The 72,089-nt window shown below is 39.1% G+C and overlaps 1 protein-coding gene across 1 annotated transcript; it reads left to right on the top strand.

Annotated features, from left to right (window-relative positions):
• The first annotated feature begins 63,081 nt into the window (after positions 1 to 63,081).
• On the top strand, positions 63,082 to 71,838 carry LOC135294385 (uncharacterized). The gene is made up of 2 exons (XM_064409551.1): positions 63,082 to 63,881; positions 70,089 to 71,838. The coding sequence occupies exon 2, from the start codon at positions 70,110 to 70,112 to the stop codon at positions 71,409 to 71,411; it is 1,302 nt and encodes a 433-aa protein (XP_064265621.1). The 5' UTR covers positions 63,082 to 63,881; positions 70,089 to 70,109; the 3' UTR covers positions 71,412 to 71,838.
• Positions 71,839 to 72,089: the final 251 nt, after the last annotated feature.

Raw genomic sequence — 72,089 nt, 5'->3', positions numbered from 1 at the left:
ATGGTTTGTATCTGGTTATCTAAGATTACATAACCTGGCCAAAGGTACAGCCTATGAATCAAAATAAAAACATGCAGAAAAGAATTGCAGCTTCCATCAAACATCAAAAATGAATAGGAGTTTTATATTTAGGACTTTTGTAAAACTTTAGCACCTTCATGGAAAACATCATGCACAAGTGTAAATAAATTAAAAATTGAAGGTGAATGGAAAATATAGGTAAGAGATTATTTGCTGTGTTTCAGCCAAAGAAGTTCATTTAAGGAAGCTACAATACATTCTTTTGTATCAATGTGATTTATGTTGTTTTTCACTGAATTAAATGAGCTCAGGCAGAACTACATACTTCCATAGTCTCACAAGAAGCAAAAGAGGAGAAAGAAATGTTTCTTCAACATTATTTAGAGGGTAAATTCCACCTTGGCCTGAGATGTGCACTTATCAACATTAAACAGAGCCAGCTGTATGTCTCACAAAGTCAGAGTTTTTTGTCACCAAAATTACTTCAAAAGAGACATGATGGCTATGCAAACAAATCTTCATACAAATTTGCTCTCGAATAGAATCTTATTGTAAAGACCAGAGAGATGGGGAAAGTGTAGTTATGTCTAGGCAACCCCGAAGAGTTAAGGACGTAGATAGACTACAGAAACGAACCAAATGGAAGAGTGCCTGTTTAGGATGTTTATGAACTGATCACTCTTAGCTGTCTCTAAAGTATTAAAAAAAGAGAGAGAACTGCCAAGGTGAAGTATCACTCCATTGAAGGGAACTCATTTATCATTGTGTTAAAGAACTTGTGCTGTCAGCCTCAATAAATGAAATGGTCCATTGATATAACTCAAATCATTGATGTGTGGCTCCAATATATGATGCTTAATTAGGTGTACTAGATTAACTTATTTCTCTGTAAAGAGTTTGTGTTTTATGGAATGAGCCATTTAATTAAAAAGACCCAGATAGAACATTGGCTTTTGTCATAGCCAAACCCTTTGATTACCAGTAAAATTCTCAAACTAAAAAACCAAATGAAGGAAAATTCAGCTAGCAGTTGAGAAGACTTTTGTCTCTCAGCTTTTTGACATATATGTCTTTTGACATATATGAAGTTCTTTAATAATTTTATATGAGGTGTTTTGAAACTACTCTGAAAGGTGACTTCTTTCTTTGGTCAGTTCAGGTCTGGAATTTAGTGTGTGTAAATGGGCAGAAACTCACATTACTTACTTCAGCTGGTACTGGCTATAGTGAGGTGAGAAACAAACTTCTCTATTGCCCATCCGATTGTAGAATATGTATCTAAGAAAAATGTAAATAGTTACCCTTTTGGGATGCCTTCTCTTTTCATTTACTCTAGAGAAACTGTAGACATCAGGTAAATACTAGCTCAGACAAGATATCTCATCTACTGATAAAAAAATTTAAGTTAGATAAATACTAACGATACAAACAAGTGAAACAAAAATTTCCAAATAATTTATATGAGATTTCAAACTTACAGTGAATAATTTAATTTTTTTTTTTTTTTTTTTTGGTCAAAAGGGTTGAACATAATAGCAATAGACTATTCAACAGAGGGCACATAAATATGGCCACAGACACTCATGACAAGAAGGAATTTGGAAAGAAGGTTGAAAGGTAAGCTATTTGTTGTGCCTTTTCTGATAAGAGGAAAGAAACATTCCATACATATATATATTTCCCTCTGACTGTTTCCTTATAAAAGCCTTTTTGTAACAAAATCATGACATCATAATTTTCCTGCTACATCATCCTTATGGTTCATCAGTGTAAATTTAAATTAACAATCATAAAAAGCTACAGCTGAATTCAGAGTCCCTAATGGCTTTTTTTTTTTAATTGGTAACCCTCTATGTCTCTTTGTAGTAACTGTGACAAGTCTTATGATAAACAGAAGGAACTGGGATATAGAAACTATGATATTACACCAGGTTATTTGCCTTTTTAGTATTTCATCCATCTTCAGATTTAGAGGCCCCCAGAAAGGCACTTGTATCCACTAGCACCAGTGACAAAATTTTGGTGATTTTACTGGCTTAAGATGCAACTCCTAGAAAGTAGTAATATATATCTCTAGGTGACAGAAAAAAAGCATCTCAAGTCTCTTCTAGCGAAGCTTTTGTCCTTTCAAAACCTTCAATACTGGTAACTGTAAGGGGAAAATATATGATAAAACCCAGTAAAAATCAGATGTAAGAGCAATATTTTTGATTAAAAGGTGAGCCTATAGCAGGCAATTTGAATGGATTAAAGCATTTATTTTATGAAGATGTATGAAGTTAGATAAAAATTCAAAATCATTGATTTTCTAAATAATATTATAAAGTGTATCTTCTCAGTCACATGTTTCTATCCCTGTAGATATATATTTTATTTATCAGCTTCACTAGAAATCTTTAAATTCACAAGAACTCTCTGACGCTATTACATTTTGCCTGATAGTTTCCTTTGAATTTTGTCATATCATTCAGCCCTTGTGATTGGAACTGAACTACCACAGACCAGAAATTCATCTGCATGGAGCAAGTCAGAGGAGGAGTGTAGGCTTTTACTTCTGAAAAAACCTTAGATATGTTTATAAGTATATAATTAAATTAAGTCCTCCTCAGCAAGGCTTTTCAGTGTTTTGTTGTGGTTTTCTTCTTTTTTCGTTTTAAATTAAAAATTTTGCAGTCAAAATAACGGAATAACAGGAAAGCTGCTTGGAGTAATGTTTCATCAACTCGCAGTTAATTTTCTTTTTGTTTGTTAGTTTGTTGATTGTTCTAATGTTTTTTTAATGGCTCAGTGTAATATCTTTTTTACTGCTGTCCCCAAAGTTTAACTTCCACAGAGGAAATTCTGTACCCAGACCTCCTCCAGCTACTTTCCATCCAGGATCACAATGTTCTGTAGTTATAAAGCTGTGAGAACACATCTATGGAAACTGTGTCATTTAAAATTTAGTTTAGTTGATCAGGAGTATTTTGCAACTGAATTTAGGTCAAATATTAAGCAGTCACCTGTCCTTCAAAGAGGGAAGGAAGAGTGAAACATTGGTGTATGAAATAAGTACCAGTGCAAATGAAAACAGTTTGACATAAGAAAGCCTAATAACACTACAGTCATCATGAAAGTGTTAAAAATGTGTATCTCAAAAACTCAGTTAAAGCTTCCTGCTTAAGATTTAAAATGAACAGATGTATTTTTCAGCTTCTCTGGAACATAGATCATAAACTGAGAAAAATCAAAACTTTCTGTGCTTGCTGAAGTCTCCCTCTTTAAACAAAGAGATTATCAATAAGAAACCAGTGTTCATCTGAAAGCTTTCTTTCAGCTTTGTTTTTTTTCTTTCTTAGAAGTATTTTACTCTCATGTTCAGGGGAGCTGTGATCACTTTTCTTCAGGTGAGGAAGATAATGCCTCAATCATTGCTCCTCAAACCCTTGAATTTACTTCAACATTTTTTGCAAGACAGAATTTTGTTACAACTATTTTACAGGTGAAAAACAGAGGCATTGAAAATCTAAGGCAGAGATTAAAACACCTCGTTAATTACTTCTTATTTAAGCATTTCAGTATCTCAGGACTGGGATCAGATTCATCTTAATTTTAGCAAGCAAGATGAAGCTCCTAATTTAGAAACCTATTTATCTTCACTGGATTTTGTTGTCAGCCAACCGAAATAGGTTTCATCTGACTGAACATTTGAATGACCCCCAGAGGACAGTTAAGCTCCTGTGTGTGATGTCCTCACTACAATGCCCAGTGTGCAGTGGGGTGAATCTGTGCTTTGATGTGTGGATCCAGGACACTCAGAATGCCTATATAGGTGTCATATGCTTCCTCTCACAAGGAGTATCAGGAAGGCCCTTCTGCTGGGTGCCAGGCACTCTTGAATTCAAGCACTCTGGTCACTGCCAGTGGATGTGAAACCTCCAAATGCCATCTGAATGCCAAATCCCTCAACTGCCTGGGAATCAGAGCACACACTCTCCAGTGCTTGTTAAGCAGTCTGACAACTGAGCCTCTGAATTACATTCGTTCTTTTTTGTCATCCTTCTTGCGTCAGGGTTGTAGCATTTTGCCACTGATTACAAAGAAGCTACCAGTGTCCCTATGCAACCTGCTTTAAGCACTGTGAAGGGGCATGAGACCAAGGAGAATTGAGATCCAGCTGATGTCTCCTGCTTTGCGAGTGCTCTGAGTGGCTGCCTCTTTTTTGCAGTAGAGGATTTGTTTCTCAGTAACAAAACAAAAGCAAAACCAAAGCCAAAACCAAAAAAAAAAAACAACCAACCAACCAAACAAACCAAACAAGAAGGACAAGTGTCTGAAATGAAAACAATTGCTCGCCACCAATCAACTGATGCCCAGCCAGTCCCAGAGGATCAACCCCCGGAGAACTGACCCCACCCTCCTTCCCTCTAGTTTATTGCCGAGCAGGATGCCATATGGTATGGAACATTCCTTGAGTCAGTTGCTGTCAGCTGTCCTGTCTTTTCCCCCTCCCAAGTCCTTGTGCACCCCCAGCCTCCTCTGACAGGCTGGGATGGGGGGAGAAGCAGAAAAGGCCATGATACAGTGTAAGTGCTGTTCAGCAATAAGGGAGACATCCTGAATCATCAACACTGTTTCCAGCACAAATCCAAAACACAGCCCCACACTTGCTACTGTGAAGAAATTTTGCTCCACTCCAGCCAAAACCAGCACATTTTTATTCTAAGTGGGTTTTTATGAATGAATGTTTTATGCTCTGTAACATCTCAAATGCTTTTAGTAGAATTCTTTTAACATGTGTGCAAAGTGCATTTATTCAAACAAAACAGGTTTGCTGCATATGAAAATTTATTTTTGCAAATGTGACATATCCTTAAAATTTGTGGTAATGTTACTGTTATATGTTAAACAAGTATCAGTTTAGTAAGACAGTAAGAAAATTTTCACTATGTTTTTAATGTTAGAACTATTTTGCTAGTTTCCCATGCATCACGCTGAGTCCCATATTTAATTGGCACTAAGTAATTGGTGTAAATCAGAAACGCAAGAAACAAGTTTATGAATGGAAGATTGTTCTGGAGGTTCTAATTTCTTTTTTTTATCAGTCATAACAAGTGAGAGTATTGCAAAGAATGAAAATTCCCAATTCTCATATGGTTAAAATTTCACAGACAACTGAAAGTGATATTTTCTATTGCTGAACTATAATCCATTGGAACATATCAAACACAAAAACATATGTGTAATTGTCAAATAATCTTTGATGTTAGATTTTTTTTCTAGAGTGGCAATTGGGAAATTAGGACAGCACTTAGAAAAAGGAGAAAAATGTTCATTTCATCATTGTCTTCCTAGAGGTGAGAAGAACAATAATTTTCCATATCCCATGTTCTATGTAGATGACTAATCTGTAGTGTTCTTTGATGTTCTTTTAAATGGTAAGAAAAAGTCTATACAGTCACTCAAAATCACTATAAAGACAGATAAAACTCTTTCAGAAACCATTTACACCATGGGCAGGCACAGGGCAGTGTCCTTGCTAAAGGCTAGTTCATTTCCAAGGGCTCTGCTCCAGTGGGTCTGAGAGGTCAGTTCCAGCTCACAGCTGAGTAGCAGAGAGCTGCATCTCTATGGAGTGAAGATACAGGGCAGGTTTAAACTCAAACATAGCCTCAAGCTGGTGCATTAAATCTGTGGCCTCATGTAATTCAGTATTCATTACACTTAATCTGAAGGCTCCTGGGAGGGGAACTATTATTATTACAGTATTGTGTAAAAGCCAATAGTCTTTCTCATTCAAGGCATATTTTGGTGTTTAAAACTCATCCTTGGATGCTGTGGAAAGCATCCTGAATCAGAGACCCTCTCAACTGTGTTCTAAGAATCAGCAGTGGGAGCATCCAACAGAGATTTGAGAGAAGTAGAAGTAGTCTTTGCTCTCTCTGATGTGTTATTTCCCATTTCTGTTTCAGCCTCATGTACAGCCATGTGCAAGACCTTTACTTTTAAAACTCCTTTTTAAATTCTGGAAGGATTTATATTTTGACCAGAAACCATATCCATTTTTCACGCTGATACTTATATTCTCAAAGGAGACACCAAGTTTCAGCTAGTCAAAACTTTCTGATTATGGAATATATCTGGGAACTTCGAGGCAGTTCTGCTCACAGTATCAGTTTACAGAAGAATTATTAGAAAAGTCAGCAGTCAGCTTACTCGTAGTCAAGGAGCAGCAGACTCTTAAATCAATATTACTCTCTAGTCTCTTGCTGCTGACACATCATCCTAATTAATACTCTTTTGTTCAGCTTATTTGCTTTTGTGTTTCCAGTTGGTTTTTTTTCCAGCATATAGCATTCATGAGGTGGGAACGAGGAGAGAGGGCTGAGTGGACATGGAAGGAACATCAGGGTGGACCTACTTTTTCCTCTAAAACATGTAATGTGGTCTAGCTGCCAGTTTTGGGTCTCCTCTGAAAATCCCTGACACCTGCTGACAATCAGCAATGCACAGAAGTTACCAGGCCCTGGGCCTGCAGCTCTGAGTAGCAAGTGGAGTCATTCATATTACAGAGACTTCATAAAAAAGCATCAATGTCAACAGTGCTGTCAGCACCTTTCTGAGGGTGTCCTGCTCAGCTGGGGTTTAAACCAGTGCTACAAGTGTTTCTCCATTGCACGGTACTTACTGCTATCCAGCAATAAATTCACGTCCATTAGTATGTTTCATGCAAAGCCTAAGCTGTAAATGACTTTGCAAGGCAATGGGGAAACAGGCCTCCTCTGGAAGAATGAATGGCTTCAAAACGTAATACTCAGTTTTCAACAGAGGCTGTCCAAAAATTTTCCAGCATTTTCTTTTTGTGTAAAGAATAATGACCCTCCCTCAGAAAGCACATACCCATAGTTTCTTACTCTGGAATTCTTGGCAGACATCTCCTTCATCACCTACAACTTTAACAGGACAAACTTTGGGCCAAATTCTACCCTGGCTTATTGGCCAAACTGATATACAACTCCACAAAAATCCCAGGAACTCGGCAGATTTCCTAAATAATAGTGGAATCTCACACTTCAGATCTATCAAGACTTCTGGAATTTCCCCAGTTGTGTTTCTGAAATTGTTTTTTGGTATAATTATTCTCTTGTGTGTTCTCATCATTACCTGCCTTGTTCAGCCTGGTGGGAGGCACTGCCTTACAGATGTTCCTGCTGTCTCCCTGTGGAGCTGAAAAAAAAAATGTTCTACTTGCCATCCAGAATTTTTATAACTTGGTAACTAGCTGCTTGAAATTAAGTAATTAAACAGAGAAAAATACTGACTTTTTATGTAGACAAGCTTGCATGTTTCTCCCTGAAATAGTCTGTGACTGCTATTTCCTCTCAGTCACTCACTCAAGGTCTCTCCATGGTTCAGTCATAAATATTACTGCTGAAGTATAAAGTATTTCAAGCATTTGCCAACATGTAACTTTCCTAAAGTGTGTTTACAGATTGTAGGAAAACAACAATCCTTGAAAGCATGAAATAAAAAAAGATCATTCTCATTCTGCACCTGCTTAACTTTTAACAACCGAGTGAATCTAGGGATTTCATTCAAGTCTTTAAAACAGTATTACCATATAAAGCATTCAGTAGCAGACTGAGATGCTGAGTTTAGAACCCAAATTAAAATATTCAGAAGAAAACAGCAGACAGCTGGGAAGGGCAACTCAGAACATGCATGTTAAATTGTAATTATAACTCCCCTTTTACTGATAATTTTAAAGAGAACACCTAAGCTAGTTGCTTGAAACACGTCCATTCTACTTTCATTTGAGAATTTCTGGGTGTTATATTACAAGACTTTATGATATTTTTGTCTGTGCAATGGATTCTTGGCACTGAAGAGAGATAGTCTTCTCCAGTTCCTGCCTCCAAACTCTGTCCTTGAAATTACCACCACAAATTCAGGTAAGTGTTAGGAACTCCACTCTAGAAAACCAGAGAAAGGAACTGATTGATCTTTTGCAACTTTACTGCGTTGATTAAATGTTGTTCCTTACTACCTGTAAACTTTTCTAAATCCAAAATAAAGCACCAGGTTTAATAGGAGATGGAAGTAGCACAGAGGGACCACAACTCAGTGAGGTTTTATATCTGCTGTTGGAAAATAATCACAGTCTTCTCTTAGCCATTTTGGGTTTTACTACCCACACCAGTTCATTCTTCCTTCTCATGCTAGCTTTTTTTCATGTTTAGAAAATTTCTTTATAAAAGACAACAAATTCCTCTTAGTGGAAATGCCCGCACTCGGAAAGCAGCTGATGAAACAGCATCTTACAAGCAGCAATTGTGTCTATGTCATTCTAAATGGATTTCAAACCAGTGTGCCCTGAAACAAGCCTAGACTAGATATTGTTTCAGTCCTTGTCTGTCCTCTGCTTAGCATGCAAGCCTTCAGGGCTTGGAATCAGTCTTCACTGAGTACTTGTAAAATTTATAGTTTGATTAGACTCTGGGCCATATTCTGATCAGGCAGTCCCTGCAGACTGGGATCACCAAAGTTATTTAAATTCCTTGGTTCCACTTAGGTTCCTTTCTTGAGTGGGAATGTATGTCTATAGACATAGTCTATATGTTTAAACACAAAGCCTTTGTGGTTTTTTGGGTTGTGAGTCTCCAAACAAATTTGACACACATTGCTTTTTTCTATATATAATGTATATACATTAAGGTTTTCAAAGACACAAGCCAATGAAAGGCAGTTATAATTCCAGAAATTATTATTTTCATTTGTTGGGTTACGATATTGAATAAAATGTGCCACATACACTGCAGGCAGTAAGAACATAGCCACTGACTGGAGATATTAGAATCAATAAAATTCAAGACTGCCAAAGGGGTAAGAGCAGAAAACAGGAGAAAAATAATAGATATATCCTGCTAAAAGCTGGTCTAATAATACTAGACCAATTTTAAAGCAATTTTATATAACTAAAGTTACATCCAGGCTCTACTATAACTGAAGCTACAGGTTAGATTCACCTTTTGTTACAGTGACTAGCAAAATTCCCATTCATTTTAGCTCTCCATTAAGTTATTAGGGCAAAGGTTGATTAATGGATGAATCTTTTTTCCTTTTTTTCCTTTTTTTCTTTTTTTCCATAACAGCACAAAATTCTGATAGTCCAATCATCTTCACCCTGCTCTAAAACTCTGAATAGTTTTAAAATATTAACTGCACACTTAATTGCCCACATAGCAGTCACCCATGTATAGTTTTGGTGTTTTCTTAAGTCTAAATACTGACTCAGGTTTGAGTATTTTCAATTTCAAATTAAGAAACTCAATGACTATTTTCTGTAAAGAAGTTTTCCTTTTTTTAAGCATGACTAAGAATTTTAAGATTTTTTTTCCTTAAGATACCAAAGGTACTATCTGAGATGGCATCATGAAGTAATTGAATTAGACTCCAAGGCCACCAAATTTTGCATGCCCCAGCTTACATTCCTCTCTTTGTCATGCTCTCTAAACTCAGAACAGTCTCTTCTAGAGAAGTCTCTTCTAGCTGCAGCCATTGCTTCTTTACTGACCTCCAGAGTACTGAGACCAGCAATTTGTCATCCACAATGTTATCCAACAGATCCACAGCAAGAGATGAAGAAGTACCTAACTGGAGCTAAGTAGGATCAAACCCATCTTGCTATTTGTTTTTCTCAGGATGGAAGCTGAGAAGGTCTGTGGTGCCAAAAATCAAGACAGAGAGAAGAGATGGGCTTATTGAGGGACGCATCTTGAGAGAAATGTCCTCATCACAAATCTCTTATCCCCATATATTGCTTTGCCTGAGCTCATTCACCTTCATCTGTACTACTTTGGAGAGTTTCCTACTGCTCCAGAACAAGAATGGACATTCAAGAATGTTTATCTGTCTTCACTTATTTTAAAAAGTGCTGCCTACCATTTAGCATAAGTGATCTTAGCATCTGAATTCCCAAAGCAACCTTCCATTGCCCTCTTTTTCCTCTTGAATATTCAGTTTAAAACTGTACTTATTTCATCAACCTCTTGCCTTATACCAGCAGTAGGTTGTAATATTTTCTATTAAATTTCACATTCTGCATGTCTGGATTAAAATATGCATTTTCTGTTTACCACAGGAAGATTTTATTAAAACATTGATGCTTATCCCTGCATGTCAGTATTCCACGTGTATATTCCAAAAGCATAACCTTCCCTGTTCTATTTCTTTCTACATAGCAGTCAAAAGGTTTGCTCCCACAAATTGCTCCCAACCCACTCCAGATATCACCTCTGCAAGATAGGGACAAACACTATTATTGTCTTCTGAAGGCAAGTTCTCTAGTGGTGCAGGAATAGACACAACTGAGCCTGTGCAAAGGATTTCAGATTTTTCAAGCTGGGCTCAGAAACACTGTTAATGAACATTGCTGTCAATGTAATTCATGGGCTTAGTTTCTGTATGACCAAAAGAACTAGAAAGGTTGGAGTAATGTTTTGAATTCCAATGTCAATTATAATTTATCTTATTTAGAATAGGAAAGCCTCCTTCCTGGGTGATCTGAAGAAAATTCTTCACTGGAAATCAGACATGATAATAAATCACTTCTTGGTTTTCTCACATGAATAATTTGTGTCTTGTTATGCAAAGCCGGGAAGCTAATTTAAAGTTGAGAGCAGAAGTACACCAATAATCAATGTCTCTCATTTCCAGATTTGCTATTCAGAGAGGCAAAAATACTGTGTAAGAAATCAAATAGAATACTGGAAGAGGACAGAACAGATATCTGACATGTTAAAGCTTAGCAATTGTAATGCTGCAACACAACAAGCAATGTAGCAAATAATGTGACTGGGGCAATGTCACCTTGAGCTTCAGTCCCTCCCTCTGAATTTATATGTATCTTAAGGAAAAAAGGAATTATAGTATATCTTACCTTTACACTGGAAAGGAACTGACTGCATAACAGACAAGGTCAGGGCACTTTAAACACTGAGTTATAGAAGGGAGAAAATTAACTTTTTTTTTTTTGTGGACAGGTGATTTTTCAGTCTGATCAGTTCCCTGGTTATTTCATTGCACTACAGTCAAATACATGTGCCAACACAAGATCAGGAGTGGAAGGGGGCCACAAATAAGCAGATGGAGTGAGAGCGGCTCAGGACTGCTTCCGATGGCTGCTCTGTCTCATGTCAGCTGAGAACATACATCAAACTGCATATGAACTGTTGCCTGCTCTCACTTTGGACAAGCTGTGAGAAAGAGTATGACCTCTAGTTGTAAACACAGAAATCTGCCAAGTGAGTTTTGCTTCTGGAATATCACATTATATGGACCAGATTCAGGTGGCCTGTTCCACCGAAATCTTTCCACCAGATGTTTCCCATCCGTTGTCGTGATTGCACCCCACTCAGCACCTTACTTAGCCCATCTGAAGGGCTCAAGTGTAGAGTGTCAAAGGCATTACATTCCATTTTCTGACAGCCTCAGGAATACCAGTGAAATAAGCATTGCCTGGGTATGTCTCTATTTCCACTGTCAGCCCTACAGCCCACTAAGTTTTCAATGACAGTTTCAGAGACTCTTCTTTGTTGCTTGAAGAGAGAAAAGTGTATTTTCTGGTTTTCAGTACATAATTAAGTTTTCATAATTAAGTACATAAAAAGTTTTCAGTACATAATTAAGAATTTTTAACTCTATTTAATATCCAGCAGATAATCAGGATGCCATATTTAATATCCAGCAGATAATCAGGATGGCACACGGGGGATAGTGGTGATGTATTGAATGGCTTAATATTCCAGTTTCTCTGCTTTATACAGTGTGAAGTCTTTGTGGATTATATTACTGCATGCTTAAAATTAAAATTTGAGGAGATGTTACACAATCTGTTAACTATGTGCAGGAGGAAATAGCAGTTTCTGGCATTTCTTTTGTGGTTCACATGTCTGGTGTTTTTGTTTTTTGGTTTTTTTTTACTTTCCTTTACCACTAAATAGTGAAGGGTGTAAAAATACCCTGACTCTCAAAAGTAGTTGGCAAAAATGCTATTAATAATGTAGAAAGAAAAAAGTCCACCTCATCTTTTTGAATCATTAGAAACCTGGTGTCTGATTCAGTCATTTTTCTTTCCCTGTGTTGCTGATTTCAGCTCACTATTAAAAAAAATATATACCTTGCTTCTACGGAATAATCTAATTCTGTTCATAACAATCTGAGCTCAATTCATTAAAAGATTTTATCTAACATATTTCCTTACACATGTACAAGGCCTGTTTAATTTTGTAATAAAATTAATTATGAGTGATAACATTGCATACAAAAATACTTATAATAGAAAGGTAGATAGCCTTGTAGTCGAAACACTCCAGTTCTGTCTAGGCAATCTTGGCTCTAATTTAGATTTTGCAACAATTTTATTATTTGTGATTTAGCAAATCCTCTACTCTTGTTGGTTCATATTTATCTTACTTGAGTTAATTAGATAATAAAGTAAGATGTTATGAAAATTCGCAAGTGAGCCTTGCTGACAGAGGAGAGAGGCTGGGATGCAAAATACAGATGTACATAGGCACATATTTGTTAATGTGTATCAGGTGTCCCAGCCAAATTTAAGGACATGGATTATAGTTTTAGGTAGGTTCTTATACACTTCTAATGTTTAGGTAAACATGATTTGGCTGGTCACTCACACTCATATTACCGGATATTAATATTGGTAAAACTTGGCAAAGCAACCATATTTCTGCAGCACTTTTGCTGCTTCTATACAGACCCAGATATCCCTGGAGTCATTCTCTAAATAATTACTTGTCTATGATGCCAGATCATGCTGGGAGGGTTTCAAAGACTTTTTAGACAAACAGCAATAGTGTGGCCTGCAGGACCAGGGCAGTGATCATTCCCTTGTATTTGATACTCATGAGGTGACACCTCAAGTGCCGTGTCCAGTTCTGGGCCCCTCACTGCAAGAAAGACATTGAGGGGCTGGAGCGTGTCCAGGGAAGGGCAATGGAGCTGGGGAAGGGTCTGGAGCAGAAGCGTGATCTGGAGCAGCTGAGGGAGCTGGGGGTGTTTACCATGGAGAAAAGGAGGCTTGGAGGAACCTTATTGCTTTCTATAGCTGCTTGAAAGGAGGGTGTAGCCAGGTAGGGATCGGTCTCTTCTCTCAAGTAACAAGCAATTGGACACAAGGAAAAACACCTCAAGTTGTGCCAGGGGAGGTTTAGATTGAATATTAGGAAAAATGTTTTCAGGAAAAGTTTTCTCAAGACTTGGAGCAAGATGTCCAAGGTAATGGTTGATTCACCATCCCTGAAGCTATTTCTAAGACATGGCACTTGGGCATATGGATTAGTAGTAAACTTGGCAGTGCTGGGTTAATGATTGTACTCAAGGGTACTCAAGGTGCTCAAGGTATTCAAGGTGTTTTCTAACCTAAATGATTCTATGACTGTAGAGGGACTATGGTGCTGGTGTTACCTTCATTTTCCAGGGGTGTCCTTTATCCTTCATAGGCCTCTATAAGCTTCCAAGAAACAATATTCTTATTTACAGCGTTGGTCTGATCTTCAGGTTTTTTACTAAAGAGTGAACCATATCAAATTTCACTACCTCCTTACAATACACTGGAAAATGTGGACTAATTTATGTTAACAAAGTTAATACACTATCATCCTGCAAAGACTGATAGAGATTTTTCATAACAAAGGCTGGCACAGATTGCAAAGTCAGTGGAGGAGACAGACTTTCAATGGGTGCTCACTTATCAAATCTTCTGAAGTGACCTATGAAGGTGCCATTTCCTTTCTATTGACAGCAGAGGAAGCATGTGAGTGTGTACCTAATGACAGCACCTTCAAACTGACTGTATACTCTTGAATAGTTCCTATCACAGAGAACCTGAACTGGTTCTTAATGAGAAGAGGTGGCTTTGCATGGGCAGCTCTTGTGAATCTCCATACAGTGAAGTCCTTCTCTAGCTACCCTTGTGTGTTTTAAGAGGTATTATGTGCTGTGCTCTTATATGAAATATGTGTATCTTTTTCTATACACCTTTATAGCCACACATATTTTTTCTCTCAGGGAGAAAAAGTAAGGTGTGGCCAAGAATATTAATTATCATCTAATAAGGCATACAACTTACTCTTCATTCATATTTATCACTACTATATTTCAGTAATGCAGGTTGTGATGCAATTCTATTCATGAATATCAGATGAGAATAAATTAGACAGTGGGATTTATCTGTCATAGTATTAAACATCTGCAGTGTTAGCAGACGTGTTGATGTAAATTAATAATTCTCAGCTACTTCCTCTAATACAAATGAAATTAAAATAAGCTTGGCTGTAGTGAGCCACATGAACTGGTTTAGATGGCTTCTTTTGCAGTGTCTGTATTCTACTCAGAAAGTTCATCTTCTCTACTGAACTGGGAGTGACTAGCTCAGGTATAGATATTTCCAGCATGGATGTCTATATTTAGTGAGACTCATGCCTTCCAAAATGAGTGAAATGTTGAGATCTATGGTTCCTTCTTACTCAGATTTTGACAGGTCAACTCCAATACATATATGCCACACAATATTCCATACTCCGTACAGTGTGCTTGTCAGGTCTAATACATCAACCTCACAGTCTTCTATATCACTATCCTCACTCGACATGGTCTGTCTGCTGGTAGGAAAAGGTTATTGTGTCTTTTCTGCCTGATTTCTCTCATGAGATTATCTGTCAAAAAGCAGTTATGCTTGAAAGCTGAGCAGTTTGGAACATTTCTACCTCCTGAATCATTAACTAAATGTTTTTTGAAACAAGAATGACTTCACTGTCTCTCACCTGTTATTAAGCTTTTGGCACTTTCTCATGCCTGATGTTTCAAATGAAGTTTGGAATCCCTGTAATGTATTTAAACATCAGGGTAATATAGCAGTTGGTGAACACTTTCCTACCTGGACTACACAGATAAATGGCTTGTGATTCCAAGATGAGATTGATCAGTCTTCACAGCTTGATATTGGATGGATCTGTGCTGTGCATCATGCTGGACTAACTGGAACATTTACATTATACTACCCAGCTCTTGGCAGAGATATCCAATTGAACCCTGCACACAGGACAGCATTAATTCATCACAGCACATAAGTTAATTACCCTGGTCTGCTGGCAATGCTAATTAACCAGGGCTCAGAGACACGCTTACTTGGTTATTTCTCTTCTGTTTCCAGAGCTGGCTTGCCTGGCATTGCTCATAAATTTATACACCTTTATCCTCACCCTAGAGGAGATGTGCCCTGGAGTGTCCTGGATCATAATGAGTGTCATTTCCTGGGTAGCCTCTTTAATTTCAGTGTGTTATAAATCCATTAAAAGTACCCAAATATACATATGCTTGCTCATAACAGAAAAACATTTTGTTCTTCCTGCTACCCAAAAAACCTATTTGGCTATGGGGACAATCACCTTTTCCTTGGAGAATCTCATCTAAGAGTAGATAGAAACTTATAACAGTTAGCAATTTTAGCTCAAATTATTTAAAGTATTATGTATTTTTAGTAACAAAGCCTTTATAACAATTTGCATTTTACAGAACTAAACGTTAGCAGTGTGGTAAATCAATTTTTTAAATTCACATTACTAAACATCAAATATATAGCTGGGGACTAAGACACTGTTGTGCAAGGAGCTGTCTGACTATAATAGAGAGAGACAGTTTTTGTCTTAAGGGAGCCTGTACTTGAATAGCCAAGAAAGATAAAAGAGAAACCGAGACTGAGGATGAAGTAACTCACCTAAGCTCATACAGCAGATCAAGGACAGAGCTATATTTTACTTCTCCTTCCAAATGTTCTCTGTCTTTCTTTATGTACTTTTTTTTGCAAGACACTAAATTAATTCATTGATTTTTAAACTCCATGTGAATTTGGGCTCAGGAGTCGCATGACAAACTCAGAGACTAAAATCTCCTCAACACCTGCAAAAAGAAGTAAATTCAAAGCTGCTTGTCAAATGCAAGGCTGCTGCTGGGAGCTCCAGGCTCTTAGGGGCTGTGTGTGGATTGTCTCCACATCACCCTGACCTGCAGATTAAGCAACAGACATGTGGTTGAGTCTGTTCAGACATTGAAAGACATAGAAATCTTGTCATATGGAAAGCTCTAGAAAAGCAGGGAAGGGAAACTGATCCAAAATCCACATTTACTTCATATTTTAGCACCAATTCACTTAGTCCTCTCCAGAGCATGGGAAGTGAGTGCTGGCTTCTCAATGGCTGGCTCAGGACATACATTGGAAATGTTCCTGAATCTTCTTCCCATTGGCTCCAGTAAACCAGAGCAAAGAAAGCTGAGCCCATTTTGTGTACAGTATTTTAGGAACAGGGAAAGGTAGCATATTCCCTGTTGGTCAGAGTTTTATTCTCTTTGAGAGTGATTGATTTAGTGAGAAATGTTTGTTTATAAAGGTGAAGATATGACTCATGGTAAGGAAAATCCTAAACATCTGATCTTGTCATATAATCTTTCCTATTCCTTAATTTCATATGGCTCAAGACCAAGGGGGATTATTAAAGCAGGAGCAAGGGGGCAACCAGTGTCACAATTACAGAATTTAATGCACAAAAAATGTGATTTTTAAAAGCCACGATGATGCCCAACTGTTCAAATGCCCAAATCATGCAGTGCAATAAGCACTGTACTTTACAGAACAACTGTTTGCTGTCAGTTTGTGCCTGCCACAAGCCATCAAACATCCTCTACTTACATCCATACAGAGGTCAGCCATGTCGTCTCAGATCAATATCCTCTGTCCCTCCAGAGGAAGAGAGAGAAATTGCAGGGGTATCAATGCTCTCAGTCTAAAATAGTTTGAAAAACTACCTTTTCATCTGTCTTTTTAGTTTACTACAAGATTGGTCAGAGGAACTGATATAGCATTTCTATTAAACTTATGTAGCATAAAAAAATGGGAACATGGAAATACTGAAGAAGGTGCATGCAGACATTATAGATTCACATATATTTTTGTGTAAGAGGTTTATGTATCAGAATTTAAGTAAATTTCATCCTGTTTTTGTCCTCATGTTAAAGCAGAGTCTGTTTTCAAAATTTTATTCTTAATGTACTCTTTGGGATTCTAATGGACAAAAGACAAAAATACTGAGACACCTCCTTAGTTTGGGAGCCTTTAGAAAGTAAACAAACCAGTTTGTTAGTAGTTCTTGAACGGTGTAAATTAGACAAGATTTAATGTTGGGAAAAAAATTCTGGCTCCTGACAATGTATGATGTCTTATCTTCCATGCTCTTGACTTCCCATTAACTGAGCCTTCCCTAACCTGGATGTCTTCCACTAGCCCATTAATTGTCTCTCTCCCCTGCCTGACACACTTAGAACATTTAACACTAAAAAAAATTCAAGAGTTTATTAACACTCCAGTTCATGGGGCCTTAAGTATTAATAGCAACAGAAACCTATAGTACAAGTTTATTCATAGCTTTAAAATGAATATATATTACTCCACAATATCTTCATGTGCATGCCATGCAAACTGCTGGAACCTGGAGTTTTTTTCTGCTAAAAATTTAAAGTTCTAGTTTTCATTCAGTTCTGTTTGTCTAGAGCCCATATTCACACTCCTTTATCCTGAGGGCAACTGGCTACAGGCTTAATGCATGAGCTTTGATTTTCACTGCAGTTTTAACAGTAAGCCACAAGTGTTATCAGTATTCTGAGGACTTTGTATGTTTTTCTGCCCCCTCTGTGACCAAACCCAGAACTAAGAATATTCACAGATGGAGATCTGCATTAATTCATTCCAGGGCCAGAAGGGGCCATGAGACCCGTACAAACTGTAGCTAGATTAAGGCGTCTGTCTTCTGACTGACACAATTTCATTTGAAGTACATCAGGAGACAGTAGATCCTTCACAAGTACAGAGATATTGACTAGATAAAAGGTTTCAAAGTTTTAATTATCTTCTCTAATCAGCTATTATGTCTTAAATTGTATAACTTCTGTTTTCAGGTTCTGAATCTTATTTTTCCTCTGCCAGAAATTTTGTGGGGAGAAAAAAAATCACCTCCTTCCATCATCAGAATTCAGCACAGAATAACTCAAGAGAGCACAGAATCTACCTTCATGTTCTAAAGTCGTTTTCCAATCTCTGGATCATTTTACAGGGATCCTTTTGAGTGCAAGTATAACTGCACTCTTTTTGACATGGACAACACAAGTTGTCAAGATACAATGATATAGTATCACTTTCCTGTGAATAGAAACCAGAGTTGAAGGGATTCCCTCTTCATACATCTAGAATGGTTTTAATCCTTCAGATGACAGAAATCCACTGAGAGCTCACACTGAGGTAAGTACAACTCCAAGGTCTTTCTTTAATTTATTTCTTTCCAGAAGTCCCCAGTTCTGCAAGTATAAAGTATTTTTTTTGTCCCTGTATTTAATCCAGCTGTCTGCATTACTTCTGTGCCACCAAAATTCTGTCCGCTGCAAGTTTAACCAATGGATATTTTCTATTCCTTTATGGATCATTTATCCTCACAACACCCTTCTGGAAGAGAGGTGTACCTTTCCCACCCCTGCAAGCTCTTTGAGTAAATAGTAGAAATACTAAGGCTCACAAGCAAAAAATAAAACTCCAGGCTTTATGGACCTCTGGTGAAATGACTCTATGTTTTGATTTGGATTAGCATAGAATTAGGTCTCCTGGATTGTACTGCCTAGGCAAGATGGACAGGATCAAAGACAATTTAGAAGTAACCTAGACTTGAAATGGCTTACTCCTGTGAGGGGTGATGTATCTCTCCTTACCTGTCATTAAAGCTTATGGAAAATGTTCCAGCAGAACACAAAGGTAAACACTTATAGAATTTAAGCAGCTGAGTTCAAGTTCTGAATCTGAAAAAAAAAACTATTAAAACATATCAGATTTTTATGGACCTACCTTATGTATCTGGGTTTTGTGATGGAGCTAGGAATAAATCACATGACAGCTAACTCTGTGTGGGGCAGTGGCTCAGCTGATGGATACCCAGGGTACATCCACATTCACAAAAAACAGAACCAGGGATGTCAGCACTGTACCCCTGGCTCATTTCCTCTGCTTGGTTGCTAGCTCACTCACTGGCTTTTTTTTAATGTTTCAACTAGCTTTACCAAGGCCATGAAAAAAAATGTTCTGAATGAGTTCCTTAGCGAGAACTAATAAACATCTTTAAGAGAGCAACAACTTTCAATTGGCTCTTTCTGCCATGTGTAGGTCTTACATATTTATCCCAGCAAACCTTTCTACCTCAGACACCTCAGCACATGCAACAAATGCTACCCAGCACTGTGTGTGTAACCTCCACTCTGATGGGCTGATACACTGACCTCACATTATTTCAGAAAGCTTTAAAAATAACCAAACCAAACCAAACCAAAAAACCTATTTCTCTCTTTGGGTTACCACCAAGGGTACAGAAGTGCTAGAGAGACTTGATAAGTAGTATGAACACAGCTGGGCCACACAACTTAGCCTCAGTGCTTGCAAAAAGGTCCTTGCTTTTGTTATTGTTACAGGTGTAGCCAAAACTACGTCAAAAAAGCCTAATCTATTCCCTGGTCTGTTCCCCTGACTGTTTATGTGCTGACACCTCTCAGCAAGAGAGAAATGTCCTGCAGGGAATCTCAGCTTCAGTTTGTAAGCATTTGCTAAATAAGGAGATAAGTTATCCACAAAATTTATTGTGTTTTCAAGTGTTGTTAACCACTTTTTCTCAGGGACAGAGATCTTTTCCTGACTTTTTATTTTTTTAAAGTTGAGGCAAGGCCAAAAACCCCCGAGGCGATTGTATACTAAAACTGTTGCCTCTTAACCATCATATTAGTGCCTATGTCCCTTCGAAGACACAATCAGGACCTTCAGGTGCTCTAATTATCCTAATTGTCTCCAGGCATGCAGCACAACCCTCCCTCTCTTTTGGACCCTGGAGGTAGTGAGAATCTGCTGCTTGTGTCTCGCCAAGGAAAAAGCAGGAGTGAATTGAAAAAACACACTGACACTGCCTGTAGCTAAATGGCAAAGGGCTGCTTAATTAATAATTTATCTATCTCTCTCTGTTTACACTGTATTGTCTATCTTTACAGCAGAATGAGGACCTAGAGAAAACAATAACATAATGGAATTAAGTGGGTGTTTTCTTGAAAGGAATAAAATATGACTGTTCTTCTTGCCAAGTTGTAGAGAACATTTTTACTGGAAAAGTAACCAGTGTGGAACATCAGAAACTTGAAAATGTAGGCATGTAGGCTCCTGGGCTCCCCAGAGTTCAGCTGAACTCCAGGACTACTTAATCACATCCTCAGCTCGTGTTCAGCTTTCCACTGGGAAGGCTGTCTTGCACTTCATGGAGGCACAGGAAGAGATGTGTGCTCTGTCACCTTCTCTGTCAAGTGACAGATGTGCCAATAACATAATGGGATGTGCAAGCAATCCTGTCATGATCAACACCAGCATTAGCTGGTGTCAGTTGATCAGTGATGTCCCTCAGGGTGTATAAAACAAGGGATGAACTGGGACCATCAGTGAAGAAGGTGACAGGGAATGAACTACAAGGCAGCAAAAGAGCCCCTACCTCCTTTTCCTGCCCAAGGAACTTGGGGCAAGGCACCAGGGACCCCACCACAGCATAGTTGTGTTGCTCTGAACCCTGGTCACCAATCTCAGCCTCCCCTGCAGATCATTCTGTGTGCAAGGATCCAAGTTAACTGGTCTCCTGGTTTCAATCCCCAATTTTCTTGTTCAGCAGAGCTCTAAACATCAGAGCTGTCCTAGACATCAATCTTGTCTCTTCTGCAATGGAGCTCCCACTCACTCGTTAAACCTCTATTCCTATTCTTCTGCTTTTACGTCTTCTCACACCGAGTGTCAAATGAGAGAAAAAACATAAGGTACACCATATAAAGTATGTGATTTTAATTTTTATAGCTTTCACACTGCCCTCCATTCAATTGTCTATATAAACAAGTTTTAAAGAAATCCTACCATTTCTTTCTTCCCTCCCTAACATACTTTTAAACTTAGATGTCAAACAAATCATATTTTTCTTCCCAATAGCAAACTCAGTACTGCCAAAAATATTCACAACACTTATGTAACCACTGCATGGTTATCCACGTGAAGGATTACTGCAGGTCTGTGTACATGCTATGCTGGAGAGGTCAGTCTCCATAAACCCGTTCATCCTGATGATGGCATTGCTCTGACATGTGTTAAGAGCTCCTCATTTGAAAATGCTAGCTGATGCATTTTAATTTCTTTTCCCCTTTCCATTTCTCTCATGAAAGGCAAGAAGGGAAAAGTTTGGGGATTTTTTTTAAAAAATCCTTTTCTGCTGCCTTCTTCTAAGGAATTTAACAGGCTACGAGCATCTCTGTTTTATTCTTAGGAAACAGAAGAATTATCTAAACTAATAAATGAATCAATCCTTTCAATCCTTTACCTGCCACCTGTACTCTATCTCCTCTTTCAGATCAAAATTAACAGTGATTTGTTTAATTGTTCCTAAAAGAGCCAAAGGAACATGATGACAGTGAGGTGTTAGCATCAGTACCTAAACTAGGCAATGAAGTTTCCTTCACGGATATTAAGCTGATATTAAGAAGGATCATGTATTAAGAAAAGTCATTTTCTTTTCCAAGGTTTGATTTTTCAATCCAATCTTTTGTTTTTGTGGTAAACTATTGGTTATGTAAAGGACACTTTTTTTTTCCTAATGGATATTTGTTCTATGAAGAGAGAATTACAAAGGCAATTCTACAAAGAAACAGGAGACAGTAACAGCTGATACATTTGCAGAATTTTTCTTTCCTTCCAGCAGCATGTAGCCTGATTGCAACACAAATTAATGTGTTGTGTTGCAGTAATGGAAGAAGACAGCTCCAGGGCTGAAGAGGAGTGTCAGGGAGGAAGCAAAGTTAGGTGGCTCCCTTCCTAGTTCCAATACCTTGGCTGCTGGAAAGGAAAGTTATAGCTATGTCTTTTTGAGGAGTTTGGTCTTGTCAGCATATCTGACTTGGTTTGAAATTCATGGGCAGACTGGGTTACTCAAGCAAGAATTACTTAAGGTGAGGTTTATCTTCCCTAGTTAGAGATGTTTTCAGTGTAGGCATTTGATTCTGAACTCATGCCACAAACTCCTTTTAAAATCAGCTTGTGAAACAGGCACCTTCAAAACATGGTTCACTTGAAACATTTAAAGTAATTTTTTTTTCATATTGTTCTCTGAGCTGATTCAGCTCACTAATGTGGAAGAAAATGACCCTGTCACTCTTTCTCAATTACTTCCTAGCCAGGTTAGCACTTTAACTTAACTCACAAAGAGGTGCCAATGAAAGAGATAGACAGAGAAACAGGTAGATGTTCTTTGGTCTGCAGCCCCTGACACCCAAACTCTGTTGTCCTCCATTTAGATGGGAATTTGTGTCTATGAAAATGCAGTGATGCATTTGTTTGGGTTTTTTTTGTTGTTTTTTTTTGTTTGTTTGTTTGTTTGTTTTTGTTTTTTTTTTTGTTTGGTTTTTTTTGTTGTTGTTGTTATTTGTTTGTTTTTTTGAAAGAAAATGTAAGAGACATTCTAGACTCAAAACCGATCATAATCAAATTCTCATTGAGGACAACAAGTGAAATTTTTTTTAACATAAACTGCAGAACTTTTAAAAGATAAATAAAAAAGCACTTGTTAACTGAATTAATATGAATTTGTGTTGTGGTTTAACCCCAGCCAGCAACAAAGCACCACAGAACTGCTTGCTCAATTCCCCTGCTCTCAGCAGATTAAGGGAGATAATTGGGTAGGTGCAAGTAAGAAAACTTGTGGGTTGAGTTTAGACCAGGATAATGATTAAAATAAAATAATAAGAAGAAGTAATTAAAAGGAAAATAACACAGAGAGAGAGAGAGAAATAAAACCCAAGGAAAACAAGTGATGCAATCCACAGAGTTGCTCTGATCGATGCCCTGCCTGTTCTTCAGCAGTGAGGCCATCAAATTTCCTCCCATTTTATATGCTGAGCATGTTGACATATGGTGTGGAACACCTCTTAGGTCAGTCACCTGTCCTGACTGTGTCCCCCAGGCTTTTGTGTCCCTCAAGCTCCTCCCTGGTAGTACAACATAAGAGGATGAAACATCATTGGCTTCGGGTAAGCACTACTGAGCAGCCACTGAAACATCAGTGTGTAATCAACATTATTCTTGCCCTAAATCCAAAACATGCCACTGTGCCAGCTAATAAAAAGGAAAAAAAATAACTCTATCCCAGTCAAAACTGGGAAAAATTAAAAATCAGTTTATAATGCACTGGTTCAGAACAAACAGACTACTTTTACAACCAAATATATATGGTACAGAGATGTAAAAAATTTACTTTGATTTTAAATAGGAACTTAGCTTTAAGATATGGCCAGAGATGCATCTACAGTGTATTTTGCTGATGGCATGTCCAGTCACATTTATCTCACCTGTATCTGAACTCCAATAATTAAGCCACAATTCATGCACTTCTGAAAGGCAGGCTGTAGGCTGTACTAGCTCCAGCTCTGAAATACAGCCACATGCTCCTTACAGGCCTCTAGTCTAGTGCTGCCAAGAGATGCAGTTCCATAATTTCAAGCACCTGAGAAAAAAAAAATACTGGGAAAAAAAAATTAACATAGAGATTTATTCTGCACTAAAACTGACTTCAAGATTTTTTTTTTTCAAGGCTATAAATATATCTGAGCAACTAAACACAAGCCCAGAAGAAAATCAGTCTTTAGGGTATTTTTATTCACCTCTCTCACAGGGGTATTAGAAGAACTGATTTGACCTAGACATGTATTATGCATCAGGGTTTCTAGACAAAAGGCTGTATAAATTCAGAGTTCTATTACAATTAACTAGCTGAGTATGCTGAGAGTGCTATTGTAATTTTAATAAAATTAATTTAATTTGAATTGGTAAGCAGTTGCTAAAAGACAGCAGTTCCCACTCCCACCTGTGAAGAAACCAGACCTTAACAGAATTTTGCAAGATATATAAATGTGATAATCACTGCATAAAATAAGTGAACAAATGAGTTGCAAGCCAAGCAGAAGAATACTCGAATTACATGTCTTCCCAGGCTTGATTTAAGCTAATTCTAAAAGAAGCTTCCCATAAAGAAAGTACAGACCTTTTTAGATAGTAACACTGAAGTAAGTTAAATACTCATTGTAGGCATTAGTCAGGCTTGCATTCAGTCAGCTCTCTATTAAAGGTATACTTACATGAATGCTCTTTGTCTGGATCTCAAAGCTAAGGCACAGTTGTGAAAAGATGGATAGTTTGGATAGTGGGATTTATTGTAGTCTGAAAGAAATTGTATTCAACATAATCATGAGGCAAATCTAGACTGTAAAGGGAGGATGGCTGAAGAGATCAGAAAGAAAGAAAGCATTGACAGTCAGTGTAATAGAAAAAGTAAAAAAAATGAGATAGATCAGGCAGAGGAAGAAGTTTGCAAAAATTATGTGGAAAATGGAAAGAATTTTTTTTGAGAAACATTAAATTATACAGATGTAGAAACAGGAAAAATTCTGTCTTTTTCCTTCCTATGCTATTTTCACATTGGAGTAGCAGCTTTTCAGGAGGTAAAGTTACTCTACAAGAGGCAAAAAGTGTTTTTCAAGGCCTTAAATTAGAAGAATAAGCTGAGGAGAGTAAGTGGTAAGGGAGGTGACACAAGAATCAGGCACCGCTTAAAATGGCAGGTCTTTAGGAGATGTCCTGTGTCCAAGTCACAACTGCTAAGAGACTACTTGAACCAAGAGGGTTCTCTAAAAGGGTTAAATAAATATCTCTCCTGATTGGCAAGGAAGCAATTCAGGGCAAGGAAAAATACAGGCAAAAAGCCAGTTGTTCTAGAAATGGCCCCACCTCCTAAGTCTGTGAAGTAACCCCAGAGATACTAAGCCAAATTTCCTTCTTCTGCCAGGCTCCCATCCTGTGGAAATTGCTCCTTTTTTTTTGCCTTTTTTTTTTTTTAATTCAGCACAAGTTCAGCAGAAGAGGTAGAATCTCTAATAACTGGGAAACAGTTTTATGCTTGGTAATTGCAACTCTCCCTAGTAGACAAAAGATGTTGGAAAGCACCACATCAGCTGGTCAAGAGCCTAGAGGTTCACTTTCCCATCAGCAGACTACATGGACTGTTGATTTAGTGTAGAAGTCTGGGAACACTGCACTGGAAATACAGCTACTGTGTTATAAAATAAAACCAACTGCATCTTTCAGTATTGAAAGGCACAGCTGACAGCATGAAGTCTGTGTGCAGTAGTCTGTGCTCTGGCAGAAAATTGTACCTAAGCTCCATAAGAATTTATCTATCTCTAGAAAATTGAAAAGAGCAGAGTCATGGTAGATGTGCAGTTTGACACCAACCTACTGTCTGTGAAGGTTGGTCTAGGCTTAGGAAGGTTTAGGAGCTGTTCTGTGTGACTCAGTACTGAGATACTGTCCATTGTTCTCCACAAACAATTCTCCTTTCCTCATCAGTTCCCACAGTGTAGCTTCAGCTGTTCCTCACACAGCTCTCCTAAAACTTGGGATTCCCATTCAGAAGTGTCTCCCTCCAATGAAAGACAGGAGTTTCTGTTCACAGATTTGGACAGGACTAGGTTTCTGCTCAAAGGTTAAGTGAAATATCTAAGTCAGTTTGTCTTATAAAGGCATTGTCACAATAGATTTAGTAATGGCTTTGAGATTCTTAGACAATTTGGAAGTGAGAACTCTCTTCATGCTCTAATAGGTGTGTTTTAAGGCACAAACTCCATTCCAATCCCTTTAGGACTCACACTTCCTTCAGACCTCTTCCCAGCCCTGTGTGAGCCAGGAAACAAGCTATGCAGCTGAATAGGCCTGGCATTGTCTCCCCTTGTCAGCTGGTGCCATGGTTCCTACTGAATCTTTGGAGGCTTTGGGTGAAAGCCATGTCTGTTGGAGGACAAAGCCACTGCCCTAATGCTTTTGTCTTAATTGAACAAACCTCCTTAAACTCTGTACCAGAGGAACACCTGGACCCACTACTTGTTCTCTTCTTGTTTCTACATATTGCTGCTGATGCATTTGTTTTAATCTCCTGTGGCTCCCTGTATTTGCACAGTAACTGGTGCCATTATTGCTGGGCTGTGTAATTGCACAGTGGATCCCTCAGTAGCACTAAATGTATAATTATGAAGTTCTCCAAAGTAGAAGGACAAAACAACTGTTCAGCGTTTGCAGCCAACGGAGTATTACTGTATGTGGTTTTCATACTGCTTAGTTTGCTGCCTACTTAACTTTCCATAAAGTGTAATTATTTTCTGGGTAGGGTTGGAAGACACATGGGGTATAATATATTAACTGCACTTCTTATTCATAAGGTAACAAAGACTCTGCATCAAGTTAGTGCCAACAGTTTCCCTTGGAAATAGCACAAATAATTTGTCACTGTTCATTACTCTCATGCTACTATACCACTGCTGGCTTTAGGAAAGACAGTTTCTAAAATTATCCAGAGGAGCTGATTGCTGGTTTTGGTATTGTAATGTTTAAATGGACCAAAACAATTCAAGATCTATGCAGTTAACCCAAGCAAATAGAAGTGTTTTGCTTTTGCATTTGTCTTTCTGGCATGTATGGATTGTTTTCTTTCTTTCTGAAGGATAAAGAACACCCAATGGAATACAGAGAGCAGAAAGCCAGCACAAGGCCTCTGTTTAACTGGGGTTCAGACATTTGTCTTTTGAACAGAAAGCAGTCTGACCTGAGTGTTTTACCAATGACAGGGATATTGGTTCTCTGAAAGCAGGGCAGCAACGGGGGCATGGCCAAATTTCATGAGAGGCTTTCACAAACCAACTGAGTTTCTTCCTGAAGGGACAAGCTGGACCAAAATAGATAAAGTCTTCAAGGTCACACACAACAACCTTGCAGTGAAAAGAATGGAAGTGAGATTTCCTAAATGCTGTGGCAGTGCCAGGTCCACTTGTACAGAGAGTTAAGACCCTGTACCCTGCCCAAAAGTTATTAGGACCTCTTGCCAAAAGAAGTGTGTGTTCCAGTGAGTCTGGATTTGTTCAACAGCCACTGGAAATTTTGATGCTTCCTTTGGAAACAAAGCCATCTACTCTCCATGCCCAGTGTTTGCACTCAGCAGGGCTGGAATGGGGAGAAATGATGCAGCCACAGCTTTCACATTCACAGGACTGAGGAAACTGATTCACATGTCACTTGTGGTTTGTCTGGATTGTAGAAATGTTCCTTGCAATTGAAATAGTATTATATCTAAATTCATAACTCTTCCCTTCCAATAAACATCCCTGTCTGTGATGGCTGGAGATTCACTCCCTTCCTCTTTCACCTTAGTGCATCACAGGCTTCAGATACTTGCCATCCTGGGAACAGATCAGAGGCTATTTGTGATGGGGAGAGTTTTTCCCTGCAATCTTGGAAGGTTCTCTTTAAGACATAACACTTCTCTCTCTTACATTCCCAAATGTGAAGGGCTGGCTGGAGCCAGGGTTCCCTGGTGGGCTTCCATTTTCTCACCTCTCTATATTTGGAGCTATAGACTTCACTGAGAAGAGAAGCAGGAGGGCTTTCTTGCATATCTGAACAGAGATGGGAATTATTTTCCCAGCAAACTCAATATATTTATTGTCTCACAGAGAAAAATGAGAAATACAAGATTGGATCTGCAGTCTTCAGTCTTGGTCCCATCTCTTTAGTTTTCTGACATGAAATAAGTGGACTGCTGAAATCTGGCCCCCCATTACAGTAGTATAAATCCAGAAAACCCTGGGGAAACTGAAGGAAATGGCAACTGAGTTTGAAGTGATATTTTTAGTACAAAGAAAAATGTTTTTTTGAACTATTCTGACATAGCTGGTACTGCTCCAGTCCAGGTTTCCCCAGCTGCAGTGCCTGCCTTTGCTCTATTAAAGAACTTCACAACAATTCTGTAAGAAAGGGCTGTTATATAAAGAGATCCAATTTGAAAATTATTATCCTAAACAGTAAGCTTTAATTTTCAAAGCTGTCAATCTCCTCAATCTCCTCCATTTCATGTGTTAAGCACAACAGAAAATAAAAAAGCAGGGTTTAGATCCTGTTTTTTAATTCTTTGCTTCAGAGATGGTATTTTTTATACTACTCACTTTGCCTCCTTTTTAACTGTTTTTTTTTCTTTATAAAGTATTTCCACTTTCAGAATTCTTCTCTCTTTTCCCCATTGTTGCTTGTCACCTAAGAGCTCACACAAACAGACTCACTGTGGTACTAGCTGTCTTCAGTAAATTTTTGTTCCACTTTCAGTGAACTACCCTTCCCCTATTTGAAGGGTTAAGCTTCAATTGGTTAAGAGGAGTTGATGACATGCTAAGCAGAGGCATACTGCAACTCTCCCCAAAACTGCAGGAAATTCAGGTAATAGACAGTAACTTCTCATTTCAAAAGTCTGCTAACAATATTTTTTTTCTTGATCTTGATAGAGAGAAAAAGTATTTAATTAGCTCTCTTGGCTTATCTGCCTTCCATCACACCCCTGTATATTGTATAAGACTCCACAGCTTTACCTCATCAGTAGTGATTACAGTTCCTTGCCTGTCTGCAGAATCTTTGTTCAGCAATGGATCTGAAACACAGTCAAAGCTCAAACTGCTACAGCAATGGCACACGAGGACAAAAGATTATGAAAGCCTTAAGTAAGCTTCAATACCATAACAATGTTTCTCAACAGCATGGCATATCAATATAAAGTCCTTAAAATGTAGTTTAGAATGCTAAATAATAGCCTTAACCACACCACCAATATACATAACAACACTGAACTGAACAACTGCTAACTTCAATTGCTTCTAACTATAGATGTTTGTCTTTTCCCATTAAAACCACTTTTATTAGAATAGATAATTATCTGTTTTCTTCCAAAAATGATTTTTTTCCACATACTCCTTTGCTTTTCAAAAGAGTCCTCACTCTACACCTGAATTTATTATTCTGCCCTCCAAAATCAAATTCTATTTGAAAAGTAAAAAAATTTAGTGGTCATTTTTAAGTAATAATTTTCTGTAAGAAAGCCATATCCAGATTGTTTTTATGTATTTCTAATTCCTACAAGCAATCCTTGTTCTGAGGCAAGAGTTTCTTGTGTCTGGTTGTTATTCTTCCCCAGGCATCTGAATTTCACATGCTCTGTTTAATCCTTACTGTTGCTTCAAAAAAGTGAACTTGGATTTGTATTGGAAACTCTGGATCTTCTCATAGTTTGGCCTCAGCCCTCAAGATTTATTTGCTTAGATAATTGTATGGGCTAGAAAAGTTCAATTTCCATAAAATTTCTCAGAAGTATTTTCAATATTGTAACCTAAGATGGGATTTCACCAGCCTTTGATATCAGACTGCTAAGATGGGCCAAAGGTAAGGCAGAGATGATGACAGAATTACATCTAGAAGAAGAACTAAATAGAAGGTAAGAGAAATCCAGAAGAATGCTAGCCAAGTGATGCTTGATACAAGAAACTTTTGAAAATAAAGACTAAAAGATGTCAGGGGGGAAGAGCAGGTAACAAATTTTCTTAAAGTACCCTAGTTTCTAAGACTTTTCTATCAACAGTTAACAACATATATTTTTCCTAGTTGATTGTTTCCACGCATTCCATCACACACTCTTTGCTAGGATAAATTTTGCAAGGGAAGATTCATCTTCATGTTACAAGGCACAAAATAATCCCTGCCAGGCACTAAGAATCAAGGTTCCTATTTTACCTTGAGATGACAGATATACATTCCGTTTCCTTGCTGGGTAGAAAAGGCTTAATGAGAGAACCATGCTTCCTGCTTAGCATGCTGAATAAACTGCTGTCTTGCCATGAGATGCAGAGGAAAACTGCTACCATTGCAGAACTTCAGTGAAAAAAAAAAATGGTGAACAAACAGAAACTGAGCCCTGTGAAAGGCAAGGTCATTCGTAGACTGGAAAAATATTTTGTCTTGAAGCCTGACTCATTTTTCCTTTAAAAATATATAATCAAACAGGCATAAGACTCATTATTCTATCTCCTATTTAAAGACCTCAGGTACAGAAAACTCAGGATCTCTTTAGTAGAATTGCTAAATAATTTTAGATTGCATATGTTCTAGTTCAGTGTAGTCTATATGTATGTCTAGTACATAAGACTTTTGTGTTCTCAAGAATCTTCCAAAAAGACTAATGCCTTCAACCACCACTGGAGAACATGGAAAGAGGGAAGAAGACAAGGACAAAGCATTCCAGTTATTCTCTTTATATGCTGGAGATCATCCTTCTCTCTTCGGTGAGAGCAAAAGGCTATTCCTAAACATAATCTGAAGACCAAATCTGGCATGGGACATGATATTTATCTGTTACTTAAAGACGGTCAGTATGGGAGGTGAATTTTTTTATACTCCTTAGTTGCCAGATTGATGCAATGCAATCCTCCCATTGTGTCTCCCACAAATGCTATCATCACAGACACAATAGCTGTAGTCACTGGTCTTTAGACCCCCCCACTGTATTACTATTCAGAAAGAGAAATAACAAACCAAATTTTATACCAATGTTTAGATAAGATATGCTGTGTTTTATATCCAAAACCCACAGACATCTGAGGAACACAGTGGAGAGGGTAATCCTCTCTCTGGGTCAGCAGACAGCCTGATTTGCTAACCAGGGAAAGTTTAGACTGCTTTGGCACCGTGCAAATGACAAAACATCATTTGGGAATAATATTATCCCATGGGGAAATGTCTGTCAGTTAAGACCATCTATCACAGAATGACAGGTCAAGCCAACAGAACCTGTGAAGCAAGATCATCATGACTAAAATAAGTGCCACAGCTGCAAGGCTTTTGGCTTGTGCTGCACAGATCACACATCTCTCCCACATCTACCCCTGCCAGCCCTGGTACCTGAGTAATTTCCCACACAGAAATGCTGTTCTACAAACAGAAAAGATTGCCTCCTTTAACCCAGAAAATGGCTTATTGCACTGTACCATTCTGTGCTCTCCAGACTCAGTGCTAAAATTTTTTGGGGTTTTCTCAGGTAATAGCAGATGTCATGCCATTTAGCATCTCAGAACATACAGTCAGGGAGAAGATCAAGTTCTCCAAACTTGTTCTTAAATAAATCTAAGGCAGACATGCCCAAAAAGGGCTTCCTCCTGTCTGCCACTCATCTTAGTTACACAGACCTGACTTCCCTTTGGGCTGGCTCTTCTTTGGCTCCATGGCAAATGCAGGGTGTTGTGAACACCAAAAAGATTATTTTATATTAAGTCATGGAGCTGTTTGCCTCACTTGCAGCAGCATAATCCATGAAGTGAAGGTGAATAGCAGTTGAAGCATAATTTTGCCTGTAAATTAGGGGAGGAAGTGTGAAAAGTGCGTGTGAAGAGAACCTCTTCATCAGTAGCACAGTGAAATTATATGAAGCATAATGCAAAACCATACTGCTGGTCTCAAGCTTCTCAGAGCTCATAGGGAAGTTTTTAATCACCTTTGCACCCCTGATGTCTAGGGTTTGCTTTACCTCCACTGTGAAATGGTGAATTCCCTAAGCAGAGCTAATTGTGTCTATCTGATTGCACTACACATGATCTATCTTATCAGCATCCCCTTTTTAGCACAGCCTCTCATGCCGGAATCCCAGAAAGCACCACTGTTTTTACATTGCATGACCCAGCTTCCTTTTCTACAGAGAGCACTGTAGCAGTTTTAGAAGAAAATGGACAGAAAAGGCTTTCAAAAATACCTTTCTCTCCTGAAGCAGTAACATTTTGGAAAGCCATGTTTATATAATATTTAGGTCTTTATACAAATATTTAGGAATATTACCTACTTATTGAATAGGAATTTATATAAATATTAAAATATATATTTATATATATTTATATTTATAAATAGAAATATTTATATAATATTTAGTTAATACTGAACTCATTTTATGTTTGAGTTATACTGTGTAACTTTAAAAACTGCTGCCATGAACATGCACAGGGGCAAGAACTTGTGCAAGGCAAACAGCTAAAGATAGCAGTGAAAAGCAGAGGAAGGAAAACAAAAAAAAAGTTGTGATTTTTTTTTTAGTGCCTCAATAACTAAGGAGAATGAAGCCAGGTGCAAAATCTGTTCTGTTTAAAAATTTTATTTGATAGTATTTAAGGCATCACTTTTCAAAAGGAGCAAGTAATAAAAAAATGAGGAAATTTAATATCTTTTATATATATTAAAATTGGGAGCAATTAATTATGTCTAAATGTGCCTCAGTAAATGTTCTCTTTAACATAAAGGAGGCTTGCAGTACTGGGCTATAAAGGTCATTGGGGAAAGTAAGAACTGAGAATTTTCCTTTGAGCCACAAGGTCCTTAAGTAATCCCAGATGCTCCATAAACTGCTGTTTAAGATGAGAAATAACCACAGAACAGGTGCTATTGCTGGAAGAGTGGGGTTCAGATGAAACAGTTGGAAGCTCTACTAGCTGTAACAGAGCAGATGCAGCTGGTCAGATGCAGGGTGCCTGCCTGAGCAGGAACAAGAACACGGAATTACAGAATGGTGCTGCTGGGAAAGGTCTCCCCCGAGACCATCTGCTCCAAAGGATTGCTCAAAGCTGGGTCAGGGAGAGCAGGTTGGTAAAGGCCACATCCACTTGGGTTTTGAATATGTCAAGGACAGAGACTCTGAAACTTCTCTGGGCAATCTGTACAAGCTTACAGTACTAAAGAAATAATTAAAAATCATATTTTTCAAGTGGAATTCCTTTAATTTCAGTTTGTGCCCACTGATCATGACTGAGAAGTCTGGCTCCATCTTCTTTAATCCCCACCATCAAGTACATCAAGCATGAGTACTTTTGCCACTTTTACTTGCCTTCCTGCACATCAGAATGCTCCATTCTTTGGTTTGGATGGAGTGGTCCTTGAAAATAAAACAACTACTCTCTACTTATCATCTCTTCAGGGTCATGAAAGAGGGAAGAAGATCTAGAAAAGGCCAAAGGCTACTCCCCTCAAGTTCATGGTTGAGATCCTGCTTTTTAACCTGCTTATTACGCTAGAATTCTGAACTCCACCATTAAAAAGTCACTGCATTCAAGACTGTATCCAGAATTGACATGCCAGAACCATTTTTCCCTGCTTGTGAGTATCAGATCATCAGGCCATCTTTCATCATAGGCTAATAATTCATTCGTACCAGGAAGCTGTCAATCATGCACTCCAGAAACATTCTGCATTGCTTGTGTCCTGTTACATTGTTCCTCCATAAGATTCCGGGTTAATTGTATTCCTCATAAGGACCAGGGCCTATAAAATCCAGGTTTCTCCACTTTATCTGAAGAAGGCCTCATCTATCTCTGCCTGACCAAGTGGCCTGTAGAAAATGCCAAGAAGTGTTCTTGTTGATTTGTGCTGTAATCTTGGCGCATAAACTCTTGACTGGCTCCTCTCCTATGCACAGACACAGCTCCGTGTGTTCCTTCTGCTCTCAAACAAAGGACAAATGCCCCTCCTTGTCTTCTTATTCTGTCCTTCCAAAGAGCTTGCATTCATCCAGCACAGGACTGCAGCTGCATGAGCTACCCCACCAGGCCTCTGTCAACCCACTGAGTGAAATGGCAGCCCTAAAACTGTGCCCAGACCTCCCAGTTTTCCCTATGGTGCATGGATTACCATACAAGCACTTCAGAGAGGTATCCACTGATGCTGTCATTTCCCCAGAAGCCTTCAGAAGGTATCTGGATCTTATCCCATAATCCTTTCCTGTACAAATTTGTTTCTTTGTGTAAGAACTCTTGGGGTTCCTGTTTTGTATTTTTTTTATGTCTCTTCTGTCCAAATCATCTGTACCCTTTGCTTGCCAACCAAATTTCCTGCGTCTTCACTTGATTGTGGGTTGTCTTCCCCATCCCCTGTCATTCCGAGCTGCCCTAAGATTTTGATAACTATATGCAAGGTAATTTACTTAATCAGTAAGTCCTTTAATAAATATTAGCTCTCAGTCAATGAGTAATTGAGCTCCAACGATGCACATGTACTCTTGAATTTCATAAATGCCAAATGCAGCCACCTGAATCTAAAAATAAGACCCATTTCTTATCCTTATTACTCCTTAGTGTATTTTTCTCCATTCAGTATTTAAATATTTTTATGTTTCATTTTGTGAAGATGCCTTGGCATTCTGTGTCTGCCAAACCATGAGAAACAATGAATGCAATTCTAAAAACAGTGCAACACAGTTTTGGAAACACTGCTTAACTCATTCAGGGTTTTTGTTATGAATAAGTTTTTATCCATTTTTCTTATTGCAAAGACACACACTAAAAGGAGAATCTCACATGCAGTGAGCTATTCCTATATGCAGCTTTCTACATGTGGACAGCTGAGGAAATATCTGAGGAAATATGCCACAAGCAATGAGAGATGATTGAAAAACTCCAGTGTCCCAGTCCAGTACTATTCTGCTAAGACTCAGGTTATTTGCTCTGAACATTAAAAATGAGGAGGAAGCTTTTCATGTGGCCTTGAAAGCTCTTCTGCGTTAGCTAGCAGTAAGTTCTTGCAGTGTCACTTGCAGCTGACTGCCCAAAAAGTTTCATTATATATATATATATATATATATATATATATATAAAAAATACAGTGAAGTGTTATTGTCACAGCAGAGAGTCTGCTGTTAGTAAATATTATCACTATGCACTAGAATTAAATTCTAGTTCTCAGCAAATGGAGATTTTTTAAAATTTATTTATTTTACTATGAGGGATTAAGAATATTAATCAATTCTCCTTAAGAATTTCTAAGAGATCTATCTGTACCTAGGGGATGTATCCTGAAAATATTTTATCAAAAGACTGGATAGGGCTCTCATGTAGACACAAGTACTCATATGCTTGGATTTCATCTTGGATATTTCACCAGAATGTTTTGGTTTTTCAGGGTCATTACTGATCTTAAAAAAATACAGAAAAATGTTGCTCAAATCTGAAAAATTTAATATTTTAGAGACTTCAGAGGTCATAAAAGACCCACACAAACAGTTCTTTGCACTGCATGTTCTTGCATTAGTCAGCTATTGTAATAATCCTGAAATATTCATACGTTTATGTTCTGTTAATTATCATCCTTTAATTATTTATAGAAAACTCTATCAATTCAACTTACTGATAGAAAGGATGAAATGATCTTACTTGTGCTGTGCTTTTAGCCAAGTTGAACAGATAAACAAAGGTGCCAAGGGCAGAACAGAAAGGAATTATTTCTCATCAAGTCAGATGCTGAATGAAAGCTGAAAGGAGCACAAGAAAAGGGAGAATCAGGCCACAGGAGAGAGAATCAGGCCATAGGATGGGTTGTTCTGACAAAGGTATTTGGTGGCAGAAATTTAACTTGGAAATGGTTTTTATTCCCCAGATGGTGGCTCAGGACTATTGCATTCTTGGTTTCTCTGTCAACAATTTCATGTGCATGGAAAGCTCAAACCAAGATAGAAGAGCGAGAAGAAGTTTGACACGTTAATAAACATTACACTGATCCTTCATATTCATACAGAATACCCCAGAACTAACCTCACCTGGTTCTTCATTTGCCAGATTGTGCCAAGAAGGACAGCTATTCAAAAATGACCCTGAATTACATTATTTTCTTTACACTCTTTCTCCTCCTTCTCCCAACTTGCCTTTGCTATAGCAAAGACTTTGCTGCCAGAAATCAAGTGAAGATCAATGGCATAAAAAGAAAAATGGCACAAAAGGAATCCAGTGACAGGTATAGAATCATTGGCCCCTTGGTGATACCTTCGCATCTTTCCGCAGTTTAGGAATTCACTGAGCTTGAGATTGTACTTGAGCCAATATTATCGCTTTAAAAGTAGCAATCATTTTTTTATTGCTTTAATCATTCATACATTAAAACCCCATGGACTAAGTCAAGAGATGGTATAAGTGATTGCCTTTTGTGGGGATGCAGCAACCACAAGGAAGTGCACCTCAGTCCCCAGCAGAAAAGAAATACTTCAGGTTAATATTGATTTGAAGCCTTTTAGTGAAAACCCCAGTGTTTTTCTAGTTCACAAATTCTACAGGATATAACACAATGTTTAAGCAGCATATAAAACAATAGCAGGATACAACACATCATTATAGACAAAATATTTGGAACTGTATGTGAAAGTGCTCAAATCCCATCCCTCCCACTATACACTCTGTTCCAGTCATCATCATAAAGATATTGACTGTATTTTTTATGAGTGCATTAATGTTTGTGCAATAATCTAGACCACATTTCCTTGCTAAAACTGTGGTCAGGAGAAAAGTCTACAGAAGTCCCATACTGCCTTTATCAGGCCACGTCAAACTGCTGAGAGACAAATTTACAAGATTTATCAGCTCAAAAATGGATACAATAAGTAAGTTTCTAGAGATTAATTTAAATAAGCATTGTGTTAGCAATATCTTACTTTTCTTGAAAATACTTCATGCCAATGTGATTCCAGATTGCTGAGTACTGACAGTAGCCATGTTAAAGAACATAATTTTAGCTTTCCCACCCTGCTACCATGAAAGAGGGAGAATAATTTTGAGATAATCTTGTTGTTACACTTCAAATCCTTTCGTAATCTCTCAAAGTCTTAGCACTTAAGATGCTGTGCTGTGTGCTACTAGTAGTGCAAGATTTAAAATGACCAAATCTTTGTGTTTCAAATGTATCTGCCCAGATCCTGCTACAAGCTTGTTATAGAGAGTTGGATCAATATGGTACTATTCTCCTTAGGACAATTGGGTCATAACTATCACTCTATTCAGTATCTCCAAATCTATCAATCCTTTATTGTGATGAGCAGGGGGCTGGAGCACCTCTCCTGTGAAGACAAGGCTGAGAGAGTTGGGGTTGTTCATCCTGGAGAAGAGAAAACGCTATGGAGATTTTATAGCACTTTCCAGAAGAAAGAGAAGGCTCTAGGGAGACCTGATACCACTTTCTGGTACCTAAAGGGGACTTCAAGAAAGCTGTAAAGGGACTTTTGACAAGGACATGAAGTGAGAGGACAAGGGGGATCAGCTTTAAACTAAAAGAAGGGAGATTTAAATTAGCCATTAGGAAGAAATTATTTATTCAGAGACTAGTTAGGCATTGGACAGGATTCCAGAAGTTGTGCCTGCCCCATTCCTGGAAACATTCAAGGACACATTGGTGGTGGTTTGAGCAAAATGGTTTAGTGGAAGGTGTCTCTGCCCATGGCAGGGGGTTCATAAAACAATCGTCTCTAAGGTCCCTCCCATTACACGTTTCTGTGTTTCTATTTGGTTTAGATTAAGGAGGGGAAAACCCAAATTTTTAGCTATATTTGCTGGATTTATGGGAGATAATTCAGATCTTTAGAGCTTTACTTTTGAAAGTACTCATATTGATGAGACAACCACTTGTAATGAAATTTTTCAATAAAACAGAGGAGTTAGAGCAAAAAGCCAGAACAAAAATTGCCAGATATATGAGTCATCAGTAGGTCAGCTCCAAACATCCAAACATGATTTTTTTTTTTCAGTTTGGATTGGCAAAATTAGTTCTTTCCTTTAACCAGATGGGCTTTGTATGCTAATTCTAGCATTCCCTCAGAAAGACAGCATTTCAAATTATTTACTTAAACAATTATAAAGGCATAGCTATACAGACCATTTGATACATAATTCAAATAAAGATGTACCTTTGTATTATCTTAGTATTTTCTTAACTGAGTGTACTGTTGGTGAGCTTTTTATCTAACATTTCTGGATCAGTAAGTACTTAAAATAAATAAATTATTCCTAGGAAAAATACTGTTTGCATTTCAGTGTTTTTATTTTTTTCCAATAAGAACAAATTTTTTTGATTGAACTTGACAACAAGAACTGCAAAGATGTTTTAGGGTCAAGACTCGGGTTCTGTTGTCCTTAAGTTGTAGCAGACCCTTGACTTTTTATTTTCCAGAGACATGAGATAATAGCTCCCCTAGGGCTTTGGCTATCTCCCAGAATAAAGGAGCAGAACTGTTTTTAATGATATTTATCTGCCTGTATTGATTTTTTTGTTCAATAAAATGTATAAGGAGACTTTCAAGTAAAACTACGCTCCTTCTTCAGAGTTCCTGATCCAGCTGGGAGTTTTATCAAAAACTACCCCATGTGAGAATACTCACAGTGTAATCATTAATTAAGTGCTCTAAAACAATTTAAAGTATTAATATACGGAGAGAAAATTATTGGGGGAAAAAAAAGAAAAAAAAGACAAAAAGTATCTTCATAGGGCTTCTAATTTTCTACCTGCAGAAGCTCTTCATTGTACCTTGAAATCATACATGTGTTTGGAACATTTATGCTCAAATTGCCAGTGCAAATCACAGAGTCCCATATTCTCAAGAATTCCTCTTGCAACCTCTGTCCTGTTTGTTTTTTCTTCTCTCAACACAACATATGGATGTATTATATACTACCTTCTTTCTGAACACAAACATGAAGCCTGACATCTTCCATGGTAATTTCATATTGATAAACCTTGTTGCTTTTTGACTTTGTTGCTTTTTGTCACACTGAGTCTAATATTAACAAATTTTTAAAAAATATCTTCTCTTGGTAAGTTCTTGTTTATCAATCCTTTAGTTTCTTCTCTTCAAGATAATATTTGCTTTTATTCTAGTTAGCAACCTTGTATCCTATCTTTCTTTCAGCTAAAATTCTCTCCTATGGGTCATTATATCAAATTCTTACTAAAAGTGCAGAGTACTTATGCATGTTACCTTTTGTCTTGAAAATCTATAAACTTATCAAAGATATATATCAAATTAGTCATGTGATTTCTAAAATTCTTCCTGTTTATTCATCTGAATGGGATTAACTGATTAACAGGTCTTAGATTTTTAAAAACAGAATATACAAATATGCTTTCTGTTTCTCTAGAAAAATCCCTTATATTCACACACCAATTTGTCTCAGACAAATGTGAAACACGAATTTAGGCCTCAGGAATATGACATTCTAGCAATTTTTATGACAACTGGTAATATGTATATACAGGGAAATCTGGGATAAAGTCCCATAATACTGGATCAGCTTGCCCCAAAGGTATCTGCTTTGCCCATGGTAACACAAATGCTGAAGCTCATGTTCTATCAAACCTAACTGTACCATGTTTGGGGTATGACTGTGTTGAGAACCTTCATCACAAAGAGGTACTTGGGCCTTTTTACACCTGACTTTTCTCTCCTCCATCCAGCTGCTTCTCAGACTATCCAAAAAATGCATTAGTCCTCATTTGCCTTTGGAAATCAAAGCCCTTAATTTCAGCATAATTCTTTTCCATTCAATGAAGTTAGACAAACTTGCAATCCCATCACTAATATTGCAGTGTGTACCTGATCTATAATTCCATCATTATTGACTGTAAATAATATCTTGTCATATTTTGCTATGTATTCCCATAGCCATCTCCCTAGTTAAAAAATGTCTTTAGTAATGTGATCTTATATGCTTGTCAAAGGCTCTTCAAAGTGTAAATAACCATTTTTATGTATGTGGAAACAAAAGTATCTGATTTTCTTTTATATTGACAAAAAAACCTTCCCTCTGCCATTCCTTAGATGGTCAGGGAACTGCACTCAAATAATGTTCATTTATTCACATCTTCTCCTCTAAATTTTCTATATCCTTGCTCCTTTTGAAGGACTGGAAGTAGCATTCATATTCTCCGATGGAAATCCAAATGTCGCGTATTATTCAACAGTTGGTTATTGCTTCAAAATAACATTACAAAAAGTTTAGAAAAAGGAGAAAAAGAAAGAACAAAAAATCCCTTCATGATCCAATTTAATCTGCAAGTGACATTTAAATAGGAAAAAAATGAAGATATGATTTGATCAAGATTCAGAGATGATTTATTACTTCTCTTGTGATAAAAGCCAGAGGCTTTCAGCATTTATGAATACTCCATTGTGCTGGATGCTTTACACAGCATACTAAATTTCAGGTCCCTTGACTGTCCAATACTAAGAATTTTTTAGAAGATAATGTAAGGATCATCCAGATTCTTACTCCTTCTGCCAGCAACAAGTATCTTGAAACACTACTGACTACTTCAATTTTAAGACTCCTTTTATTAACAAAGAACTGACATCTAATAAAACAAAAGACAAAAGGTAGATACTGACAGAGGAAAGAATGAGAATAAATGAAAGAATAATATAGGGATCTCAGAACACAAGGCACTGGCATTATCTTAGCTCACTTCAGATAATTTAGACACTCAATTTTGAACTTGAAAGCTACATCTTTTTTCACAGCCAATGACAAGAAATCAGCATATCTAGACTGAGTCATATAAGTAATTTTAATAATTTCAACTCTAGTGTGATGTGTATTATTCCATACAAGTGCCCATATTTTTTCATAAAGCAAGCCTAAAATGACTAGCTGAGATTAAGAATATGTCCCAAGTAATCATTATGTATGGTGCAGCCCTGCTTTCTTGGAGATGGCTGAAAACCTGCCTGCTGATGGAAAGTAGTGAATTAATTCCTTATTTTCGCTTTGCTTGCATATGCAGCTGTTACCTTCCTTTTTAAACTGTTGAATGAAAACCCACAAGTTTTCTTATTTTTACACTTTCAATTATCTCCTACATATCACTGGGGGCAGAGGGTGGTGATCAAGTGGCTGTGTGGGGCTGAGCTGCCTCCTGGGGGTAAACCACGACATAATACATACAATTTCAATAATGAAGCAGTTGGCTAATGCACTAACAATGGCTAAAATCTAAGGAGCTCCTTGCCTAAGTTTTAGTTCACCATCCTAGTAAGTTATCTGAATACTCTTTGATGGCCAGCCAGGCATAAATCAGGAGAAAGGATAGCCTCCAGTTCTCACTGAATTGTATTTTCCCAGGTTTCTGAGTTTCCATCTTCCACCCATTTTGTCAACTCCCTGTATTTTGCTTTGGCATCTCATATTTTGTAATGTTTTCTGTCTTGAATTCTGTTTTTTTCATCTCAACAACAACTTTTGTCTCTAATTTAACTTTGTTATCATCCATTGGTCAGCTCTAGAACCTTTCTCACAGTTCTTTTTCACAGTTTAGCTATTTCCTCTGAAGTTTGAACCAAATTTGCACAGCTGGACCATATCAGATCACAGCTTTGGATCCTTAGACCATAGAAACAAAGCCACAGAAAGAAGCAAAAGGTTACAGAGGGTTTAAAGACTGAAGAATATAGAGTATTTCTAGAAGAAAATTGAAGGGAAAAATTGACGGGGGCTATGTTGATGTACATATGGTGTTTCTCCTATCTGAACATAAATTTGGTGACAGTGAGAATTGGAAAATTGGGAAATGTAATTTGTTGAGGATAAGTAATCGTATCAAGATACAATTATAGTTTGAGATGGGAGAAAAATCACCTGATGCCTCTTTCCACAATGGTTAAGAGATAATAAGAGAAAAGAAGAAAAGATACAGGAAAGGTTTTGAAAATTATGAACAAAAGGAGATTTTGTTTTCTATGACAGTGAAAAGGAAATGGCAGGAAAAAAAAGATAATATATGGTCTGGGTAGAATATGACCTTTGCTTCAATGTAGTGAAAGTAAGAGGGGTCAATGAAAAGCCTGTTGCAGTGGTGGAAAAGCAAATGCATATGCATGAGAGACTTTGCCTACAAACAAAGCATAAGTTTTACAGGTGCCATGGAAAAAAGTCATCAGCATTGAGAGAGAGGCCTTTCCAAAAGGAAGGCCAGATACTGGAGTAATTGGCAGTGGAAATTATATTTTAGGAGTGTGTGCACTACTGACAAAGAGTAAGTAACGGACAAATTCAATAAGGTAAAAAATATCCTGACAGTTGTGTTGATTTTATACCAGGAGAGAATATTTGTGAGGAGATACCATAACGACAGCTTGAAAACAAGGACTTTTTCTTAGGATTTATTGAAATCATAATAATGATGAATGATAAGAGTTGTATTTTGCCCTTATACAGAAAAATACGTATGAATCTGTCTAACCTCAAACATGTTCTTACATATCCCTTGGCACTATAGTCAGCAATCTGCAGCAACTTGTCTTGTCATCCCAATCCAGATCTAGGAAGATAGTAGCAGGAATAAGCAAAAAATTGTAGAAGGAATGGACAAAATCAGGGCTTCCAACCCAGGAAAAAATTAATATCCTCTATCCATTTTCCAGGTAATAATTCTGCATCCTACTTCCTTACTGCCTGATTAGTATTCTTTTATCATGCTTTATGAGAGAGACTAATGTAATTATAGTTTAGCTGCATTAGTTAAAAAATAAAAAAGGAAAATGATAAGATTCAATTAAAAATTATGCTAATTTGATTGAATGGAAAATTGCTTATGTAGCATACCAACTTATTACTAAGATATATTGGCTGTCTGTAGGAAAAGTTTCACAGTGCTTGTGAGTATTTATTTTACAGTAGTTCATTCCACAACAAGGAACAGTCAAGGGAAAATATTTCTCTTGTAAGAGATAACACCTGATTTATTATCAAGTTCAATGGAATCAGTTCTAGGAAAGGACCTGGACTGGCAGTTTGGGTATGTTAACCTGCCATGACACAGAGATACATAATACTAGCTCATTATGGACAAGCTGGTTTGTCTTTTAAGAGTAGGTAACACAACACTCGGAGGGAAAAGCCTTATTTCTTGACAGCTCTGATGAGTCCATGCTGAGCACAGAGCTAATTGGCTCTACTACATCTCTTTCCTTAGGCCTCAGAAGATTTAGAAGCTTTTCCTTGCAGCAGGTTCAGCACCACACTTGTTTGCTATGCTTGGCAGAATATGCATACTCTTTGGTTGTGTTGCAGTTTTAAGATTGTTTTTCCTGTTTGTAAGTGAATTCATGTAGACCTACCAATAACCCTGGTCTGTGATCTTGATCATTCAACCTTACATAAAGGTGTGCTAGCAATTTCTAAAACAACTGCATACTCAGAAACATGCACAATATAAACACCTTGAATAACATTAAGGTACTTATGGCTAATAAGAAGCAAGATAGCATGAAAGGTTATTACATTATGTTCTTTAATTACTCAGTGTTCTATAATTCACACTTTACATAAAATTATTTTTAAATATGCTTTTGTAGAAACTTTATTTCCATTGATCCATAGCTTATGCGTGGGTGTCAGCATGCCTTATATATTTAATCTAGTATGTATTGTAGCAGGCAAAAGAAATAGAAAAGTATGAATCAAGAAAAACATATTTTTTTAAAAAAATCAAAATTTAACATTTCCTACTCTAAGCTACTTCTTAGTATTTCTGGGAGATTAAAAACAAAGGAATTCTCCATGGAAGACAGTCTGTAGTTTCTTCTCTCAAAGGGAAAACTCAAATTAAGGCTTGCCACAGTAACGTCATACCATAGAGTGAAAGCACAGAGGATGGACTAGCAATGTCTTGTGTTTTCTCTTTGCACAATACACCTAAGTATTAATACCAAAAAAGTAAAACCATGCAGACTTACAAACCAGTCAATGCAAGCCACCTGAAAGCAAAACTTGACCTAATCTCTGTCAGAAAATCAGAACAGCATGGACTGGATCAAGTGGCACTTGAATCCATTCCAAAATACCTGGAAGTCCAGGGGTTGTAGCACTTCTCCTGTGGCAGTGAGATCTTACTCTAAAGATCATCTATGAATCAGAAAGAAAGGAGATTTGAGCTTAGGTTTCCAGGAAACTGCTTTAACTTCTAGGTCACATTCCAATTTTTGGTTTATGAAACCTAACTGTTCCCATGAAATTATTTTCACAGTGCAAACAAACTTGAGAAAAATCTTCAGAGAACTAAAATACTTTTAATTGACAAATGGATTAATTTATATGAAAAGCTCCAGTACTAGTCCAACTTGGTAGAATTTAATTCATTTAACACAAAATTCCTGAGAGTTCAATGCTTAATCTAAAGCAATTCCTTTCTAGGGTTACTGGTGAGAGCATTAATTTAAGAGGGCAATTTTTCCAGTCCAGCTCACACACCGTGAAAATATCTTGAAGTTCTTTTCAAATAGCAGAGAGTCACTTGGACTTGTCTCCTGTTGGTGACTGACAATAAGGAAAACAAATATCACACAATGATTCTTATCAATGCCTGCTTTTAATACTAGAACAAACTGTCATTTAGGCTCCTTCTCTACCTGCAGAGCTGCAATTCTTGGACTTATAGGAATATGAAGAAACAAGATGATCAGAACAAGAAACAATTGAGTCTGAGCCACCTTCACTTTGGGAGGGGAAAGCTGAGGTGACAGACCTGGAAGAGAATGGAAGCAGCCATCCGCAAATCTAACCTGATCTTTCAGGGGATATTAGTGATTGCCTGGAGTGCCCCAGGCTGTCAATTCTTGCTGAGATTGTCAATCCATGAGATTGCCACCACAGCCAGGTATGACCTCAAGAATCTCAAGAGCAACCATTGACGTCTGCAGTTGAGGGCAAGGCAGCTCCAGTTTCTCTGAATTCATGTACATTCTTTCTGTCACACACCAGCTGTGTTAGTAGGATGAACAGGTCCCTTCAACATTCTCATCTGAATTTGGCAAATGTTTGTTTCAGTTTCTGATAGATTGCAACAGAAAGGCTATTTCTGACAAACAATTGAAGTTTGTACTGCAATCCATTGTGCTGGTGGAGCTACTGGGTGGGGAAACCCTCCCAGATTTAAAATTCAAATAAGGGCCTTTTAAAACACTTTGTATAATCTGCCTCCAACTGCTAAGTTGGTATATTTGTTTGAAAGCCATAGGACTATGGACAGACTGATTTTCTCATAATCAGCAGGATTAAAATTTGTCTATATGCTCTTTTCTATCAAATTAAGTGCAAAAATGTGATAAAGTTACTGTATATTATTCCTATCAACATAATTCTGAATAGGAAGGATTTCACTCATTATTTGTAGATTGCTGCTTTACAATTATATCTTAATTGACTTGATCACCAACTTGAACACTTAATATTACAGTATCATTAACCCATTTATTATTCATCTAAATCATACAATTACAGCAATTAAATTGGTTGCCTTTTAAACACTTGGTTCAGTGATCTTTAATTAGACATCTATGAGCTGAATTACATGGAAAAGGTGCTAAATGTTACAACAGTACTAAAGGAGGTTATTTGCCGTATTATACAGGGCTGATTTAGATAAAATGTCATATGTGTTAAAACATGCCGCCTCCTTGATGCTTTCTGGTTACCTAGTGATTCTGGGACTACGTTCTAAATAGCATGGTAGAAAGATTCATCTTTTTAAAAACCCATTATAGGCTACATCTAAAGGGACCATAAACATAATGAAGCAATTCAAATCCAGAGTTTAACTTGCAATATAGTAAATGCTTGGTGAGTTTTTTTCCTGTCATTCTCACAGAAGAGAAAACCCTGGTTTCATATTTACAGGCTAGATGTGCATCTTTCGACCCTGTCTGCATCCTCCCAGCTCTTAGTTTCCCTGCATATTATACTTCTGTTCTAAGAAATTAAATTTATAGTGTGCTAGGCAAGAATTTTTGATTTAAATACACAGAAAAAATCACACAGGGTTTAGTAGGAACCTTTCTGTTTCCACAAATTCACCAGCTCAGTATTTTTTCTCAGTCATAAGGCCAAATTCAAGGTACAGAGAATGAAGCAAGTAACATAATTATTCTTCAATATATGTTCATCTTAAACTCTGAGTACAGCTGTAACCCTCTAATCTCTAAGAAAACAGTAGAACTGCAAAACATTCAGAGAAGAATGATCAAAGATCTGTACCTTTGTTTCTTCCCATATGAAGATGAACTGAGTCACTAAGGATATCCAGTCTGAAAAAGAGATGATCCAGAGGAGATATATTACAGATCTATAAAAACCTGAAAAGCAAAAAGAGGATGAATACAATTTCATTATTGATTTTACCTGCTAATGCAAGAAAAATAGTAGGAGCTATTAGTCAAAGTTATTTGAAAAAAGATGCACAACCAAATAACCAAGCAAGGCAGAAGTCAGAATGCATCACAAACACCCTCCTTTGTCCAAACAGATTGCTTCAAGGAAGACAGGGACATAAGATATCCAAAACATATTACAGTGTTTCTTAGCAAAAACGTTTAGTTTTGTTTACTCATTGGGGTTTTGGTTTTGTATTTGGTTTAGACGGTGTGTGAAAACAGACTTTGTGGAAAAAAAAATCTATAAAAACTTGTCCATGAAAAACATTTAGCTTTCTACACTGCATAATAATGGATCCCTCTTTCAACTGCTTTTCCAGATTCCTCCAAAGCATTTTTTTTTCATTGTACTCATTGGCAAAGGGTTCCATATGTCTGCTGCCCTTTCACGAACAACCATTTCCTCTGGTTTGTTTTGCACCTTGTTTCAACTAACCAGTTAGAAGAAGGACACAGAAAAAAAAAACCCTTTCTGCTGAAAGTTTATCCAGTACAGAAAAAATATTAAGAATATTCCTATTCCTTAATCCGAATCTATGTTTTATGATATTTTGCTGCAAATTCAGCATTTCTTAAGTTCTGAAATGCTGAATAACATAACAGTCAAGAGCTATTTGGTCAACCACAAGCTAAGATACAGTTTTGGTTTTTTGATTTCCATATTATCTTGAATGATCTACATAATCTACTGTTTCACCTCTCCTTACATGGAGTAGGGATAATATTTCTCTATTTCCCTTGGATATGAGAACAAAAAATCGTCAATGAATAAGAAGTCTCCAGGTCTTATGCTGATGATCACACAAATGCTTAGCAGGATAATACAGTATTTTGGCTGTGTTCTCTTAATGGAGCCATTAACAATTCAAAAAAGTCAATGATTAACTTTAAGGAATTAATAGAACTAACGGAAGTAAATTTCAGAAAATCTTTGACAACATTCTCAAACTGCAAAATGAAGAGTATCAAATTATTAACAAGGAAGTTAATTAGAAGTGATGCAATAATACAGGGAACATGATAGGTGAGATCATTATATGGAATCTAGTGATTTAAAGGTTCTCAAAATTAGGTTAATTTTTCTATTATTGTATCATAAAAGGAAAAAGCCTACTTCATTAATTTTTTTAACTAGACTTATCCAGCAGTACAACAAAAACTGATAGATCACAACAGTGATATCCAAGACTAGGAACATTTCCAAGAACCTCAGGGTAATTTAAGCTGTATCTCAACTATGATGGATTCCCACCTCTTTTTTCCCCACCACCTTGTAACCATCTTCTATGACTTGGGATGGTATTGGCTACTGATGTCCCTACTCTGTCATTTCAGAAAAGTCTTTCTCAGATTGTATTTCAATACAATTTTCCACAATTTGCTTTCTTCTCTTTTGTTTATAATTTCTTTTTTATATGACTGGTGAAAGCAAACTTCAAAAATCCATTCATCTATTTGCATTTTGCACTGCAGCCTTTCCACTATGACCTACAGAGTGTGTTACAGATGAAAAGGGCCTATGAACCAAACCCTGGCCTCAAGGGCAAGCCATACTTATTATCTTCCATTTACTTTTGTTAACCCTCTTTATTGATGGGGTTTTTTGCAGATGGGGATAGTAAAGATCTCTTACTAGATGGGGAAAGTAAAGAACTCTTACTGACTGTCCTCCATCTAACAGTAGAGATATACCTTCTTAAACTCATTGCTGTTAAATTTTAACTAGTTTTTATCAGAAAAAAAAAACCCAAAGACTTTTTATGAGCATATTCACTGCAAAAAGACTGCAGACACAAAGTTAGTGAAATACATGCTAGACAAGGTTTATAAATCTATCTAAAATGAAGAAGATTATTGTAGTAGGCTTTTTTATGAGTCAACTGTGTACTTATAAAAGCATTTCTTAATTAATGAAAAAGAGGTTAATAAAGTCATAGACCAGGAATATTTTAATTATTTCAAAATGGTTTCATGCACATTGAAACTTCCTACTTTTTTTCCTTTCCCTCACAGAAATTTTGGTGAAATTCAAATATAAATGTGATTTTACTCAGGTAGCCCACCATTATTTGAAGAGTGATGTGAAGAAGAGCTCTCCAACATATTAAAAAAAATACTAAAATTTTTGAATGCATCAACTTTCCTCTACCCTTATATTTAGACATTTTTTTCAGTTATAAAAGTTTTCTACAAGCAACATGTCACATAAAACACTTCAGCAACTGTAGATTAATTCAAGAAAATACTAAAATATCAACAGGTTATGTGCTCTTAAAAATTTCTTTCAGAACCCATACTTTTAACTACCCACTTCAGAACTACCCTCCTGATGTTTCAACCAGAGGATAAATCTCACCTTCTGGTCTGTGTAGATATTGAAATTACCCTGCAGAAGTGTCTTTCTCTCTCTCCCAAGCTCCCTTCTAAAACATGGGTGGTTCCATCCTAGTTTTATGTATCTTTTAACATACCTATTGTCACCTGGAAGAAATAGAAACCTGTAAACCTTTCTTTACCCAGAATACCTCAATAGATGACTTAGACATTTGCTTATATTTACTTGGTTTTCTCTAAATCTCAGCTGCAGCTATAACCATGTAAAGGTATAATATTTCTTAAACAGTTTCTCTATACAGTAAGATTTTCTGTGAATTAAGATAATTGTAGAATTTCATCTTTCAGTCATCAACATTCGGATTAGTAGGGATGAACTGATGAGAGCACTAGTGGCTCATATTTGAAACCAAAATGAGCATGTGGGCTTATTTCCAGCACACAGCATTTTTACAGTGATCCTGCCATCATTCTGAGCTGCTTTGTATTCTATCTAGGACCAACAGCTGTGTTTATTCATTTGCCTTCAGCTGTTCAGGGGTCACAGTGTCATGATGGTATTTTCATCTTTAAATATTGATGCAAAGTTAAGCTACAAAATAAAGGTCTCAGGTGCCTACTTCCTTCAGAGGATGCAAACTTTTGGGAAGCTCTGGAGATGAAGGATAATTTTGAGGCTATCGTTAAAGAGTATGGCCTGAAAAAGCATAACCTGAAGCTAGGTAATGAGCAGAATCCAAAATCTTCTCCCAAGAAACTAAGAATGTGTTGTGCAGTAGTCCAGTGGTAGACAGGTGGTTCCTGTCACCTGTCATAGTGTGAACCAGCAGGGACAACTTTTTCATGTGATGTGGTGTCCATCATCAAAGGATAATCAGGCTGTCAGTGCTAATACAGAAGTAAAGACCTCAAAAATATACTCAAGGTCAATGCTCATTCATTGTGCAAACATATGGATGGATACAGCAGGATTCCCTAATATATTTAACATTACTTAATTACTGTCCCCCCATGCTTGTTTAAAAGCAGTCTTCAGTCTCCCACAGGAGGTTCATTTAATACTTTGTTTGTGGTCTCATTATCTAATCATGTGTATTTTTTATTTCCTGCTATGATTAATGGGAAATATTCAGTGTAGAAAAGCTAGTGTCCTTTGAGTGACCTCATGTGCTCTCTACCCTAACTCTAAGTGTTAAAAACAGCTACCACTCTGCTGAACTCGTGGAACAACTGGGTGAGATGTTTGCTTCTAGGAGGCTACTTATCATTCATTGGTTTTCACACCTTCCTTCATTTACAGCTTCCACTTCCATACTGGCAGAGTAAGACTGGGCTGGTCTCTTGCCTCAGCCAGAAAAGTAGTTATCTGTTTCCAGGAGTGCACAGACATATGACTTCACTGGTGGATAACACAAATGCATAACTTGAAGTTCCCCCTCTCCTTGCTTGCAATTCTATTTTCTGTACTTCCTGAACCCTCATAGTGATGAAATGGCTTTCAGGGTTATAATGGTTCAAAAAGAGACAAAATGGAACCACTAAGCTGCCCATTCCAAACTGCTTTCTCTAAGGAATGCCTGAAGTCCTGTCCCCCAACTGATTGCAACACAGAACACCTCTGAACTGGCAGTGCAGGACACTTCTCGCAGCTTACAGCCACTGCTAGGTAGACTGATGCACCTAGACTCCTTCCATGCATGAACATAATTTGAAAAATGATTGGCTGATGGGTTCCTCACTCCTGTGTGGAAGTCACAGTGCTATCTGGCAACCTCTGCCTCTGCAACAGCAAGACATCGTCTAACATCGTCTAACCTATTGTGGTGTACAGTGGTATGTAAAAATGGACAATGGACAAGACTAGCATTTTTATTTTTCTCTGAGGACAACTGAATTAGATATCACTCAATATCTTTGTGTGATCCAACAAAGTAGAGGGAAAAATCAAAAGGAAAAATATTAAAGAATATTGAAAACACTTCCTTTTTTGAAATTTGAAAATGGAGTGGGAAAGAGAAGGGCATTAGAGTTTAAGACTGTCTTAAGAACCTGTAGACATGGTCTTTGTCATAGCCACCAGTTTGGCTAAAAAAAACCAAAAAAGGATCTTGAAATAATGCCAAATAAAAACATAACTTGGTCAAATTTCCAATATTATGAAGACTATTTAGTGTACCTTTTCCCCCAGTCCCCTTCCCTCCTCATCCCATAGCTTTGAGTAGTGACAGTTCCACAAGTCTCAGAGATATGTCCTATACAACTCACCAGCTGTGGGAGCATCATTTCCTACCACATGACATTACATGCAGAAATTTCTGCACCTTAGTTTCTGAATTTTTTTGCCAGTGAAAAGCAATGTTTTCTCCTAAGGTTTCACAGTCCCCAGGGTTCCTCAACAGTGGCTAAGAAAAGAACAAACTAAAACATGGTAGATGAATAAATATAAATTAATAGTGCAGTTACAAAGTGATATTAAAGAATAATTGCAATAAAATTCAAGGTTGACCTGAGGTACCTTCTTCCAGAGTCTTTCCATTTTCCAATACCTTCCTCACTTCATCTCAGAAAAATCTCACAATACCAACAACCCAATAGGAGGGAAAAAACCCCAAACACTGCTACCCTACTTACCTGCCAGGTAATCCATGTAACAAAAGTCTCCATATCCTTTGAGGACAACCAGTGCAAAGTAATACCCTTCTTTATTGTCCCAGTAGACAGGCCCTTTAGAATAAAGCCTAGGACTTGGTTCTTAAACCTCTTTTTTAGGTTAATTTTGTTGGCAAGTTTCTCACAATAGTTATCTTTTGCAAGCTAAGAGAGTCTGTAAGCACGAGATATAAATGGCCATAAGCCCACCTGCCAAGGTAGCAATTTTTGAAAGTTCTGGTTGACAAAGCTTTCAGAGTGTGTTAGAGATTACTCAAATAGCTTTTGACTGTTTAGTTACAATTACAGCTCTCTGCTGTCTACTTTTTCAATAGCAGGCTGATCAATAGGGTTTTGTTTACTCAAATATCAGGAGATATCTGAGGAGAAACCATCATCTGTACAGTAAGAAAAATCTATTGGACAGTTCAAAGGAAACTACTGTACCTGACCATCTGTGGAACTTCATGCCCTCATTTCATGCTCTAACCCTCAATTTCCCCTCTAACATTTTATTTTATCTCTCATTCTGGAGAGTTCTTTGTGATGGACTGACAGTGTGACCAAATAATGCCTAGTAAAACAAATTTCCTGTATTGTGGAAGCCCCAGTAGACTATTTGAATATACCAAGCCATAACTATGGCATTTGTTTTTAACAATGGAAATTCTACTCCTACTTTCCATATTTCCCATGATAAAGATTGTATATTTGTAAATACTTCACTGATTTTTCACTCAAACCTGAAGAATAATATCTAGACTCTAACCTAACATACGTGTTTTTGAAAAATTGTCCTAATTCCATTAATTTAGCTTCATTGCCAAATTTTGACGCACAGTACCAGAATTGCTTTCATTCTTCATTCAATGCAATCTTGGAAAAAAACTGTTTGTGCACTTAAATACTATTGCATAATTTGTTAGAGTTTTGCAGGTCCTTTTGAAAGTGTGACCTTTAATTCTGCTGTGCTTTGGAGAAAAATGTCAAGTTCTATTATTCATTTTTTTAGTTAGCATAAAGCGCAGTACACTGACTGCAATATACAAGCAAAGATACGCTTAGACTGCACCAAAAAAAAATTAAATTTCTGAGTAAAACATAGGGACATTTGCCTAAATGAAGGTGCTGTCAAAATTTAAAGAACAACAACAATTCATCCACTGAGTGAAAGACACAGACCATCTCATGCAATATTGCAGTGAGCATTAAATCACATATGCCAGAGGTGCAGATTTATTTTTTTTTTCACTTTAACCTGACTCTAACAAAATAACCTTTCTAGCATTTTCATTTTACAGAGATGGGTTAATGGTTGCCTACTTGGTTGCCTATGCTAAATGATAAATAAAATCACTACCAGAGATACAGAGTGAGGGATGAATATTTGAACATTGTTCCTTACAGATACAGTGTGTTCATAAATGGCAAAAATAACTGCCAAGCACTGAAGACCAAATTGCTGGTTTGGGCAAAATAAATGGTACTTTTAGGCTTTTGAAACTCTTAAAAGTAACTGCAGGAGGAATTCAATAAAGGGCAGTTGTTGAGACATATGCCTGACATAGAAAAGCTCCCTCAAGCGAGAGGGGATCTATAGAAGTCTAACATCCTGAAGCATAAAGCCATATTCCTTATACAATTTTATTACAGCACATTCTTATGCCAAAATAGACACAGTACAGAGATAAAGTAAAAAATAAAATATGTTCTGGTACATCACTTTATTACCCTGCAGGGGTGTTTACTGAGAGGTACTGTTGCTCTTCTCTGTAATCTTGTTGGCCACAGCATGTCTTCAACATGTTGAAGAGACACAGAAATTACACATCAGGATTGAAACTCTCGTTTCTATCAGTTAGTGTGATGTGTGTTTTGAGAAAGATAACTTCTGTCTAGAAATATTCCTGCATGCTTGTGAAAGGCAAACAAGAATCCCTAGCAGTCCTTATTCCTCTTTCTGTGGAGGACTCTGCACCACAAATACAGGGAGACTGAACAGCAACTCATGTGCACATATCCACATGGCCATATAATAAATGCTCATTTATTCCAAAGTGTCTGATATAGTATTCACTGCATATATTTGATTGACCCTAAGGGCCTAAAAACATGGTACAGGCACAAATCTTGACCTGTCATGAATTCACACCATGGAAACAATAAAATGGATACTGCAGAAACTCTCTAAATATGCAGAGAAGAAAAAAATGTTCTGTCATACAGCACAACATATCATACCAAGGTGCATGGATGTAACCTCGATTTTTTATGCTTGGTTCCACTCCAGCAAGAGTTTTCTCCAGGGCACTGGACTGGATTTTTGTGTAGTTGCTCAAAGCTGTTACATGCAGGCTATTGTTTCAGTACTACTTCCCATGGGTTGCTCTGTACATGCAGTGCTTATTTTACCCTTGCTGTAGCTTAAACACTTTGTTAGGATAATTCTTCAAGCCTATAAAGGATATCAGCCAGGACATCAGGATTTCTCTATATGTGTCTGCAGGCATAATTATATTTTGATCACAATGTAAGGATAAAGGAAAAGTATCTCATTCATACTCATCCTTTTTCTTTTCTTTTTTTTTTTTTTTTTGGTTTTGTTTTGTTTTGTTCTGTAGGGTTTTTTTCCTTTTTTGTTTTGTGGGGTTTTTTTCAGAGTGTGGGTCAGAAGGAACACTGGCTTTTTTTTTCTCACTGTTTCCATGGTATTTTCTTAAGAGAATTATTTTATGGCTGCAGAGATTTTGGGAAATGAGAAACTTATTTCGCACAGAGTATTCATCACAATTCTTTCATCATTTGTCTTTCTGTCCATCTCTTTGACTTTAGGGAAGTACCATAGTCTTACAGATTGCATCATAGAAATTCAATAATAACACAAATCATACTAATACTACTAATACTAGTTCTTATTCTGACAGTCTCAAATTTTTACTATAGGAAGAGTGAATGTAATGATCCAGAAACATTGAATTCAAAGTGATTCAGATTTGAGCAACTTTTGGTGGATCCAAGGCAAGATTTCAAAGAAACTATTGTTAAAGTCATGGAAAAATGATCTGGTTGCAAAATGCCAAAAACTAAAAGCTGGGAGCTGCAGACCTGAAAAACAACAGTTAAGCTTACCTTTCAGGTGCATTTAGATTTGAGACAGCTGTTGGACACAGGGTCAGGATAACCTAAATTACAAAAGAAAAAGGAAAAAAAAATCTGAGCAGCACTAGACATTTCATCTTGGCTATGTCTAGTCTGCCGTTAAAACGCTTTGCTGCTACGTGAGAACACTCAAGTTCTCATTGAAAACATTTTTTTGAAGAAAAACATTTTGTGAAGCTGCTAAAGTGAATTCCTCCAGACCACTTGATTTGTCCTTTATGCCTTTGTGTCACTTGGTTCAACTAATTCAGATATTATTGGTTATGAAAATAATCAAACATAATATTTCTTTAATGCTAGTGCCAGGAATAGCCATGCAGTAGACATGTGAATGCAGCTAATCTCGCTTTCTTTCTCTTTTCTTTAAATTTCTAAGAAAATTTGAAAACATACCCTGAACCTATCTTGTTAACTCAGATGAGAAAGAAACTACAAAAAATAATTAAATGCTGTAACACATCTGAAAAAAAAGTTTTGCATTGCAATGTCTATAGCATTCTCAAAACCGGGGTGTTTAAGAGGGAAGATAACTGACGATTTTTAAATTACTAGGAGTACTGCAGCTGGAAAAGGAGGTTAAAATCACCTAACAAATTCATAGTGAGTTTGGCACAAGGCAAATGGGGGACAAACTAGTCAGTAATACATTCAGGTTGAGAACTTGAATATATATTCTGCTCAGAAAAAGAGTGAAGCACTGGAACTTTCTAGTCAGAGTATTAGAAGCTAGAAATAACACACTTTTGAGGTACGTTGCAATTAGCTTGTAAATGAAATTCTGTAGTGTGGCTGCCCAGGTCAACAGCAAGCTGCCTCATGCACAGACTTTTTCAGTCTTCTGCCTCTGACCTCATGCTGGTTCCTACCATTCCAGGATTACCTAATCTTTTTTGGCTACGTGGGGCTCATCACAAAAGGTTTTAGGTCTTTATTAAAAATGGAGAGTGGAATTTGTACATAGAGAATAGGAATTGTTGCATGTTTTTGCATCTATTCACAGATGCTTGTGTGTGGCAGACTAGATTACCATACTGCAACTTTTACAGCATTTATCTTACCAAATTTCTTAATTTTTAAACAGTGTTTATATTTACAGTATATTTATTCTAGAACTGTTCAGTTGATTCGTGGGCAGGGGGAAGAAGAGTTAGTATTTGGAATACTTTGACATTTTTATCATTTGTCTGTAAAGAAAAGGAAAATTTCTTCCTATTCCACTAGCAGAGAACTTTGTTTTCGTAGTTACAGCAAGAAGCTGTGAGCATTAGGTTCTCCAGGTCTGAGGAAACATGTGGCTTGAGTCTGACTTTGTGTGCAAAAGGTGCTGTAGATGCAGACGACATTTAGCCAGATCTGGCTGTTCTGAATGGCTGAGAATTTTGTGCAAAAAAGGCAGACACAGGGAGTATTGATCATGTCTAAATTTAAGCATCTACAGGAGAAACTGGTATACAAAACTCCTGCATTGAGTAGGCATAAACCTTGCATTATGCAGCAGAGCAAGGAATTTCTATGCATCCATCATTATCATTTGCAGATGGGTTACATGCACTCTTTCAAATGTGCAAAAGGACATCTGCTGCACACTGGCCTTCAAGTCCTTGCAATAGGACTATAGAAATGGTTAAAGCCAGTAATTTAAACACTAACCAGGTAAAGGAGGTTGAGGGGGTAATTTCTTTGTCTACAGTTATTTTTATTTTCCCCATATAGAGTGAGTACTTCTCTGCTGGGGAGAAGTATATTCAGATCTTGCAGTCCATCCTGATTAATCCCACCTCTTCTCCAAATAAGTGCAAAATAGACAAAAGGAACTAAAAGAAGGAGGGGGTAGAAGGAATGTATTGCTGTCCAATGCTCTCTCCTGAAAGGAAACTCATGAATCATATTCAGAACAAAATCACTGTGTCGAAGCAAGCCCTACCACATCACAATATTTTTCACCTACAGAACACCAGTCCCAGAGCCCTACATCAATTCTCCATTGTCCCAAAATACCCAGGTCCCAGGCTTTCTGGGTTAGAGCTTCCCACACTTCCCAAATCCAGCAGAGAGCCCCAGCAGTCCTATTCTCATTCGTCCCAAGATCCCCATCACCAACTCCCATACTTCCCACCTAACCCCCAGACCTGTCTAATTCCCCCATAGCCCTCTTCTTCTTTAACCGTGACCTAAATCCCATCCTGTACTGATCTCCTGCCCTCTCCCGCTCAGCTCTGCTCCCCCCCAGCCCCAGCCTTGCTCACACCTGGGGCTCTGGGGATCCAGGCCAAGCGCAGCAGCTGCCAGCACTTCAGATCCAGCGCTGTGTGAACATCTCCTCCTTCTTCTCCTGCTGCCTGCCTCCCCTCACCACTGTCCTGCCGTTCCCTGCTGCAGCCTGCCAAGCTCTTTGCAGAGCTTCTACTGGAAATTCCCAAAACCCAGGCACGAGCTGCACTTGTTCAAAAATCTGCTTAGATGGTGCTCCAAGGACAGAAAAGGAAGACATATCAGGGAAACCCAGGCAGCTGATAGCTCTGCCCCTGCAGGGAGGCAGCTCTGTTTAGTGGCAATAAGGACTCTTGTTTTAATAATAGAACACAGCACTGAGATTTAATTAGCACTTATGGCAACATATGTCAGATAGCAATAGCTTTCAGTGGGCACTTGTGAGAATTGTCAGGACTGCAGAGTTGGTGCCAGGGCAATTCTCTGCTCCTGCTTGCAGTGATCTAAGTCCCATGTAACTTTCATTGTTGATCTTGTTTTTCACTGAGAAAAAGAAAGAAACATCTGGGATGACTGTTTATCTACTCAAACCATACTGTCTGTCAGTTTGTTATCTGTTCCTGTTTTAGGTGACACCTTCTAGCTTTCCACCCCAGTCTTGGCTGTTCAATGATGAGTAAACAGTAATACTGATGCTAATAAATGACAGCTCCTGAATGAAGATTTTATGGTTGTTGGGATCAAACTGTTTCCTGCCTTGCAGCTGAATATGGCATCACATCATTTTTTCATTTGTTCAGATGTATTCACTATCAGAAAATGTAATTAAATTGAAATATGCCATCTGTGAAACTCCAGATTGGTTTGAAACACCAATGACATGGATGATGTGAAGCTTATCTGTGGTGTACCATTGATAAGAAAACACTGGGCAAACAACAAATCAGGTGTGATATTCATTGAATCCTAGAATGGTTTGGGTTGAAAGAGACCTTAAAGATCATCTAGTAACAAACCAAGTGCCACAGGCCAGGAATATCTACCACCAGAAGGCAGCTTTTTTTCTGAATGACCCACAAGAAAAGTAGTCAGGAGATATTTATTTCTCAAGGTGCATTTCTAAGCTGTATCTTCTCTGCTGGGCTACAGCATACCAAGAATACATTCACCCAATTATGAATCCTACTTCAGCAGTCACTTCAGGCCCTTGTGAATGCCCTACCAGACACTGAGAACTGAGTATGTGAAGGACAGAAAAAAAAAAGAAAAATACTTCTGTGTGACTTATTGAAGTCTGATTCTTATGTCCATGGGTGACTGTCAGACAGAGAAAATCAGACTTCTTTTTAGTAGAATGTGATCCTGCAAATGTTTGCAGCAAAGTTCTGTCTTTAAACTTGGTGTATTGATCTTCATGTCTTTTTTTTTTTTTTTATTTTACACAGAAAACTGCAAAATATCTTCAACTTTTATTACTCCCTGGATCCAAGATTCTGATTCAGATCCTACAACTAATTCCATTTTTGTTTCTTGGCTTGTACAAAGTCATGGAAGAAGCCTTGGAATTTCTATTACAAGCACATCTTCAGAAAAAAGAAAACTCTTTTGAAATGTTTTAGAAAGCCACCCTTTTTGTTTTATATCAAACTGTCGTTCTGAACAGAACAAAGTTTCCTTTTTTCCTATTTTCATCTAATTCTAAGACTTGTAAATAGGCAGGATCATTGTGTGCGCTTCACTTGCAAGATTTTGGTCCCTTCAGAGCACACTCATAAAAGGGAAACTTTTTCCTCCCATTTTAATTTAATTAAAAGCTTTGAGCTGATCCAGGGAGAAGATGAATGATCATGGGTATGTTAAGCACAGTTGTGGGTAGCAAGGTTACAGCCCTTTCCTCAGTGAACAGAAGTGCAGGAAACAGGTTAGAAAGCAGTCCCGTGATTCTCACAAAATAGGTTTATTAAAACTAGACAGGAAGGTCAAGATAAATAAGAGTTTGAAGACAATGAGAGCTTAAAGTATTTCAGTCTCCAGAGGTGAGTGGGTCTGAATGGCCTACAGTCATGCAGGCAAAGGAGAAGGTATGATGCCTGGCATTAAGGGAAAAGCACATTACACCAGTTCCTTCATCATTATCTCGTGAACCTTTCAAAGCATTCCCCTCTCAGCAATAATTTATCTTAAAGATTTCTAGAGCAATCCCAAACTAGACTGACTCATTCATATCTATTTAAATCTCTTCAGCAAACTGTGCACAATCTTAGAGGTTCTTCAGAAGATGCCAAATTTTGCTTTATTTTTCTATTTATTTACTACATATTTACGCCTCAGCTTTTCCTTAACAGGATGATGTATCCAGCCTGAGCTCCAAAAAACTTGTACATTCCTACAGATAGAATATTTAGGTGTCCTCTTCTTTCCTTTGACCAGTCTAGTTCCATCAGCTTCTGTGAAACTGTACAACTCTCTGCAGAACTGTATTTGTTGAGGCACTCACACAGCCTAACACTGGGCATCCCCCTTCAGATAGTTAAGCTGGGATCCCAGACTTACTGTGCATTGAAGACAGAAGCAATTCAGATCATGTCCAGACTCATGTCAGGATATGTTCTCAGTTTCTAGTTCTGTTGCAGGACATTTTTCCTATCAGACCTGACCTTCCTCCTTGAATTTTCTCTTTGTAGAAACCAAGACACCAAAGAGGAGAACTGAAATAGAACAGGATATCCTTGTATCACTGTTTTGGCATTTTCGTCCCTTCGTGGTACACATGGTGTTTGAGAAAATTGCCAGATTTCACAACACAGACTTCTTCTCTAAAATTCCTCTGGAAGAGTCTAGTGTCCACCTCCTAATATTGTTTATTCTAATAGGAACTAAATTATCAATATTATGTAAAGTTTCATGGTAGGTCTGTGTCTTACTATTTATCTTTTCTAATGGAAACATTCATTAACAGTAAAGTAAATATTCATTATTTTTATACTTTTCATAGTCAAAGTGAACATTTGTATATATGCACAGAACTTGCAACTTATTTCACATCCTTTGGGCACTTGTTCAGATCAATAGAAAATATTCACCAGACAGAAGTTCTGCACTAACTACATCAATTAGTGTCTTACAGCCACTTTGAACAGGTGTTGTGTTGAGCAGCTGTGCTATGTAAATTAGTTTACAAGCATTTCAATTCTATTAATCACTGACATATCTAGTAAGCCAGACTTTTTCAGCTAATCTGCCATTATCCTCCATAATTTACCTCAATTCTATTCTTAGCATAGATTTTACCCCTGCTGCACATCAGTATAGTTGAAGTCTACAAACCATCTTGACTCACTGTAGCTGTACACATGAATCGGTTTCCAGACTGACAGCTCCTTGTCTAAAACAGACCTGAGCTAAAAAACCTAACTCAAACTATGCAATCTCTGCTTTGCAGTTGATGTTGATTTGTCAAGAGTAAGTGTAAAAGGCATCCTGCTTTTCAGTGGGCTGTGACTCACAAAGCACACCCCAGGTTTAAACATCAGAGTACAAAGGTATACCATTGCCAAGTCAGACCTCTTCTTCAGGAGTGGTTGCCAAAAGGAGACGATTGCTCTCCTTAATGGAGATGGCTGTAAAAATGTTAAAAGTCAGAAGAAACTCATACTTTCAGCTGCTGAAATGTTTAAAAAACAGTGTCTAAGTTTTCTTGAAATTTTATTTCCAAGTAGGCAGGCAAATCTATCTTGGGGAACTGTTTTCAGCACCTGTAAAGACAGCTGCAAACCTCTAGGACTGTGTGACAGCAGAGCCCTGGGCAGAGATGCAAACATCCTTCATTTTTCAGAGCATTTAGCTTCTTTAGAAGTCTCCCCCAGGTCCCCAAACGGTCACAGTTTAATCAGTTTATTAAACACATCCATGCAACTTGAAGTCAATCCCTTTTTCCAGTCACCTCAGCAGCAACCATGCAGTTTCAGTTTTCTACAAAGCCTCTGGGGTATCCACAGTGTGCTTTACATGGCTGTCATTCCAGCTCCTTTTCCGTCAGCAGCACCTTCACACTGGGAGTGCTATTTATGGAGCTTCCTGAGTTTTTTATTGGGACCTACACCTCTGTTTTGGCAGCAGAGTTACACCCTGAAAATTAGCACTATCACAGCTGTCTTTACCAACTCAGTATATAATTTGCACAGGTGTTTCCTTTGAAACAACTTGCCTTAAACATCAGATTGCAGCCTATTTGGATATACTAAAAAAACCCAACATATCAACATTTATGATTTTGAAAGAGAAATTTTTCTCCCCTTCCTTTTTTCCTTTCTTTTTTTCAATCTCAAAGCTATGTTCAACAGGAAAAAGAAAGCCTGCAAACATTGCTTCCACGCTCTTTCCTTATCCATGGAATAATCTTTATTCATAGAAACAACAACTAATTCAGAACAGGGTTACAGGGAGGCATTTACAGTGTGCTTGATTCTTGAGGTCTTTAAAAATCTTTATAACTAAAAAGCTACATAATTTTCAAACTCTGACTGAAACGAAATCTGTCCATGAGCAGGAATACCCCTGTGTGGACAGCTGAACTCCTAGAGTTTCATTTAATAGAATAAATGTAGGATTCTATTCTGCTTTTTAATTCACAAACATACTAGTGCATCCTCTAAGAAATATCAAATGTGACATAGAGCACTTCACTGTTTGAAAGGCAAAAATTGAAGTTGCAGGGAAACCTTCAGGATCTCAAATGCCACTTGGTGCTTTGGTTGGACAACTGTTAATGTCCTAAGACCTGAAATTCATTGCACCTGTTTTGAGATGTCAACAATGTTAGAATCCATAGCTAAGTGGTTAACTGGGAGAAAGATGCACTTTTAGAGCAAAAGTCCTCTGATTTGTCTTAGATATCTACCTTAAAGTTAGATGACTCATGTCCTATAAACGCCTCCTTTTTCGCATGTGATTACTTAAGATGGGTTATAAGGTCAAGTCAGATATGATGCTGACACTGTAATCTTCTAAATTAAGTGAAATTAAGCTAATCTGTCACATGTTTAATTGCAATGCAGAGAGGAGGCAGACAAAGAGCAAAGTTTCATCTATGCTCTGGGAGATGACTAATGTGTCATCACTGAACATGGGAAAAGACAAAAAGTGGATACCTCACTTCTCTTTTCTTCCTAATTCAATTTATTCAATTTTTTAAAAATAAATTTTTTCTGCTTATTTTCAGTATGACTGCTGTGGTAACTTCTGCTCTGGAGAGAATTTGGTAATTATCCATTTTGTTGTTGAGTACTAAAACTTAAAACTGTTTTGTATGTTGCATATCATATTTCTGATATTTTAAAGGTAAAGTTTAAGATTTTTCTGGTGTGAAAAACATTCTCACTATAACCTCAGTGACTGAGAATGTTCTGTGGTGTTCCTTAATATTTGTTACCTTGGTAAATGACATACCATATTGAAAGTGAGCCAGAAGGCTCTAATGATAACCTAGAGGAATTTTTACCTTGCCTGACATTCTGCTGACACTCTGTGTGGTGCTGCCCAAGAGGCTGTGGATTTTCACGGCCATGAGGGCACATTGCTGACTCATTTTCAACTTGTTCATCAGGATGCCCAGATAAAGCTGCTTTCCAGTTGTCTGGTGCCAGCTTTTTGGTACCTAGAATTATTCCTCCTCAGGTGCCAGACTTGGTGTTTCACATTACTAAATTTCATGTTTTCTTTAGCCAAATTCTCCACCCAGTCCAGGTCCTCTGACAGGCAGTACAACTACCTGAGGCATCACTCACTCTTCCCAGTTTTTCAAGACTTAAAAGCCAATTAAGAGTACACTGTGTATTGTCTTCTAGGTCTTTAATGAAGATGTTGCACCAGTATAGAGCCTTGGGGTGCATAGCCAGTGACTGACCTACAGACGAACTTTGTCCAACTGGTCATAACCCTGTAAGCCCAGCAGATGAACCACTTTTCAGTTCAACATTCTGCCTACTTGTTCAGTCTGTTTTTCATCACATTTTTAATGAGGATGTTGTGGGAGAAACTTTTCAAAACCTTATTAAAGTCAAGCTGGAGAATATCAGCTGCTCTCACCTCATCTACCCAGGTCTTCCTCATAGAAGGCTGTCAGGTTGCTCAGGAATTATTTCCTCTTCATAAATATGTGCTGATTAGTCCCAATCATCTTCTTGTTCTCCATGCTTTTGGAAACCTCTACAGTTTACAGAGAAAGAAGAAGGAGAAGAAAGTGGTGGGTTCCTTCCAACTGAATTATTCTATTCTATTCCATTCCATTCCATACCACTTGCTTCCAGGATTATTTGAACCATCACCTTCCCAGGGACCTAGGTGAGGTTGACCAGTCTGTAGTTCCCTGGATCATCTTTTTTGGATTTCTTGAAAATAGAAGGGGCATTTACTTTTTTCCAGTCATACAGTGAAAATTCAAGAATTTAAGCTAAAATGATGGGCTTATCTGTAGTGACTAAAGCGCCAGCATGTGTTCAAAGAGAAATCCCTGGCACAGAGATAGGGTGGACAGAGACATCACTATGGTCTCAAGCCATCTGCAGTAATTGTGTGTCAGGGTCCCATTACTATTACTGCTCGTCATAAAACATATGGTGAGAGAAAGTCAGGGATGGGAGACTAAAGTTTGTAGCAGGCACAGGGCCTGCAAGGCCTTGGAGGTCAGAAGCCTGAGCTAGGAAATACCAAGTCAGCATGACTAAGGGTTTAGAAGCCCCCCTCTTCCGCCTTCGGACCCTGTTATCTCTCTGTAGACTCATAGGCCACTTTTTCCCCTGACCCTTACTATTGGACAGTTTTCAATCCCCCTGTAAGGTATAAAAACCCCTAGCCCTGCCCGGTTCGGCAGAGGAGAGCTGTCCCTGGACCCTTCGCGGAGACCCCAATAAAAGAACCCTGCGGAACCCATACAGCGCTGCTCCTCTCTCTCTGCGTCTGCTGCGGCTATACCCAGGGTGACGGCCCCAGGCATGCTGAAAGAGCTGAAATCACTAAAGAGCTGAGCTGCAAATCACTATAGCTGCCTGGGCTGCCTGAACCCCCGCTGGGCGATCCTGGACCCTCCGTGAGCTATCCTGGACAACCGGCCTCCCCGCTGGGCTTCTGCCCCTGGGGGCCATAGCTGGCGCTCCGAACAGAGCCGACGCCCGAACAGCGGGGGGCCCCTGGGCCGACATCTGAACCGCCGTGATAGCCTGGCCGCGGAACTGAATGCCGGACCTGGCATTTCAGAGGAGCAGCATTTCTTCGTGAAATTGTCACTGCCTCCGCTCGCCAGAGATCCTGGAAGGAGAAGCTCTTCGTTTTAGAAGGACTCTTCTGGACAGGACGTCAGCCGACCCGCAACAACGACACCTGGGCACGCGAGTGTTCGCGGAGGCTGATGAGCAGACGACCCCCAGCAGAACTTTGACCCACAACAGGCTGAAAAGTGTAAGTTTAACACAGCCTCTCTTGCGCGCAAAAATATTTTTTCCTCGGGTCCTTTTTTTTTGGGTTTTTTCTTTTTTTTTCTCTTTTTTCTGCTGGCGGGAACTGAAAAATGGGATCAAAGCTTAGTAAACGATCCCAGAACGAGAGAGATTTATATTCCCTAATCCTAGAAATCCTATCTTCTAACAACTTTTCTTTTTCTAAAGGTAACCTTTCAAAAACTAACCTGAAACGTTTTATAAAATGGATTCTCTGCCACTTCCCAGATACTAATACACAGACTATTACCTTAGACTCCTTTTGGGATACAATTGGGACCACGATATATAAGTTTCAAACTAACCAAGACTTTTCTGTAACTCAGTTTTTACCTATGTTTCACGCTATAACTAAAGCTGTAGAAAAAACTAACAAAAAGACTTTAACTGCAGGGCTAACTTCTGTCGAACGAAACGAAAAGTTCTTATCTCACTTAACAGAAGCGCCTATTTCAAATGCTAATGGAGGAGATAACAGCCCCTCCACCCTGGAATCCAGCACTCCGCTGGGTCCTAGGGTCCCGCCATCTGCGCCGCAACCCCGCGACCCCAGGGCGCCCACGGCCCCTGCCCACCCCCTCTTCCCCCCCGCCTTCCCCTCGGGAGCCACATCCTGCGCGCCTCCTTGCTCTGCGTTATCTCCGAGAGCATCTGCGCCAGTTCCCGCCGGGACTGACCCAAACCCCACCCCTCCCCCTGCTCCCCCCGACCCTGCTGGGGCCCCCCCCATCCCCTTTGCCGTCCCTCCTGTCCCTGCCGCGTCCGCCCCCACTCCCTCCCCCGCCCTCGCCCCCCCCGCTACCATCGCGTCTTTCCCTGCCCCCGGCATCATCCCTGCTGCGGCACGGGATCAGCCCGCCTGGGTACCCGCGCCCCCCCCCCACCACCGCGCTTTTGCCTGCCGCCGGAATCGTGCCCGCTCACGTATCCGCCCCTGACCCAAGCCACCCTGTATCCGCCGCACCCTCTTCCAGTCCCGCCGCCTCCTACATCCCGCACACCCCCTGCCCCCATACCCTCGCTGCGCAACCCCGTACCCACGCTCCGCAGCCCCCGGTCGGGACCCCCCAGACTTCCCTCAGTTCTGCCCCCCCTCCCCACGCCCCCCAGTCCTGTGCCTGCTGTATCACGCATTGCACGGCCACCCCGCCATGTGCCACGTGTAGCCACGTCCTGCCATGTGCTGCCTTATACCCTGCCCAGCCACAGGCACCTCTGCCAAATGCAGCTCCAGCCAGCCATAAGAAACATAAGGCAAGGCCTGATAGCTCTCACTTCTCGTCATCTGATGACAGCAGTGACAGCGATTCTGATTTGGAAATAGAATATGTTGATCCTTGGGCAAAAATAAAAATGGAAGCCACACAGGCAGGGGACTGGCAATTAGCTCAGAGAATTACTGCCTTTCCAGTAGAATATAAGAAGGGAAAAAAAGGAGGTGCCACTAATAGAAAGACATGGGAACCTATTACAAATAAAGAACTTGTGCAATTAAGAAATACAGCCACAGAACATGGTAGAAGTTCACATATTTTTAGAAATTTCCTGGAAGCTACGTTCTCAGCACATGTTCTGGTACCCCACGATATTAAAAATATTGCCCAGTGCCTCCTTTCTCCCGCCGAGTACATGCTTTGGGAAAGGCATTGGAAAAAGCAATTAAAAACATTATCAGATAACTATGCTGCAGATGCTGATAAGCCAAATTTTACACTCGAACAGCTGGCTGGTGAAGGGGATTTGCAGAAACCCTCTGACCAAGCTGATACTTTACCTAAGGCAACATTACAAGACGTGGCTATAGCAGCAAAAACCTCTTTACTTCTTACCCCTGATGATTCTACCCCCACCCAATATTTTTCTACTATCAAACAAGGAATAGATGAAAGCTTTATCAAATTTGTGGATAGAATTAAGGATGCTCTGGAAAAACAGATAGAGAGCACAGAGGCAAGAAAAGAACTGTTGTGTAAACTTGCCATGAGTAATGCAAATGAAAAATGTAAAGCAATTCTGAGAGCCTTACCCATGGACACAGAACCTACCATAGAGCAAATGCTGGAAAGCTGCACACGCCACTTGTCCACTGAAGACACAGTGGCCCAAGCAGTAACTAAGGGTGTTGCAGAAGGAGTTTCTAGTGCATATGCAGTAATAGCTTCTAAAGATCAGGTCCGCTGCTACCACTGCGGAGATTTTGGACATTTTATAAAGGACTGTCCAGAAAGGTCACCTCCCAGGTACCCTCGCAATTTCTACCAAAGGCCCCAGAATCAGCAGTACTATCAGCCGCGTCCGGGAAACTTCCATCGGAGCGTGGTGGGGCCCCACGCAAGGACACCAAATCAAAGGCCATCCAGACCCAGTCACGCACCATCCCAGGAGATTCCAGACCACATGAGGAGGATCCAACACACGGAGCAATACCAAAGGGAACGCGCCGTCAGCTGGTAACTGCACTGTCCATTGACTTTAAAAATAACAATGTTTATCGTGTTCCCACAGGCAAACGTGGACCAAAAGGAGGTCCTTCTAACATCCTAATTATAGGTGATTCTCTCCATAGCCCAAAGGAAATATTTGTTGTTCCAGAAGTACAAACAGTGCACCCGGGACAAGAAATCTTTGTCCAGGTGTACTGCACAGACTTACCATATTTTCTTCCAAAGGGTACCCCATTTGCACAGGCCTTTCTACTCCCTAAGAATCACAGGGAACAGCTTCCTCTCAACCCCACAGCAATGTGGATACAAGTTGTGGGACCGAGTAAGCCTGTCATCGAGTGCGGTCTTACCTGCAGAGGAGAGAAGTTCCACCTACCAGGGATGCTGGATACCGGTGCAGACGTGACCATCATCGCCCGCTCAGAATGGCCAGCACACTGGGAGCTACAACCTGTGGCAGGCATGATCACAGGGATCGGTGGAGCTACAGTTTCCATGCGAAGCAAGAACAACATCCTCGTCGAAGGGCCTGAAGGCAAGTTGGCTACCATCCGCCCATTTGTGGTAAGGGCCCCCATCACCTTGTATGGACGGGACATTTTATGTCAGTGGGGAGCCTCCCTACGTATTCCCAGTCCGGATTTCTAATTGGGGCCACTGAGGAGCGCGCACTGCCAGACACTCCTCGTCTCACCTGGAAATGCCATAACCCGATCTGGATCGAGCAGTGGCCCCTCTCTAAAGTCAAACTGCGCGCACTACACGCCCTTGTGGATGAACAGCTCGCCAAAGGCCACATCGTAGAGACCACCAGCCCTTGGAATTCTCCAGTCTTCGTACTACAAAAGCCTGGAACTGACAGGTGGAGGCTCCTCCACGATCTTCGAAAAATCAATGAGGTCATCGAGGACATGGGTCCCCTTCAGCCTGGCCTGCCCTCACCATCGATGCTGCCTAGAGACTGGACACTTGCTATCATTGATATTAAAGACTGTTTCTTCAGCATCCCGCTGCATCCCCAGGACGCCCCACGGTTTGCTTTCTCCGTTCCCTCTCTTAACAGAGAGGCTCCACTCAAAAGATATCATTGGCGTTTTCTTCCACAAGGACTAAAGTGCAGTCCAAGTATATGCCAGTGGTATGTTGCTCACATCCTGTCTCCTGTTCGGAACCTATTCCCAGGTGCGATCATCCATCACTATATGGACGATATCCTGGTCTGTGCACCAGAAAAAACGTACTTGGACAAAGCAGTTAAAAAGACTATTGAAACCATAGAAAAGGCAGGATTTGAGATCCGTGAGGACAAAATACAGTACACCAATCCATGGACTTACCTTGGACTCCAGATCCGGGAACGGACCATCGTACCCCAGCAGCTCACCATCCGAGACGACCCAAAAACCCTGAGAGACTTACACAGTCTGTGCGGATCCATCAACTGGGTACGTCCACTGCTAGGAATTACAACAGAGGACCTCGCTCCACTGTTCAACCTTCTTCGGGGCAAGGAGAATCTGGACTCTCCATGCACTCTAACACCAGAGGCCCGAGATGCCATCACCAAGGTCCAGGAAGCCCTGTCTTCACGCAAAGCCCATCGCTTTGAGCCCAGCCTGCCTTTCCAGTTCGTCATTCTGGGAAAAGCACCTAGGTTCTATGGACTGATTTTCCAATGGGACACTCAACTTCGAGACCCTTTACTAATCCTGGAGTGGATCTTTACAAATAACCAACCCACAAAAACCATTACCACCTTCCAAGAAATTATGGCACATTTAATAAAAAAGGCTAGAACTCGCCTCCGTTCCCTTGCAGGGTGTGAGTTCACATGCATTTATTTGCCAATGACCACTGGGGATCTGGAACATTTGCTCCAGACCAATGAGAGTCTCCAGTATGCCTTAGATAGCTATACAGGCCAAATTTCAGTGCATATCCCAAAACATAAGCTTTTTAATCGTGATGTGACATTTCATCTGACTCCAAAATTAGTCCAAAGTAGGACACCTCTCAAAGCTCTAACCGTCTTTACAGATGGCTCAGGGTCATCCCACAAGTCGGTAATGACATGGAGGGACCCTAAGACCCAAAATTGGGAATCTGACATAAAAATAGTGGAGGGATCTCCACAGATTGCGGAGTTAGCAGCTGTTGTCAGAGCCTTTGAGAAATTCAAAGACGAACCTTTTAATCTGGTCACAGATTCAGCTTATGTTGCTGGCATAGCTATGAGAGCAGAACATGCTCTTCTCAAAGAGGTTTCCAATCCAAAGTTATACCAATTGATTTCCACATTAACACGCTTAATTTCCCACAGAAAACAACCTTACTATATAATGCATGTGAGGTCACACACTGACCTCCCAGGTTTCATTGCAGAAGGGAACAGGAAAGCAGACACCTTAGCCATGGCAATAGAGACTGCTAATGTCCCTAACATCTTTGCCCAGGCAAAGTTGTCACACTCATTTTTTCATCAAAATGTGCCTGCCCTTATCAGAATGTTCAAGCTTTCAAAAGATCAGGCAAAAGCTATTGTTGCCACATGCCCAAACTGTCAAAACTACCAGATACCATCTATGGGGACGGGAGTCAATCCCCGAGGTTTAAACAGCTGCCAGCTGTGGCAGACAGATGTAACCCACTTTGCACCTTTTGGAAGGTCAAAGTACGTGCATGTATCGGTTGATACATTCTCAGGAGCAGTATTTGCATCAACACATACAGGAGAAACTGCGCAGCACGCCATAAAACATTTTCTCCTCGCATTTGCAACCCTGGGAGTACCAAAGGAGATCAAAACAGACAATGGACCTGCCTATACCTCTCGTAAGTTAAAAGAGTTCTTCAGTGAGTGGGGAATACAGCACAAGACAGGTATACCTGCAAACCCCACAGGACAATCCATCGTGGAAAGGACACATCAGACTCTCAAAAGAGTCCTCAATCAGCAACAGAGAGGAACAAAAATCACCTCTCCAGTTGAAAGACTTTGCAAGGCTCTCTATGTCATCAACTTCCTGAACTGTACAACCTCAGAGCCTGATCCACCAATACTTCGCCACTTTGCAAATACCACCCAAGCAAAGCTCACAGAGAAACCACCTGTGCTGGTGAAGGACCCAGAAACACATAAAGTCTCTGGACCTTTCGAACTCATCACGTGGGGAAGAGGATACGCGTGTGTTCTGCTACCATCTGGTCCAAGATGGTACCCAGGGAAAAACATAAAACCATACCTAGGCACTGCAAATACCACTTCCACAAGCTGTGACAAGAATCCTCCTGAGTCAAACACAAGACCTCCTCAAAACCAGACCAGCTCGGCCTGGAGACGAAGACGTCGCCAAACGTCCACAAGTGGAGGAGACGACTGTCCCATCACACAGCAGCAGACAAACCAGAAAGCTGAACAACATTCTGTGGCATCAAGCCCTAGACCAGGCACAGCCTGAAAACAAAACTGTTCTTTGAATTAGATGTTATTACCCTTTTTTACCCTAAAAAACCCTATTGTCCCTTTTATCTACCCTTACCAAAAACCTCTAACTTTTACCCACTCCCCCACCCTTAGCACCATAGAAAAAAACAAAAACAAAAAACAGTAAAAAACTAAAAATAAAGGGGGGAGGTGGGAAGAACAGAGGAAAGGAACAAGAAAGGAACCCTAACCCTCCCCTCCTACCATAAAAATAACAAATTTTGCTTATATTCCCTATCAGAAGCCCCATTCCTGCCCAAAGATGAAAAATATCTCCGTTGGCGCTGTCCTCACTGCTGCCTGGATGTTCCTCACCGTGCCATGTGCCGTCGGTTGGATCGGCCCACAGCCGAGCCATAATGTCTGGGTAACCTTAGCAAGAACATTAAAACAGGATAACATGTGCTTATCCATGGGGAGCGTTGATAACCCACTTTCCACATGTCTAGTAGGAATCCCTTTTGTAGCCGATGATTGGCCAGCCTATAATTCAGAGCTTCTCCGCACCACAGGTAAGAGACCCCACCAGGTAGAAACTTGGGACCAGTGGACAAAAATACTGCCCAATGCTCTTGAGGAACCTCAAGAATTGGATTTATTGGGGTCCTCTAAGGCCACCTTCTGTGTCAAATTTTACTTTAGACGTCCAAAGAATAATTTGCCTGAAATTGATCTGAACAAAAACACATACCGAAAAGACATATCACCAATTAACAAAGCCTACAACCCTCACGATTGGTGTAATTACACTGCTCGTGTGATCTCTGTGTCCTCTCTCCATCCCAAAATTCTACCCAAGGGAACGTTCCTCATCTGTGGTGACAGAGTATGGGCTGGAATCCCCTCCCGACTCCAGGGAGGTCCCTGTACCCTAGGAAAACTTTCCACCCTTACTCCAAATATTACCTTGTTGCACAATTGGAAAAAAGAGAGCGAGTTAAAACGCCACAAAAGGTCCTACACAGCATTTGATGAAAATTGCGATCCCAAATTATACGATTGGAACAAACCTAAAAAGATAGCAGTCTCTATATTCCTACCATGGGTAGCTGCAGCTAAGGCCCTGGGTGACATAAATCACCTTGGGTGCTGGCTCAGTAAGCAAGCTAACGCTACTTCTGCTGCCCTGAGTGATCTCTTAAAGGAAGAAGAAACCACAAGACATGCCTCCCTCCAAAATCGAGCAGCGATTGACTTCCTGCTGCTTGCCCACGGACATGGCTGCGAGGACTTCGAAGGGATGTGCTGCTTCAATCTCTCTTCACGCTCGGAATCCATCCACGCCAACATCCAGAAACTGAAGGGACTTGTGAAGGACTTAAAAGTAGAACAGACCCCAGACTGGGTCAATGATCTCTTCGGTCAATGGGGATTAACGGGATGGGTTGCATCTTTGGTTAAGGGAATCTTGTGGATTTTTCTTGTAATTGTCATCGTGTTACTTATGTTCTCATGCCTTGTCCACTGTTTTAAAAGAACCATAGGGAACGCCTTTTTTCTAAATACAGAAAGTGGAGTTGTAGCAGGCACAGGGCCTGCAAGGCCTTGGAGGTCAGAAGCCTGAGCTAGGAAATACCAAGTCAGCATGACTAAGGGTTTAGAAGCCCCCCTCTTCCGCCTTCGGACCCTGTTATCTCTCTGTAGACTCATAGGCCACTTTTTCCCCTGACCCTTACTATTGGACAGTTTTCAATCCCCCTGTAAGGTATAAAAACCCCTAGCCCTGCCCGGTTCGGCAGAGGAGAGCTGTCCCTGGACCCTTCGCGGAGACCCCAATAAAAGAACCCTGCGGAACCCATACAGCGCTGCTCCTCTCTCTCTGCGTCTGCTGCGGCTATACCCAGGGTGACGGCCCCAGGCATGCTGAAAGAGCTGAAATCACTAAAGAGCTGAGCTGCAAATCACTATAGCTGCCTGGGCTGCCTGAACCCCCGCTGGGCGATCCTGGACCCTCCGTGAGCTATCCTGGACAACCGGCCTCCCCGCTGGGCTTCTGCCCCTGGGGGCCATAAAAGTTCAACAGAAAAGGTCTGCAAGGTTAATGAATGAAGCCAAAAACTGGCATGTCACCCAGTTCTGCTAATTACTAACCCTGTTAAGATGCTTAACTAAGACTAGATGGAAATGCAAAGCAAATGAAGGCCTAGCTTTAGTAATCCGTTTTAATTGAAAACAGACAAAAACTACACAGAGCACTTCTGAATCAAAGCTCGTAACTGTCATTGATGCTTTCTCAGGGAAA

This window comes from Passer domesticus, chromosome 2 (assembly GCF_036417665.1).
Source record: "Passer domesticus isolate bPasDom1 chromosome 2, bPasDom1.hap1, whole genome shotgun sequence".
In the NCBI taxonomy this organism is placed as follows: domain Eukaryota; kingdom Metazoa; phylum Chordata; class Aves; order Passeriformes; family Passeridae; genus Passer; species Passer domesticus.
Note: the sequence above shows the minus strand (reverse complement) of the source record. Positions and strands in the feature narration are given on the sequence as shown.

Coding starts and splice junctions, on each gene's coding strand:
- LOC135294385 (XM_064409551.1), top strand. CDS start 70,110: ATGAAAAATATCTCCGTTGGCGCTGTCCTCACTGCTGCCTGGATGTTC.